General features: G+C 37.9%; 1 protein-coding gene across 1 annotated transcript; it reads left to right on the top strand.

Moving 5' to 3' along the window:
* Positions 1 to 31,985: 31,985 nt before the first annotated feature.
* LOC144230115 (alcohol dehydrogenase 1-like) lies at positions 31,986 to 45,325 on the top strand. Its single transcript, XM_077762320.1, has 9 exons — positions 31,986 to 32,003; positions 35,185 to 35,286; positions 37,637 to 37,775; positions 40,974 to 41,061; positions 41,205 to 41,424; positions 41,606 to 41,866; positions 42,952 to 43,087; positions 43,902 to 44,040; positions 45,301 to 45,325. The coding sequence occupies exons 1-9, from the start codon at positions 31,986 to 31,988 to the stop codon at positions 45,323 to 45,325; spliced, it is 1,128 nt and encodes a 375-aa protein (XP_077618446.1).
* Positions 45,326 to 72,089: the final 26,764 nt, after the last annotated feature.

Raw genomic sequence — 72,089 nt, 5'->3', positions numbered from 1 at the left:
ATAGCCCAGAAGTTTGATGCATCTTTGAGGGAACTATAATATAGAGGTGGCAATTAGTTGTGATTGTTTTTACCTTCTAAGCAATCCACATTCCTTCTTTCCTAAATCAAACCAACATGAAGGAGCTACAAAAGCTGTGGAGCCCCTGAGAAGGGCATCTGCTTCAAAACCTACCTTAGATATGGCCATAGAGGACAGTGACAAAGCAGATATTCCAGAGATTTAAACTAAGAGCTGCCAGATTGGTTAACCAAGGATTTACCTTATTGCCTGCTAAGGAATTTCTGATCTCTGACCAATGAGATCATGATGTGGGCTGTGAACTGTTGACCACTGGGTGGTTCCTATTATCCCCTTTTCCTAATGGAGTTTTTATTGCGGCCACTCTGTTGTTTTTATTTCATTATTTTATAAATCTAGATAGAAAGGGAATGGTTTAGAGACAGGTTATCTTCTAGCCATATAAATGGTCAGATAAGATTGCCATATTTGTACTACAGAGAACAGATAGAAAATCACCCAGGCATCCGGCTTCATACAGTAATTGGGTGAAATAATGGGATTGCCTTCCTTGAAGAAATGATAAGTCTGTTCTTTTTAACATATATGTGTAATAAGTGTGTGGTGCGTGTATGTGGTTGCACGCATGCATATTGAATTGAGGACTGACATTGTTGGTTGACCAACCCATATCCATTCCTTACCTCTACCATAAAAATAAGAAAGTTAAAATTTTGATTTTACCATCTTTCTTACTGCTGCAGTAATATAATTCTAGTCTGTGAATCTGGGGGAACTTCATGGAAAGCTTTCCTTTTTTCTAAATAAAGGGTCAGACAGGGCTGAAGTTAACCTCTTTTTCTTGCTTCGACCTTAGATATGATGTTTGGAGCTGCAGTGATCATCTTACAATCATTAGACAACAAATATGAATAAAAAGGTCAATATGTTCAGGATGGTGGAGCAAAAATATTGAAGATATTGATGAATTCATTGATTACTAAGCCAACCTTAGCAATCACTGAGTTCAAGATTGTTTGTCTTGTGAAAAAAAAGAGTTCATGTTTGTATATGCTATTGTGAACTGGATTCTCTGTTCCCTATAAACCAAAGTGTCCTTAACTATTATAGTATAGTATAAACATCTCTTTTCTATACAACATCAAGGATAGTTTTTGTTGGGGCGCCTGGATGGCTTAGTCGGTTAAGCGTCCGACTTTTGCTTAGGTCATGATCTCGAGGTTCGTGGGTTCGAGCCCTGTGTCGGGCTCTGTGCTGACTGCCAGCTCAGAGCCTGGAGCCTATTTCGGAGTCTGTATCTCCCTCTCTCTCTGACCCTCCCCTGCTCACGCTGTCTCTCTCTCTCTCTCCTAGAAATAAATAAAAATATTAAAAGAAAAAAAGGATCGTTTTTGTTCATTTTTAGTCATGATGTCTTACTAGTAAATAATGGTTATATAAAGAGAGGGAAAGATTTTTTAGCTTTTTACAATAGGCTGATTCACATGTAAAATTGCATTATTAAAGTGTTACTATGTGCAAGCATCTTCTCAGTATGTGGCCCAGATTACATTTTTTTACTTTTTGGAATAGAATATTGGCATAGCTCAGCATTGCATTTTTAATATAATTAAGAAACACCTTTTGAAAATTGCTTTCTCATGTTGAGTTATATAAAAGAAATGCTAAAGATTGTTAGAACCTTGTAAAATTCTTCAGGAAGAAATTGCTGACTCCAGTGGAACGGGTTGATATAAAAGTCTTGGCTTTTGAATGGAACAGTCTTTTAGTCCTGCATCATTGAGTACTAGTAAATGTTTATTCCAAAGTGATGTTTTACTTTAACTGCTTTATATCAGAACATGTACTTTTTCTTCCAATGTCCATTTAAATGTTTTCGTTCATTTCAGAAATTTGTTTTATTCCAATGGTTGACTCAATCTTATGAGGTTCAAGATTATGCTTTTCTATTTCTGCCCTTTATAAAATTAATTAGAAGTGAAAAAAAAAATAGAACTACCCTATGATCGGGTACATGTACCCCAATGCTCATAGCCTCAAACAAGAGCCAAAACATGGAAAGAGCCTAAGTGTCCATCAACTGACAAATGGATCAAGAAGATGTGGTTTCTATATACAATGGAATACTACATGGCAATGAGAAAGAATGAAATCTGGCCCTTTGCAGCAACATGAATGGAACTTGAGGGTGTTATGCTGAGTGAAATAAGTCAGGCAGAGAAGGACAGATGCACATAGAGGTGGATTAGGAGGAACTTAATGAAGGACCACGGGGGAGGAGAAGGGGAAAAATAGTTAGGGAAAGGGAGGGAGCCAAAACATGAGAGACTCTTGAATGCTGCGAACAAACTGAAGGCTGATGGGGCTGGGGGAGAGAGAAAGGGGGGTGGTGGGCATGGAGGAGGGCACTTGTTGGGATGAGCATTGGGTGTTATATGGAAACCCAACTTGACAATAAACTATTTAAGAAAAAAAGTGACCATATGAAAAATAAGATGAGGTTTTTTAAGAAGATTTTTAAAAAGAAACAAAATTTGCAGTCAATGGACTATTACTACTTTCATTTTATTATCTTTAGAAGGTGATATGTTTATTCCACTCATATTACCATTGTTCAAAATACGTTTTTAAGCATTGACATAGAAGTCTGCAACATCTGATTTTAAAAGTCTGTAGTAATGGTGTAAGTAAGAACATGAACACTGCATTTAAAAACATAATAAGAGAGTCTGAACCTCAAAAAGGAGTGCAGATCCCTGCAACTATCTAGTTTGAATCCTAGCAAGTAACTAGTACAAATTAGCTAACATCAATTTTCTCATCTGTAAAATGGGGACAATAAAAGCAACTATTTACAGCATCATCATGATTCCTAAATGAGACAGTTCATGGAAAATTCATATTCCCACCCTCAGTAGTCCTTTGTTCCATGGCATATAATAGCCATTACCTTGCCGCTTCTACCACAGGGCTCAGGAAAGCAAAATACTCACCTTCCAGTCTTCCTTGCATCTAAGAGTGGCCATATGACATACTTCTTACTAACAGAGATGTAACAAAATTTTGGTGAAGCCTTCTGAAATGAAGCTGCCCATTTCTGGATGAAGGAAGGAGATCTGATTAGCACTATCCCTTTTTTACTCCTTCACCCCCCCTTTGTCTGATTAAACATAGTTGTAAAACATGGAACTGGGACAGCCATATTAATAACAATCATGGGAAAGGCGAAGGTACTTTCTGGAACACTGGCCTTGATGTCATCATGCTGCTGAACACATGCAGGAAAATGTCTACTTCCAAATTCTCATCACTTGGGAAGAAAATAACCCATAGGTGTTTAGTGTACCCTGAGTCAGGTTTTCAATCACTTGCCCTTAAATCTGAATAAGACTGTCTTATTATGCCCTTGAATTAGAAGTCCTAATATACTTCTTAGGACTGCTTTACACTTCCTAATCCCCACACTGAAATTTGAACTTGAGTCTCACTACCTGGTATACTCCTCCTCCCTCACGTAAGCCTGCCCGACATAAAATGCCATCATGTTGATGAGAGAAACCAAAAAGTGAATAAACAAAATGAGCTACTAATGTATTTCTGTGAAAGACACCAAAACTCCTTTACTGTGACAAAGGTTACCCAATAATGGAAACATAGACATCACAAGACATGGCAGCAGGAGAATTTTTTCTCCTGGCTCCTGAACAGATAGTTCTACAGCTTATATGTCAAGTGTTCATGTGTTGCCTTATATACAACCTTTAATATTTAATATTCTGTTAAATATTATATTGACCTTTAATATGCTTATCACATTCAATATTATGCTAAATTATGTTGAACATTTACTTAAATTTCTCACCGCAAGGACTCTGTCTTATGGTGCCAAGACCACGTTTAATGTATGTCTGATCTCCCCAGTACTAAACACACTGCAATATGAATGGTAGGGGAGCAGTAAGTTCTGTTCTGCAACTTAATATTTTGCACTTTAGACATGTGCCATCAGCAATAAATCACAGTAATGTGCGGTAATGAAATTTCATCATGTCCATTACACTGAAGCTAAAGTGTAAGCTAATGAATGAGTCTTGTTGCCCGTCTGGGTCTACATTTCCATTCAATTCTGCAGTTCTCCATAGATCTTTAAAGCTACAATAATTCTTGTGAGGTAACCAAAAATTGTTATTTCCCCTAAAACAGTTCCCAAAAGAAATTCTATTTCTTTCTGTTTTGGTAAGTGAAGAAGAAGTGAAAAATTCTAATTAAATGATAATTCATATATGGAAAATTAGTATTACATAAAGAAGAAATGATAACTTTGAAAATTTTTCATATAATTTCATTTTGGGAATGAACTAGTCCACCACTTGGGAAATAAGGAAACTAGAAAAGATGACTCATGAAACAGAGTGTTCTAACCAGTGCCAAAATTAATCATTAAATGAGAAGTAAATCATAAGAGTCTGAAAGAAGTCACGGTATATTCAATTATTTCCCTGCATTTGGGGAGGAAGGAGATTTATATAATACACTTCTGAAATTTGAAGATTTGATAACTTGGAACCTAGCTGTCATGAATACATAATGTGCATTGCTTCAGAAGTAAAAATTTCTGCAGCTGTCTAGGAGAGCAAATATCTTACAGCTCCCCCTACGATCTGGGAAAGAAAGAGGAAAGGAGGAAAGCGATACAATGCTGTCCCTGGGACAAAATCTCATAACTGATAAATTCCCCTTTCCCTTTCCCAATCTTCTAGATATGCTGGGGGAACTGGGAAGGGCAGCTGTCGCAGGGCCAGCCATTAGTGATCTTTGGGAAGAAGGGACCACTGACCCAAACTGCGGGTGGAGTGCTTAGGCTCTCTCCGTTATATTTTTGGAACCATAAAAATTGTTGGTTAAATATTTTACTGAAAACACCTTGATATAAATATCAGAAGTAGAAATAAACATTCTTTTTTTTTTTAAATATTTTTATTTATTTCTAGGAGAGAGAGAGACAGCGTGAGCAGGGGAGGGTCAGAGAGAGAGGGAGACACATACTCTGAAACAGGCTCCAGGCTCTGAGATGGCAGTCAGCACAGAGCCCAACGCGGGGCTCGAACCCACGAACCGCGAGATCATGACCTAAGCAAAAGTCGGACGCTTAACCGACTAAGCCACTCAGGCGCACCTGAAATAAACATTCTTAACATTTATCCAGTATACAGGACTTTCTAACTTTTAGACCTTGTTTCTATTCTTGTATCATAATCTTTTCTATTTTAAGTTAAATTTTCCATTTTCAAAAATTTCTTAGCAAGTAGTATCCTACTGTCAGTACCCTCAATGCTTGCTCCCTTTACAAGTCAAAATCTTACCCCAAGTGACTTCCCCATGTCTACTCACCTGTCTCCTTTACATCACTGAAAAGGTTCCAAAAATTCTCTTCCTCCCTAAAGTCTGTCCTTCTTAACTGAAAGTGATCCCTTTCTAAACATCTCCCTTGATTACCCATAAAACTTTACTTTAAATTTGAGGAAATGTACTTGAAAAATACCTATAATTATAGGTGATTCATAATTACATGAAACATTCCTCCATAGGTGTATTAGTTTTCCACTGCTATGTAATGAATTGCCACAAAATCAGTGGCTTAAGAGAACATCCATGTGTTATCTCATGGCTTTTTTAAGGTAAAAATGTGGACATGTCGAAAGTGGTCTCTGCTCAGGGTCTCTCAAAGTTGAAACCAAAGGGTCAGGCAGACTGATTTCCTTTCTAGAACTTGGAATCCTCTTCTAAAGTTCACGTGGTTGTTGACCAAATTCAGTGTCCTGTGGTTAGAGGACTAAGGCTTCCGTCCTTTTGTTGGCTGTAGGCCAGGAACAATCTCAGCCCGGCTCCTTTCGTGTGTTCTTTCATGCTTACGATCTCCTGACTCCAGTCCTCCTCCAGTCTCATGTGATGTAACATAATAACGGCAGTAACTATACCCTCCCGATCTGCCATATAAAATAACCTAATCGAGGAAGTGACTAGGGATGCCCAGGTGGCTCAGTTGGTTTAGCATCTGACTCTTGATTTCGGCTCAGGTCATGATCTTGCAGTTTGTGAGTTCGAACCCCATGCTGAGAGCGTGGGGCCTGCTTGGGATTTCCTCTCTTCCTCTGGCCTTCTCCTGCCTGCTCGTGCGCTCTCTCTCTCTCTTTCTCTCAAAATAAATAAACTTAAAAAAAAAAAAAGAATTCAGAACTAAAAACCAAATATCAAGTTCTTATAAATTATTAAATAATATGCTTAATGGCAATTTGATTAGTACTCTGTAAGACTTTTAAGAATACTGGATAAATCAGCTTTTGTTATGGAGCAAACTGATTAAATAGTTCAAGTGATTATATTTATATGTATTCCAAATGCAGAAGATATTGGCTAGGTCTCTAACGGAGAATGTCCCCAGAAAGGAGAAGACCCAGGCAGATGGCATGGGTACTAAAACCAGGACTATACAGGTAACCGAAGCAGGCGGCAAAGAGGACAGAGGAGAAAATGTGTGTGGTACGTAAAAACATACTGCTTTAAATCTGTGACTTCTCATGAGAAATATTCAAATAAAATTGGAAGTTAATTCAATAATTCATCAAAGTATTTAAAATCAAATTGAGCACAGAGAAAACTTTTAATCCTGGTATGAAGAATAAAGTCAAAAAGAAAATAATTCACAAGGAAAAATATTTATAACACGTGATTGACAAAGAATTAGCACCTCTAATATCTAAGTGCTTTTTAAAAAAGACAACAAACGGGGCGTCCGACTTCGGCTCAGGTCATCATCTCATGGTTCATGGGTTCAAGCCCCACGTTGGGCTCTGTGCTGTCAGAGCCTAGAGCCTGCTTGGGATTCTGTGTCTCCCTCTCCCTCTCTCTCTCTCTTCCCCTCCCCTGCTCATGTGTGCGCTCTCTCTCTCTCTCTAAAAAAATTTTTTAAAAAAGACAACAAACAACTCAATAGGAAAATGAGCAATACTGGAAACTCCTAATACAAATGGCCAACAAACATATGAAATGATGCCAGACCTTGATAGTAGTCAATAAAACATAAAGGAAAATGAGTTATCACTACTCAACTACTAGTTCATACAACTTACAAAAATGTGAATTGTTATAGGTTTCTGGAAAGCAATTGACAATATTTAGGAACATTTTAAAACGTACATATGTCCTTCCTCCCAGGAATGCTATACCTGAGAATCAACTCATAGAAATAAAAGCATCTGGGTGTAAGGATATAGAGACAAGGTTATGTACTGCAGTCTTGATTGTAGAAGGGGAAAAAAAATCTTTAAACTGTATAATTGACAGAATAAGGAATAATAAACCCCTACTTTGAAATAAGTAGATATTTATCAAATTTTTTTATGAAGGATGAATATGATGCATCATCACATATAAATAGCAAAGTACAGAATAATGTGTATTGTGTGATTCAATTTTTGTAAAAGACGAAACAAAGTAAAAATACTCCCATTTGTTAGTATATAGGTTTATATGAATATAGAGAAATGTGTAGAAATGTTTAAAATTGGCTGTTTACCTCAGATACTTGTGATTGAAGGGAGGTGGAAAACTAAAGTTAACTTTTGAACTGTAACTCTTTGGTTTTAGTTGTTACAATGAGATTAATGACTCTATTACTTATAAATAAACAGTGAAGAAATAAAGATTTCAGTTGCCAACATTCAAATGCAGTTGTGAAATAACTTGAAATGATTGTGATTTTTGGTTTCTTATGAGAAAAAAAAAACCTCTCTGGCCAAATAATTGTCTAATCAGTAAAAGTTATTCGGAGATGTCTAAATCCTTGAGAAGATTTCAAAACTTTGTACATACTGGGGAGCACCAGGGTGACTGTGTTGGTTGAACATCTGACTCTTGATCTGGGCTCAAATTCTGCATGATCCCAGGGCCGTGGTGTCGATCTCTGCATCGGGCTTCATGCTGAGCATGAAGCCTGCTAAGATTCTTTCTTTCTCTCCCTCTGCCCCTCTCGCCACTCTCTATCTCCATCTCTCTCCTTCCCTCTCTCTCAAATAAAAAAAAAATTAAATATTAAAAAAAGCTTTGTACATTTTACACTTTACTTATTGAGTTGCAGACATGTTTTCTTACTGGATAATTTAGGAACCTGAGATTATCTAAGGCAGATATATAAGGCTAGATATAAAAAAAACATTTCTCACGGACCTTAAAAGAAACCATTTAGAGTTATTAAACATGAGATTATAAAGTCTAATAGATGTTTGGCTTATAGTCATATGAGATTAATGTAAATAAACTTCCTGGAGTTACCTGCATAGTCCTGGATTCTGCCTTTTTCTTCCCAAGAGACTTATATTGGGATCTTCAATTGCCCTCTTGGACCTCAAAATAGTGGCAGTTGGGCATGTACCTTCCACACAAAAAAATTGGAAATTCCTTCTCTGAAAAATCTGATCAGCCCAAAGAGAAAAGACTTAAATATACTGACATTGCAGATTTCCTAAACTAAAAACCACCAGATAATTCCATAGCAAGTTCCCCGGTCAACAATTAGCCATGTGTAACACCCACCCATATGTCTAGAGCTTCTTAAAAGTGTGTTAGTGTCCCATTCTTCAACAGAAGCAAATAACCAAGAACCATCAGACATCTGAGGTGACTCTAGCTTTCTAACGTGAGAAAGAACAAGCAAACAAAGAAAAAGAAGCTCAAAAGAAATAATTCATGAAAAGAAAGAATTCAAAAATCTTACAAAAGGCTGTTATTAATATCCTGAAGGAAATAACAAGATACTGTATGCACGAAATAAGAACAGGCTGCTGTGGAGAAAAAAAGCACTTGAGAATTAAAAGTTTTCATAGCAGAAATGAAAATCCAATAGAAACATAAAAGAGCTCAGGGTGCCTGGGTGACACAGTCAGTTAAATATCCAACTCTTCATCCCAGCTCAGGTCATGATCTCATGATTCATAAGATCTGAGTTTGAGCCCCGCATGTGGCTCTGCCCTGATGGCGTGGAGCCTGCTTGGGATTCTGTCTCTCCTTCTCTCTGCTTCTCCCCTGCTTCTGTTCTCTCTCTCTCTCTCTCTCTCTCAAAATAAATAAACTTTAAGAAAAAAATAAAAGAGCTCAAGGAATTTATCTCCCAATACACCTTTTCTCATGAAGCTACCTGATAAAGTTCTCTCAAAGTGACCAATTAATTCTAGAGAAAGACATGAGGTCTTGGAAGCTGATGCTCTCACCCTGAAGAGAGTAAAGGGATTCTCCAGGACGAGGGTGGGGAAGCTCCAAGGTGGCAGGTATGCCCAGATGCATGGCACTGCCAGTCCATGCTATAATACGCCAAAGACTCCAATGGAAAAGGTGTCTGGCAATAAAGTTTGTGCTTTATTGAATCACAAATACTATATCAGCCCTTGCTTGAAAACGTACTGTGTCTCAAGGAACTTAGATGGAAGTATAGTTGACATTCTCTGGAAAACTGTACTACAAAACTCAAATGCTGGTTTTAATGATGACAAAGACATTGATTGAAAATATTCAACTCTAAAATGGGGATAACAGGGGCTCCTGAGTGTCTCAGTCATTTAAGTATTCCACTTTGGCTAAGGTCATGATCTCACGATTTGTGTGTTGGAGCCCCATGTCGGGCTCTGTGCTGACAGCTTGGAGCCTGGAGCCTGATTCAGATTCTGCCCATCCCCCACTCGCACACGCATGCCCTCACTCTTTCTTTCTCTTTCAAAAAAAAGAAAAAAGAAAGAAAGAAAGAAAGAAACCTTTAAAAAAATAAGAAGGGGATACTAGTGAATCTACCACACAATTATTGTGAGGATTAAATGAGTTGATAAATGTAAAGCGTTTAAAATGGTACCTGGAACACAGTTAGAATGACAAAGATACTAGCTATCATTGTTGTTCTTGTTATTGTTATTATCAGGCAGGTTATTTAACTCTGGGTCTGGGCTTCCTGGAGCACTGGCTCTATCACTAGTTTTTTACCTTGAAAAATTGATGTAAACAAATGCCTTTAAGACTCAATATCCTCATCTGTAAAATGTGCATCACAAAGATACCTCCTTCACATAGTATTTAGGAAACTAAGCACTCCACTGCTCTCCCGGCTTGATCCCTGGCAGGGAAGCAACCAGCCTAAGACTGTGCTGCTGCTCTCCTGGCTTGAAACCAACAGGGAAGTGCAGACCGGCGGGATTGTGTTTCAGGGGGTATCAATAAAGCGCTCAGACTAAGACGTGGAAATGAGGCAGGGCTTGGGACATAGAACACGGTCCATGTTGGGTACACCAGCCATTGGACCCTAAGGAGTGACTTGCAGCACTTGGTTCCAGAGGGGACTGGGGCGCCAGATTTTTCTCCTCACAACCACCAAGGTGGGACCTCAGGAAGGGGCCTACAGGACGCAGTGGAGGCGAAGACTTGCCTACACAAAACCACACCCATCCCGGCTAGAGAGCTGCTTTTTTTTTTTTTTTAACCAGAGCCCGGGTGCTGTGATTAATTCTAGATCAATCCTTTCTATTCAGATATCTTTTTCTTGTCTCATTCTTATCGCTCCCCTCTGCTGGCCTGGGCACTCTGGTCATTGGTTTCCTTAAGCAGTCACATCTAATCCATTCTCTTGATGTATATTCTATACCTCCACCTCTACCTTTATCTCTCTCTCTCTGGAGTAATCAGACTATACAGTTTCTCTGAGCAACATTATCTTCATTTCTTTCTCCTCGCCTCCTACTATAGTCTCCTCTTTATCTCTCTGAATTAAGCCTCTTAATCTCTCTCTCTGGTCACTGTCCAATTTCACTTTCTCCCCGCCTGTCATTTCTCTGTATATGCTCTTCCATCAGCAATGCATACACCCTGCTCTTTATTTATAGCTGGGAATTCTGGTTTTATGCTTTTAGACTGTCCTTTGTCTTTTGGTTTTTTTTTTCTTTTGTTTTCTTTTTTTTCTCGTATGTTGAATTTGTCTGTGAGCTTGCATTCCTTTGTTCCCTGTGTGTTTGTCTGTCTGTTTTCTTTTCCATGGATACCTCAAGAAACAAGCCAAAGTACACATAGTGCAGAGTCCCAAATACCACTACGAGCAGGGAAATAACAAACAACAAGAGAGACCAAGAGACAACATTAAAAAAATACTTCCTGAACAGACAGACCCTGGGCAGTCTATAAACCTCATTTATACAGCAATACTCGCAGGTGCAGTGCACATAACAAGCTTTTAAAACTGACAAGAGACAGAAAGCTAGCCAAAATGATGAATCAGAAGAACTCTCCTCTGAAGAAATTCCAGGAAGAAATGACAGCTAAAGAATTGGTCAAAACAGATATAAGCAACATAACTAAACAAGAATTTAGAACAACAGTCATAAAATTAATCGCTGAGCTTGAAAAAGGCATGGAAGACATCAGAGAAGCTATTGCTACAAAGACTATGGAGTTTAAAAACAGTTGTGATGAATTAAAAAATGCTATAAATGAAGTACATAATAAAATGGAGGCATCCAATGCACGGACTGAAGAGGCAGAGAGGAGAACAGGTAAATTAGAAGACACAATTATAGAAAAAGAGGAAGTCCAGAAAAACAGATAAACTGATCCAGGAACACAAAGGAGAGTTTGAGAGCTGAGTGACACAATCAAATGGAACAATATCCCTATTACAGGAATTCCAGAAGAGAAGAGAGAGAAAGGTGCTGGAGGGGTACTTGAACAAATTATAGCTGAAAAGTACCACAATCTGAGGAAGGAAACAGACACTGAAATCCAAGAGGCATAGAGAACTCCTCTCATACATAACTTGAATCAGTCTTCTGCATGACATATCATAGTGAAACTGGCAAAATATAAAGACAAAGAGAGAATTCTGAAAGCAGCTAGGGATAAAAGGGCCCTAACATACAAAGGGAAACCTATCAGAGTAGTTACAGACCTATCTACTGAAACTTGGCAGACCAGAAAGGAATGGCAGGAGATCTTCAATGTGATGAACAGAAAAAATATGCAGCCAAGAATTCTCTATCCAGCAAGCCTGCCATTCAGAACAGAAGGAGAGATAAAGGTCTTCCCAAATAAACAAAAATTGAAAGAATTCATCGCCACTAAACCAGCCCTACAAGAAATCCTAAGGGGAACTCTATGAGGGAAATGTTGCAAGGAACTCAAAGTACCAGAGACACTACCACAAGCATAAATCCTACAGAGAACACAATGACTCTAAGCACATATTTTTCAATAATAACACTGAATGTATATGGACTAAATGCTCCAATCAAAAGACATAGGGTATCATAAAGGATAAAAAAAATCCATCTATTTCCTGTCTACATGAGACTCATTTTAGACCCAAGGACACCTTCAGATTGAAAGTAAGGGGATGGAGAACTATCTATCATGCTACTGGAAGTCAAAAGAAAGCTGGAGTAGCCATACTTATATCGGACAAAGTGGACTTTAAAGTAAAGGCAGTAACAAGGGATGAAGAAGGGCATTATATAATAATTACTGGGTCTATCCATCAGGAAGAGCTAACAATTATAAATGTCTATGTACCGCATTTGGAAGCACCCAAATATATAAAACAATTAATCGCAAACAGAAACAATCTTATGGATAAGAATGTGCTAATAGCAAGGGACTTTAATACTCCACTTACAGCAATGGATAAATCAACTAGACAGAAAATCACTAAAGAAACAATGGACTTGAATGACACATTTGACCAGATGGATTTGACAGATATATTTAGAACTCTACATCCTGAGGCTATGGAATTCACTTTCTTCTAAAGTGTGCAGGGCACATTCTCCAAGACAGATCAATAGTGGATCAGAAAGCAGCCCTCAGTAAGTATAAAAGAATTGAGATCATACCATGTACACTTTCAGATCACAATGCTATGAAACTTGAAATAATCACAGGAAAAAGTCTAGAAAACCTCCAAAAACATGAAGTTTAGAGAATGCCCTACTAAAGAACAAATGGGCCAATCAGGCAATTAGAGATGAAATTTTTTTTAAAAAATATGGAAACAAATGAAAATGAAAATACAACAATCCAAACTGCTTGGGATGCAGCAAAGGCAGTCTTAGGAGGAAAGAACATAGCACTCCAGGGCTATTTCAAGAAACTAGGAAAAGTGCAAATACAAAAATCTAACAGCGCATCTAAAGGAAATAGAAGGAGACCAACAAGAGTACCCCAAACCCAGCAGAAGAAGAGAAATAATAAAAATCAGGGCAGAAATAAACAATATAGAATCCAAGAAAACAGTTGAATAGATCTATGAAACCAAAAGTTGGTTTTTGAAAAAATAAACAAAATTGACAAACCTCTAGCCAGGTTTCTCGAAAAGAAAAGAGAGAGCACCCAAATAGAGAAAATCATGAATGAAAATGGATTTATTACAACCAATCCCTCAGAAATACAAGCAATTATCAAGGAATACTATGAAAAATTATATGCCAACAAACTAGACAACTTAAAAGAAATAGACAAATTCCTAAACACACACACACTACCAAAATTCACGCGGGAAGAGACAGAAAATCTGAACAGACTAATAACTAGTGAAGAAATTGAGTAAGTTATCAAAAATCTCCCAACAACTAAGAGCCCTGGGCCAGATGGCTTCCATGGGGAATTCTACCAGACATTGAAATCAGAGTTAATACCCATTCTTTTTAAGCTATTCCAAAAAATAGAAATGGAAGGAAAACTCCTGGACTCATTCTACGAAGCCAGCATCACTTTGATTCCCAAGCCAGACAAAGACCCAAATCCTTGATTTGGCCAAATCCTTGATGATTACGGATGCAAAAATCCTCAACAAGATACTTACAAATCGAATTCAACAGCATATAAAAAGAATTATCCACCATGATAATGTGGGATTCATACCTGGGATTCAATATTTGCAAATCAATCAATGTGATACATCACATTAACAAAAGAAAAGATAAAAACCATATGATCTTGTTGATAGATTTAGAAAAAGCATTCAGCAAAATACAGCATACCTTCTTAAAAAAGACTCTTGAGAAAATTGGGATAGAAGGAACTTACTTAAACACCATAAAAGCCATTTATGAGAAGCCCACAGCTGACATACTTCTCAATGGGTAAAATCTGAGAGCCTTCCCCCTGAAATCAGGAATACGACAGGGATGTCCCCTCTAACCCCTGTTGTTTAACATAGTGTTGGAAGTCCTAGCATCAGCCATCAGACAACAAAAGGAAATCAAAGGCATCAGAATTGGCAAAGAAGAAGTCAAACTTTCACTTTTCACAGACGACAGGACACTACATAGAAAACCCGACAGACTCCACCAGAAGCCTACTAGAACTGATCCATGAATTCAGCAAAGTTGCAGGGTACAAAATCAATGTACAGAAATCAGTTGTTTTATACACCAATAATGAAGCAATAGAAAGAATAATCAAGAAACTGATCCCATTCACAATTGCACAAAAAAACATAAAATACCTAGGAATAAATCTAACCAAAGGTATAGGAGATCTGTATGATGAAAACTATAGAAAATTTGTGAAGGAAATTTAAGAAGACTCAAAGAAACGGAAAAACATTCCATGCTCATGGATTGGAAGAATAAATATTGTTAAAATGTCATTACTACCCAAAACAATCTATGCATTCAATGCAATCCCAATCAAAATTGCATCAGCATTCTTCTCAAAGCTAGAACAAACTATCCTAAAATTTGAATGGAACCACAAAAGACCCTGAATAGCCAAAGTAATATTAAAGAAGAAAACCAAAGCAGGTGGCATCACTATCCCAGACTTTAGCCTCTACTACAAAGCTATAATCAAGACAGTATGGTATTGGCACAAAAACAGACACATAGACCAATGGAATAGAATTGAGAACTCAGAACAGGACCCACAAAGATATGACCAACTAATCTTTGACAAAGCAGGAAAGAGTATCCAATGGAAAAAAGACAGCTTTTTTTTCTTTTTGAATCAGTGTTTTTATTTTGTTTGGGTAAATAACAAGCAGTGGAATGATTGAATCATATCGCATTTCTACTTTTTTATTTTCCAATCTGTTTTCCATGAAGGAAACCATCAACAAAACAAAATGACAAGCTACTAAATGGGAGAAGTTATATACAAGTGATATATTCAATAAAGGAATAATTAATGTCCAAAACATACAAAGAACTTATACAACCCAACACCAAAACAAAGAACCAAATAATCTAATTAAAAATGGGCAGAGGTCCTAAACTGACATTTTTTTCAGAGAAGACATGCAGACGCCAAACAGACACATGAAAAGATGCTCAACATCACTAATCATCAGGGAAATGCAAATCCAAACAACAATGAGCTTACACCTTACATTTGTCAAAATGGCTAGAATCAAAAAGAAGGAACAAGTGTTGGTAAAGACAGCTGTTTTAATAGATGGTGCTGGGAGAACTGGACAGCAATATGCAGAAGAAAGAAACTAGATCACTTTCTCACACCATACACTAAAATAAACTCAAAATAGATAAAGGACTTGAATGTGAGACAGGATACCATCAAAACCCTAGAGAAGAAAGCAGGAAACAATCTCCTTGACCTTAGCCACAGCAATTTATTACTTGACACATCCCCAAAGGCAAGGGAATCAAGAGCAATAATGAACTATTGGGAACTAATCAAGATAAAAAGCTTCTGCACGGCAAGGGAAACAATCAATAAAACTAATAGGCAACAATGGGATGGGAAAAGATAGTTGCAAATGACATATCAAATAAAGGGCTAGTATCCAAAATCTATAAGGAACTCCCCAAACTCCACACCCAAAAAACAAATAATCCCGTGCAGAAATGGCAGGAGACATGAACAGATGCATCTCCAAAGAGGACATCCAAATGGCCAACAAACACATGAAGCAATGCTCAGTGTCCCTCATCATCAAGGAAATGCAGATCAAAACCACACTAGATACCCCCTCAAGCCGGTCAGAGTGGCTAAAATGAACAAATCAGGAGACTATAGATGCTGGCGAGGATGTGGAGAAATGGGCACCCTCTTACACTGTTGGTGGGAATTCAAACTGGTGCAGCCCCTCTGGAAAACAGTGTGGAGGTTCCTCAAAAAATTAACAATAGAACTCCCCTATGACCCAGCAATAGCACTGCTAGGAATTTGTCCAAGGGATATACGAGTGCTGATGCATAGGGGTACATATACCCCAATGTTCATAGCAGCACTCTCAACAATAGTCAAATCATGGAAAGAGCCTAAGTGTCCATCAACTGATGAATGGATCAAGAAGATGTGGTATATTTATACAATGGAATACTACATGGCAATGAGAAAGAATGAAATCTGGCCATTTCTAGAAACGTGAATGGAACTTGAGGGTGTTATGCTGAGCGAAGTAAGTCAGGCAGAGAAAGACAGATACCATATGCTTTTACTTATAGCAGGATGAGGAGAAACTTAACAGAGGACCATGGGGGAAGAGAAGGGGAAAAATAGTTGGAGAGAGGGAGGGAAGCAAACCATGAGAGACTCTTGAATACTGAGAACAAACTGAGGGCTGATGGGGGTGAGGGAGAGAGGAAGGGAGGTGATGGGCATGGAGGAGGGCACTTGTTTGGATGAGCACTCAGTGTTATATGGAATCCAACTTGACAATAAACTTGAAAGAAAAAATAAAATAAAGATTTTTCTTTTGTGGGTTTTTTCTTTTTAGTTTTTCCCCTTATGATTTTTATTGTTTAAATTTTATTTTTTATTTTAAACATTGGTTTTGTTTATTTATTTTGAGAGAGAGCCAGTGCGAGTCAGGGAGGGGCACAGGGAGAGGGAGAGAGAGAGAATCCTACCTAAGCAGGCCCCACGCTGCCAGCACAGAACCTGATGTGGGGCTCAAACCCATGAAACCTCAAATTCATGTCCTAAGCTGAAACCAACAGTCAGATACTTAAACAACAGAGCTACCCAGGCACTCCTCCCTTATGGTTTTCTAAATAATACTTTCTCTTCTCTACCTTACTGTAATAATACAGTATATAATACATATAAGATACAAAACATGTGTTAATCAACTGTTTATGTTATTGGTAAGACTTCTGCTCAACAGCAGGCTATTAATTAAGTTTGAGAAATCAAAAGTTACATGCAATTTTCCACTGCGCAGTGGAAATTGGTGCAGGGGGTAATTGGTGTCCCTAATCCCTGAGTCGTTCAAGGGTCAACCATATTTATAGGTCCAGGGGATTACGAAAGGACATTTCTGAAGGCCATTTATCCTAACTACCCCAGGGTGGGCTGTGACTAGGTCTGAAACAATCATATCGTCTCTCTGGAGAATCCAAACTTAGAAGATGGTGCTTCGATTGCAACATTATACAGAATTGGGTTCAGTTACAGAGAGAAAGAGGGACAGAGACAGAAGAGAGAGACAGGGGACTGATACCCCATAACCCTTTAGAAACTGATAAAATTACCTTTGAATTTTCCAGACATTGTTCCAGATCTGTTATGGCCATCTTGATTTTGGAACACTGATATCCAGTAACATGTCCCCTACTCTTTTAACCTGCCCATCTAAACTTCTAGAAGGCAGGGAAAAGGGTGAGAGCCGAAAACTTGCCAGATAGTATCCAAATAAGATAGCCCAACTCTATGGAGTTTGCCTTCATGTGATTTTGGTCATTAGTGGAGCCAGATGTCATGGAGTCATAGAATTGTCATAATTGGATATCAGAGCTCCACAGTCACTTGGGACTTGAAAACAGGGTGGTAATGGGTATAATTCCCTCAAATACCAGGTCTCCAGGCAAGGGAGATGAGTAAACAGGAGAATATGTAAAAGGGTGTATTAAGAGAAAAGATTCTGTTCAAGGGTCTTTGTGTCATTGATTCCAACTATATCTCTCAATTCCAACTCATCTTTCTAGGTTAGTCTTAGTTAAGTACCTTTCTTTCAAGGCTTCCTTGACTCTCTAAGTAGAAGTCGCTTCTCCATTTTAGTGAACAAATATCTGAACACTCACTATTTGCCAGGCATTGAGTTAGGTGTTGAAAATTCACAAATGCAAAGACAGGGTACAGTCTTCCCCCTCTGAATACTACTTTGGAACTCTACCAACACTGACCACTTCCAACGTCATATGAGGGTTTCTCTGTCTTCTTGACCTAATGACTGCTGACCCCACACCTATCTACAAGTCCTTAAATAGGAAGCACTGGATTGTATTTATTACAGATTCCTCATGGTTAGCAAATGCCTGCCTAAGGTAAATGAGCACAAAAATTCATCAACTATTTATTAACTATCTATTGAATACATGCTACTAAATACAGCTGAGAACAGAAATGAAATTGAAGAAGGTCACCAACCAGAAATTGTCAGTAAGATTTGAAAGATGGATCTGTGTACTAAATAAAAAAAAGCAACAGAAGACAATGGGTCCCAAATGCCACAGGAAGAAAGCTCGCATTGAAAGGGATGACGGTGAGATGGAACTGACATTATCTCCAGAGTGGGACACTTTGACTTAGATCTCAGCATTTGGGTAGTACTTGCATGAGTGAAGGGTACAGGAATAGAAGGAACGTGATGAGCAAGGGCTGAATGAGGAATGGATTTCTGTTCAGAAGACAATGTAGACACAAGCTTTTGAAAAGCATAGGTCCTATACTGGAGAAAATGGAGCAGTAAGGTAGATGAGAAGGTTAGAGTCAGATTATAAAGGGCATTGAATGCCAGCCACAAGATTTGGACTTTCTTCTTTCCTTCAGACCTTTCCAAACTAGATGCAACTTAAAATCATAGGACCTCCCTTGCCTCTGGTAGGTGAATATTTCTTAGCCTCCAGTGCTTTATCAGTGACTCCATAATTGCAGCTTGCTGACACAGCCATGAACCAGTCATCAAATTGTTCCCTTGGCAATTCTAGAAAAAGATGTCTTTTATGTTAAGGTATCCACCCAGACAAACTATAATTAATTAAATAGCTGGCTGTATGATGGAGTTTATAAGGTCACCAAATGTGGATTTAAAACAAAAAAAGGGAGGTGGCACATGGGTGGCTCAGTTGGTTAAGCATATGACTTCAGCTCAGGTCATGATCCTGCAGTTTGTAGTTCGAACCCCGCAGCAGGCTCTGTGCTGACAGCTCACAGCCTGGAGCCTACTTCAGATTCCGTGTCACCCCCTCTCTCTGCCCCTCCCATGCTCATACTCTGTCTCTCAATAATAAAAACATTAAAAATTTAAGAAAATAAAATAAAAAAATAAAGTAAAATAAATGGGGTGCCTGAATGGCTCAATTGGTTAGGCATCTGATTCTTGGTTCTGGCTCCGGTCATGATATCATGGTAGTGAGATCAAGCTCTGTATCAGGCTCTGCACTGTGCCTAGAGCCTGCTTGTAATATTCTCTCTCTCTCTCTCTTTCTCCTAAAAATAAATAAATAATAAATAAATAAATATCAAACTTCTATTCTCTGGAAACCATACACATACTAGTTATACTGAATAAAGGACAATAGAAATGGCCTAGTGGGGATTTCTCTCTATTCTCCAAGGTTATTTAAAGTCTACCTCGAATGCCTGCTCCTCTACAAAGTGTCCTCTGAGTCCTTCATTAAGAATAGCATCTCCTCCTCTGCTCCCACAGCACTAACCCATTACACGGCACTTCCCAGATAAGCCAACACAAGACTTGGTTGTCTGTGTATCTTTTCTCCCATAGATTGTGATCTTGCTTTTATGGAAAATAATTGTAGCTAATATTTGTTGAGTATCATAAAATTGTACTGGCAATTTCTAACATCTGCTAGGATGTTTCCTAAATGCTTTAAAAGAATTATCTCATTTGTTCATCAAACCACCCTTTGAGGAGGTACTATCATTCGTCCTCATTTTCAAGGAAAGTAGGGTCAAAGACAGTTAAACAATTAAGTTTAAGTTAAACAACTAGTTGGGATAGGGTCTGCCTGAAGCCAGGGCCATGCCATACATGACCACTGCTCCAAACTCCCTGTTACTACAGGTAGAGGTCACCTCTTATCCATCACTGCTACCCCACCGGGCCCAGCTGAGTGCCTGGAACAGGGAGGTGCACAGTCAGTGCTGACTGGTATTGCACAGGGCAGAAATGCCAGAGATAGCGAGCACCTTTGCTGTGACTGGCCTCTGACTTCCCTGCTATGAGGAGGAGAGTGCTGGAGTATATGTCAATCTCTCTACAGAAATGTTTTGAATGGCAGAAGTTTTATAACAATGAAATAGAGATTGATATGACTGAATATCAATTTAACTCAACCCTGAAGTTTAAGACTAAAAATATCTAAGCAAATTTAATCCCTAAAAATCACTGTCATTAAACTGTCCTCGGTAGAGATTTAAACCCAGTTCTCCTATGTAAAAGATGAAGAGAAGGAAGGAAAATCGGATGAAGAAGAAAAAGAAAAGTTTTACTCTGTAGTTTTAACTTCTACATCTCTTAACTGAACTCCAACCTAGAAGGCAGCCCCTACACATAAAGAAGAAAACAAAGAGGGTGTACATGCTAAGTTCCAATTGAACTATATTAAAAAAAAACTTCCCTCCATGGTTATGTAGAGAGAGAGTTAAACAAAGGTGAAGCAGACATGTAAAGACTTCCTTTACTTCCATAATTTGACTTGCTTCCAAATTTGGCTTCCATAATTTGGCTATTGTCAATGATGCTGCCTTACACATGGGGTGTATGTGCCCCTCTGAATTAGTGTTTTTTGTATTTTTTAAGTAAATACGCAGGAGTGCAATTATTGGATTGTAGGGTAGTTCTATTTTTAATATTTTTGAGGATGTTAACTAGAGTGGAACACAGGAAAACACATGGAATAATGAACACAATTTGTGGCTGAAGCAAACAACAGAGTAAGAAGGCAATGGGAATAACAAAAACACAAACATCTTTCTATCAACCAAATATTGGTGATACAGAACTTCATGCCCTGACTCAGAGTTGTGGTTAGATAACCAATGATCGGACTGCATTAGGAAATTAACAGAAATTAATTAGGAATTAATAGGAATTAATTTTCCTATTAATTAGAAGTTAATAGGCATTAGCTAGAAATTAGTATCTTGGAAAAAATTATAATAATAAGTTGAAATTCAGCTTTACCTGAGTATCTTATTTGGTTCAATTCTGTTTCTCTCTTTTTAAAATACACTTTTGCTTTCCACTTTAAAAAAATATTTCTAGGGGCACCTGGGTGGCTCAGTTGGTTGAGTGTCCAACTTCAGCTCAGGTCATGATCTCACAGTTAGTGAGTTCAAGCCCCACACTGGGTTTGCTGCAGCCAGTCTGTCTGCAGAGCCCACTTCAGATCTTCTGTCTCCCCTGCTCTGCCCCTTACCCTGCTTGCATTCTCTCAATAATAAGTAAACATTAAATAAAGTAATGAATAAACAAATAAATAAATATTTCTATAAATTACTAATTATTCAGTTCCCATCTATGAAGCACTTACTGTTTTCTGGGCATTGTACAAAATGCTGCCTTTACATATATGCCTCATCGCATGACCTTCTTCCTCGTGTGCGTGTCTTTGTGTGCACTCTCCTCTTCTTATAAGAGCACTAGTTATATTGGATTTAGGGCCCAAGCTAATCCAGGGTGACCTCATTTTAACTTAATGTAACTGATTATATCATCAAATAAGGCCACACTCTGAAACTCTAGGTGGACACGAATTTGGGAGGGACACTATTCAACCTGGTATAGTCCTTCCTCTGGTCTCTTGAAATTCTTATCAATTCTCCATCCCATGTGTAAAATGCAGTTACTGCATCCCAATATCCCCCCAAAGTCTTCACCTATTCCAGCATTAACTCAGAAAGTTGCAAATCTTATCATTTAAATCAGCCATGGATAAGACTCAAGGTATAATCCATCCTGGAGCAAAGCTCCTGCCCATTTGTGGTACTAGGAACCTAGAAAATGAGTTATCTGCTTCCCAAGTATAGTGGGGAGATAGGCATAGGATAGACAATATGATTCCAAAAGGAAGAAAATGGAAAAAATAAAGGAGTCTCTGGTCTAAAGAAAATTATCAACCCCGCAAGGCAAATTCCTTTAGGTTTCAAAGCCTGAGAATAATTTTCTATGGCCAGAACCCCTCCAGGTCCATGGAGGTCTGAGCCTGTCACTCTGGCCCTGTCCTTGGAGTCATTTTTACTTTGTCTTAAAGGGTAGCACATGTTTGTAGCTGAATGGTTCTGTCCCAGCCTTTTCCCTGTAGAATCCCAGAAGTCAGGTAGCATTCCTTCGTCCTGTCTCTGGCCCCTGTAGTCCATGCTGGTAGTATTTCTGCTGATATAATGTTTTCAAAAACTTTGTTGGTCTTCTGTGGATGTCAGGGGATCCATACCATTTCATAAGAGGGTCTTCCACAGATTCTTATCAGTAACCTAATTTTTATTCCCAGCTTCTGATAAAGACACTTAATTAGATCCATGGATAACATACCTGATCTCTTCAGTGGTGGTCTGTCCAGCCACATCCTTGGCTCTGTTTCAGAGCTGCATTATCCAGATTATCAAGCGTTCTTTTCTTACCAGTTCCCTCCTCAACTTCTTTTTCTTCTCATATTTACTCTAGGCATCATGAGAAACCAGGACATGCCTTCCAGACTTGGCTTGGAAATCTCAGCTAAATATCCAAGTTCATCACTTATGAGTTATACTTCCAACACAACACTAGAATACGACTCAGATGAGGTTTCTGTCACTTTGTAACAAGGACTGCCTTTCGTGCAGTGTCCAAGGACGATTTCTCATTTCCTTCTGAGCCTTCATCAGAATCAGCTTTTAATATCTATATTTCTGCCAACAGTCTCTTCAAAGCAACCTAGACTTTTTCTATCTTATGTCACATAATTCTTCCAGCCTCTACTCATTACCAAATCCAAAGCCCCTTCCTAATTTGTAGGTATTTGTTAAAGGAGCACCCCACTTCTTCATACAAAAATCTGTATAAGTTTCCTTGGACTACTGCAACAAATTACCATAAACTGGATAACTTAAAGCAACAAAAATTCATTCTTTCACAACTCTAGAGGCTAGCAGTCCAAAATCAATGGGTCAGCAGAGTTGGTGACTTCTGCAGGCTCTGTGGGAGAATCTGTTCCATGCGTCTCTCCTAGATTCCGATGGTTGCCAGGAGTCCTTGGCAATGCTTGTAGTGAGATAACTGCAATCAATGTCTGTTTCCATTTTCTCATGGCCTTTGCCTATGTGCATATCTTTCTGTATTCTCTCTTCTTACGAGGACACAAGTTCATACTGAATTCAGGGCTCATTCTAATCCAGTATGACCTCATCTTAATTACACATCTGCCAAGACCCATGTCTTAGTCCATCCAGGGTGCTATAAAAAATATACCATCAACTAGGTAGTTTAAACAACATTTATCTCTCACAGTTCTGGAGGCTGGGAAGTCCAAGATCAGGGTGCTGGCAGATTCAGTATCCAGTGAAGGCCTGCTTCCTAATTCATAGATGGCCATCTTCTCAATGTGTTCTTACAGTAGAAAGAATAAGGGAATTCTCTGGAGCTTCTTTTAAAAGGCACCAATCCCATTCATGAGGGCTCCATTGTCATGACCTGATCACCACCCCCACTCCCCACAAAAGGCCCTACCTTCAAATATGATCATATCAGAGATTAGGTCTCAACATATGAATTTTGAGGAGACTCAAACATTTAGCCTCTAGCAACCCTGTTTCCAAATAAGGTCACATTCTGAGATTCTGGACAGACAAGAAGTTTGGGAGGATGCTATCTGACCCAGTACATATAGCAAGTACATATTCAGTTTTGTTAGAAACTGCCAAACTATTTTCCAGCATAGCTGTACCATTTCAGATTCCCACCAGTGATGCATGGGTGATCCAATATCATTGTCAGCATAGTATTACCATTATTTTAGTTTTAGCTATTCTAATAGGTGTATAGTTCTAATAGGTGTGTGTGTGTGTGTGTGTGTGTGTGTGTGTGTGTGTGTGGTTTTAGCTACTATGGGTATGGCTAATGATGCTGAGCTCTTCGTTAGTGAAATATCTGTTTATGCACTTTGCCCATTTAATAATTGATTTTTTTAGTATTGAGTTTTGAGCAATTTTTAATATATTCTAGATCTAAGGCCATAGTCGATTATATATCTGTTTCTTTGCTTCAATTATATAGCTTACAACTATTTTCTCCAAATCTGTAGTTCATCTTTTCATTCTCTAAGATCTACTACAAAGAAAAAGTTTTTAATTTTTATAAAGTCCAATTTATATTATTTTTTTATGAATTATGATTTTGATGTCATGTCTAAGAACTTTTTATCAAACTCAAGGTCCTGAAGGCATTCTCCCATGGTTTCTTCTGAAAGTTTTATAGTTTATGTTTTTCATTTATATCCATGGTCCACTTTGAATTCATTTTCTATACAGTAGAAGGCTTAGATTGAGGTTCGCTCTTTTTTCTTAGTAATGTCTAATTCATCCAGGACCATTTGTTGAAAATATTATTATCCATTGAATTGCTTTTACACTTGTCAAGTTGAATCTATTTGTACTGGTCTACTTTTAGATTTTCTTTTCTGTTCTATTGATATCTATGTATCTATTCCTCCACTAATACCACACTGTTCTGTATCTAGAGAGTAAGTACTAAAATCAGGTACAGTATTCTTCCCACTTTAATTCTTCTTTTTAAAAATTGTTTATTCCATTTTCACCGCCTTTACATAGGAATTTTAGAATAATATTGTATATATCTACAAAAATTGCTGGAACTTTAATAAGAATTTTGTTAAACATGTAGATCAATTTGGAGAGAATGACATCATTACTATATTACTTTAAAACTTTTGAAATTCAGTTTTCATTTCACAGTGCTTGCCCAAAGCTTGCTCCTAGCAATGGGAGTTTTTGTAGAAATGTTTGCATTCCTTTTCCTTGACTTTCTTTTTTGCTGTTTTTGCATATGATATTTAAGAAGAAAGTTTAAACAAAAATATACACATCATAGTAAATCTAGTCATATTCTTTTCCAAAAATCAGTGATTTCTGCTCAGAGTGTTAATCAAAATAATCATTTCCATGTGATCCAAATCAACACAAAATACCAGATTAGTTCAATAAGTACTAGAACTCTGGCAACCACCTATAGCTTACAATAGTGAAAGACTAATCCTGAGATATGGTGAGAATATTTCATATTTGTTTAATTAAGGATTAAGTGAAATATGTTCAAAGTTTTTAATAGAGATCATCATTTAGAAATAACCACTTAAAATTACAGTTATTAATAGCAGAAGAAACATCATTATGTACAGTACCTTACATACATCACTTCATGTGATCCCTATAACACTGAGAGGTAGATAAGTACTTTAGTATTTTAGAGGAGAGAAAAATCTAGACCTGGATATACGGTAAATTGGCCAAGTTAATTAAGCCAATAAACAGAGCAGCCAGACTGAAACCCAGGTCTACTGACATCAAAGACTTACTTTTTTACTATACCATATGATCTCTCAAAGGCTACTATATGTAAATTACTTAAAACTATTAGTTATCATGGCTATCATTATCATCGTCATCATCATCATTACTAACCTGTGAGCAAGAAGGATGACTGATTGCTCTTAATGGCAACACTGAACAGCAAAAGAAAATTTTAAACCTTGTTAAACTATCGCTGTAAAGTTTACTATGCATATGTAAGTACATTAAATCCTATGAAATGAAAAATATATAAAAATATAATATTCAATACTAGTAACATTACATAAGATTTGTACTTTTGTTTATTGTTTCTGGGAATATAAACTGCTCCAACTTGTTTGGAAGCAAAATATTTATCAGGACCTCCATGCAGATCCTATTGTGGTGAAACTTCCAATTACTACTATGAGGGAGAATGAACCTCCTACTGATGGACAACAGATAAAATACAACTGCTCATTTCTCTTTCAGATAAATATCATATTGCTACAATATCATTTATTAAAATGTCCACCCTTCTCCCAGTGAATTGTAGTGATGCTCTTATTGTAAATGAGATGACTATATGTGTGTGGATGTATTTCTGGATTTTTATTCTGTTCCATCGGCTTATTTATCTATACTTGCTCTAGTACCGTGGTGACTTAATTACTCCAACTTTATTTTTTTTTATAGTTTATTGTCAAGTTGGTTTATATAGAACACCCAGTGCTCATCCCAACAAGTGCTTTCCTCCATGCCCATCACTCCCCTTCCCTTTTCCCCCACCCCCCTCAGCCCTCAGTTTGTCCTCAGCATTCAAGAGTCTTTGTAATCAAATTCTGATATCTAGCAGTTAAGTCTTCCAGTTTTATTCTTATTCTTTTTTTTTAATATTTTAATGTTTTTTTTAAAATTTATTTCTAGGAGAGAGAGAGAGAGACAGCGTGAGCAGGGGAAGGTCAGAGAGAGAGGGAATCACAGACTCTGAAACAGGCTCCAGGCTCTGAGCTGGCAGTCAGCACAGAGCCCGACGCGGGGCTCGAACCCACGAACCGCGAGATCATGACCCAAGCGAAAGTCGGACGCTTAACCGACTAAGCCACCCAGGCGCCCCAGTTTTATTCTTATTCAAGATTGCATTGACTACTCTAGGTACTTTGCATTTTCAGATGAATTTCTGACTAATCTTGTGGTTAGCTTTAATAGACATATGTCTATTATACTATATAGATCTCTTATGACCCAGAGAGTCCACTCCTAAAAACCTACCCAAAGTAAGGAGTGCAGTGTCGACTACAAGACATGCACAAGGATGTTCCTAGCAACTTTAATTATATAACAAAAACTGGAAACAATACAAATATCCAAAAAGAGTAGAATAAATAAACAAGTTGTAGTGTATCTCTAGAATGGAATACACTGAAATAAAAAATAAATTGGACCCCAAAAAACTATATTTTGCAATAAGAGGATGAATTTCACAGATACAGTGTGTTGTTGAGAGAAAGAAATCGGTCTGCTCTGAGAAAGTCAGAAACCTGTGTGGGATTATTTAATGGCCACGAAGAGGAGGATGAAGCTTATAAAAAAAAGGAAAGGAGCAGCCAGATATTATGGAGAAAAACAGAAGACGGCTGAACCTAGAAACTGACGGAAAGAAGAGTTTCAAGGAGAGCATGACCAGTAGCATTGAACTATCAGGATGACTGCTGAAAAATGGCCATTGGCTTTAGTGCAATGGAAGTCATGAATAAAACTCGATATGGACGCTTCAATGGAGTGCTGGAGGGGTTTAAAACAGGATGGTGTGTGTGAAGAGATAAGAGGGAGGTGACAAAAAACAGATATTGAGCATAAAGCGTCTTTTCTTAAACTGTGTTTTTTTTTCTTAAAGAATAGGACTCTGGTTTATTGCTGTCTTTGTGGTCACTGCCAGACACCACCTGAATTTCTGTGAGAAACATCCTGAAGTTATGAAATCAAAATTACTCAAATTACAAAGTCAAATCATATGTTGCCATCCTTCTACTCAGATTATAAAGTCAAATTAAAGTTATTCAAATATAAAATCCACCCACAAATTAGTCTAACTACAAAGTCCCAATTACATCCAGGATAATTAAAATTTCCCAATGCCAATAAGCAGAAGCCCAAATTAATAATATCTGGCTTATAAGTCTTAACCTTCAATTCAGAGAACCACATAAATATTGTCTTGACTCCTAGTGGTAGTCAGAAAGAGATATAGGAAAATGGAAAATTTTTTCTGCTTTTCTTCTTAATGGGAGAAGGATGAATACATTAAAAAGATGACAAGTTGAGGCACCTGGCTGGCTCAGTCAGTGGAACATGCAACTCTTGGTCTCAGTGTTGTGAGATCGAGCCCCATATTAGGTGTAGAGATTACTTAAAATAAATCTTAAAAAAAAAAAAAAGCTGACAAGTGAGAGAAGAAATCAGTAACAATGAGTTTCCTAAGCAGAGACAGATGACAGGGAAGAATGGGAAGAATACAGATGCAGTTACGTGACTGCAGAATACATACATTACATAATAGGCATCCAAGGGAGTTCTTTCCTGATAACTTCACTTTAGTTTATTTAACTAATACTGAGTTCCTACTGTATACCAGGCAGCATTCCATTCATACGGAGTAGAGAAAAATATTGAGATTCAAGGTCCCTATTCTTATAGAAATTGTATTCTAGAGTAGAGAACAAGACTTTAACACTAACAAATTTGGGAAATATATCAAAGGTAGAACTGGCAGAACTTGTTATGAACTGGATACAGAAAGGGAAGGGTTTTGCCTGGAGCAACTGGGTGAATTTTCAGTGTATTATGAATTCACTTCCTGTGGGAAAGGGGAGTGGAGGAAGATATGGAGGAATAATGATCACATATTTGACATACTGTTGAAAAACTGACACTTATTTCAAGAAATTGGACAGAAAGTTGGATAGGAAAATGACGTATTGCCAAGCACCACTGAGATTTCATTTCATCTTGTTGATCCAGAATGTACAATGGAGCCAATCTACCCTGTGATTTTCCCCAGCCACCTTCAGCTGCTCAGGGGCATCAACATGGCTATGATAATAGCTGCCAAATTCTTCTACATCCCCACAACCTGGGCTGGTTTCATTGATCCAGGAGTGAACACCTGACCCAAACTGATCATGGAGAGACTTCTTTACATTTTTGGACTTAAGATGACAGACAGATCTGAACTCTCTTATCTCAGTTGTTAGATTTAAGAATTAAGTGGATTTTTTTGTGTGTGTGGCCATATTTCCCACTATAGGGCAAAAACAAGATAGTGGTAAGAAAAGGCAACCAATGTGTGAGATGTAATAATAATAGTAATAATAACAATAAATAGATAATACTTATATATAGGGCATGCTATGTGCTTGGCACAGTTCTAACACTTTGTCATTTGTTAACTATCTTAATGCTTATTACCAAACCTACGAGGTAGGGATTAGTATAATCACCCTCACCCTATTAATGAGGAAACTAAAGTACAAAGAGGTTGGATTTCTTTCTTTATGTCACAGTATGTAAGGGATGGAACTAAGATAGAATGCAGGTCTATTAGTTCTAGTACCCATGCTTTTAGGCACTTTGCTGCATTGCCTCACATAAGAGAGAGGGGAAATCCTACTGCAGTTTAATTAATTCAGAGTTCCTTCTCCCAGCTACTTTCCTGCCCTTGATCTTATTTTGTTATTCATTCCTTTCATGATTTCTGTTAAGTCAACATTTCCCCCTTTTCCTTAAGCTTGTTCATGTTGGGTTCCAGTAATTTGGAAAGAAAAGAGTCCTAACACAAAAATTGAGTCCCAGAAGGGAAATGATTCATTAATATCCCTGAAATGTGGAACTCACTGAGTGGAGGGAATTGAGAAGCAATAAAATTTTTACCATCCTTAATCTTAAGATAGATTTTTTTGTAGTAAAGCAATTAAATGGTCAATTATCTCCTGTCATCTCAGGATTCAGACCACATGCCCACTAAACCTCTAAATGTAGGCAACTTGGAAAAAAAAATTCTAATCTTTTAGCCTTTAGCAAGATGCTATCGCAGAGACAAGCCAAAACTAGCCCTTCTGAACAAGATCATTCACAAAGGCACATCCTTCATTTCAAGTCAATCTTCTCAAACAATATTGAGCATAATAATATCCACGCATTGCTGAACAGGAAAAATGTGTAGGTTCCAAGATTAGTGCATGGTTGCAGAAAGCTTGGTGACTAAGATATTGTAGAGCAAGGTCATTTAAGGAGAGAGAAAAATGAACAATCCTAAGTCCCTTCAACTCCACCCAGGCACCTCCACTCTTGTACCATCTTGCTTGACTAGATAAAGCATAGTCACCTGGAATGCCTCCAAAGAGCATTCTCTTGGCCAGGTTTTAGAGCAAAGAAGCCAGGTCTCTTTACTCTAGCTCAGATTATGGTCCAAGTCTTACAGCAAGAGCTTGAAAATATCCTCGGGGGAATGGACAGGACCCTGAGGATTTTGGAATCATTAGAAATACAAAATCCTTAAAATGAAACCTATAAATAACTAACTAGGAGGTTAAGACAGTTCTCTTGCAAGAAAAACTCCAAACCTAGAGATCTAGTCATTATTGAAGCTTGTCCCAGATTTTTCCTACATCCATTCCATCCCAAATTACCCTCACCTTACAGTAACCATGAACTGTGAAGGTAATATGCTCTCAGCAGAGAAACTGCTTCATTGTCCTCCTCTGAGGAAGCTCTAGACAAATAAGGTCTAAGAGATGTGAATCAAGGGCAGCCTAACTAGCCAACCAAAGAACTCACACTCTTACTCTGCAAATTAATAAATGGGACCATGGTGTTTTCTGCCTTGGTATCCTCATCCAGCAGAAGCTAGAATATCGAGGGCAGGGTTCAGAACTACAAACTTTTAACAAAATCCCACAGGGGATTTTTATCCATCCTGATATGGAGAAACAGTGTGGTAAGAAAATATTAAAAGGTAAATGTGATGAATACTTTCATGAATCTTTAACCCCCATTTTGAATGTGCTACCCATTATTTTACTTTAGAAATTGTTTCGTATATTTGCATATTATATAAATTATTTTATATAAATTATCTTNGCAGCACTCTGAACAATAGCCAAATCATGGAAAGAGCCTAAATGTCCATCAGCTGACAAATGGATGGAGAAGATATGGTTTATCTGTACGATGGAATACTACATACAATGAGAAAGAATGAAATCTTTTTTTTAATTTTTTTAATGTTTTTTTATTTACTTCTGAGAGAGAGAGAGACAGTGTGAGCAGCGGAGGGTCAGAGAGAGAGGGAGACACAGAATCTGAAACAGGCTCCAGGCTCTGGGCTGTCAGCACAGAGTCCAACGCGGGGGTCGAACCCACGAACCGTGAGATCATGACCTGAGCCGAAGTCAGACGCTTAACCGACTGAGCCACCCAGGCGCCCCAAGAAAGAATGAAATCTTGCCATTTGCAAAGGTGGATGGAACTGGAGGGTATTATGCTCATTGAAATAAGTCAGGGAAAGAAAGACAGATACCATATGTTTTCATTCATATGTGGATCTTGAGACATTTGGTGGAAGACCATGGGGGAGGGGAAGAGGAAAAAATGGCTACAAACAGAGAGGGAGGGAGGCAAACCATAAGAGACTGTTAAATACTGAGAACAAACTGAAGGTTGATGGGAGGTGGGGGAGAGGGGAAAGTTGGTGATGGGAACTGAGGGGAGCACCTGTTGGGATGAGTACTGAGTGTTGTGTGGAGGCCAATTTGATAATACATTATATTTTAAAAATAGAATAAAAAATAAAACTCTCTAATCCTTCACAATGACCTCATATCACCTTGGGCACTTACCATCTTTGTTACTTTGTTCTCAGCCTTTTTATAGCACTTTGTATCATTATTTGTGCCTTTCCATCTTTTTTGACTCCCAGAGACCTGTGCTATATTTTCATTGTCTGGATCTAGCAGTACTTTTCACATAATTGACACTCCAGAAATTCTTATTGTTAACTAATTAGTAGTTGATCTTTTTCTTAGTTTCTATCACTTGATTCACTTTTTTAAATAATCCCTATATTGTCTTTGGATGCACTGCTACCCTTCAAGCTCTCCCCATTTGGCATCCTTGTTTTCGATGCCCTTCCTCCCTAATCATTCTCCCACACCCCTTTCTGTCCTTCACCTTCCCATATTTGCCAACCACTTCCCTGTGTGGTTTGTCCTATGCTGACGTGTAATTATGTAATTATGTTTAATAACTTTCGGTATGAAAAAACTTTAACTACTCTGTCTAGTTTGCCCAGGAGCAAAGCCGAAGAAGTGTAGTTCTCTGGGCAAGACGTGCAGGGTGCCAAGGAAAGAAAATTCATGATGGACACTTCGGGCAAAGTAAGTGCTATCTTTAAAATAGATCCATAGCATTTTCATTAGTTATCTAAAAAGTATACACTGAAATAAAATTAAGAAATAATTTTCTCCAATCAGATTAGCAAAGATTCTTTTTAATGTTTATTGATTTTTGAGACAGAGAGAGAGACAGAGTGTGAACAATGGAGGGGCAGAGAGAGAGGGAGACACAGAATCTGAAATAGGCTCCAGGCTCTGAGCTGTCAGCACAGAACCAGATGTGGGGCTCGAACCCACAAACCGCGAGATCATGACCTGAGCCGAAGTCGGACATTAACCGACTGAGCCACCCAGACGCCCCAAAGATTTTTAATGATAATACTGTATGTCTCCCCACCTGTGGAAACTCAAGCACCACTGATGGGAGAATAACTTTTTAGAAACCTCTTTGGTGATAGTTTGACAACATCGTATCAAATATATGCCTATCATTTGATCCAGAAATGTATTCCAAGGCTATAATTACATTGTTTTTATAAATAAGTTAACTGTGGCATTGTTCTTAAGAGTCTAACACTGGAAACAAGATATGTCGAACACTAGGGAGCTGATTACATAAATTCTGATATAGTCAACAAAGTCCTAAGTGGTTATTTTAAATTACCTGGAAAATACTTATAAAGCAAAGTGCAAGAACAGACTGTAACACAGTTTTCTTAATATGATTCTACAAACACACATAGAATATCAGTTGGAAAGACAAATAGTAATAGCTGGGTGCCAGACTTGCCGTCTTCTGCCCCCCTTTACCCTTGTCTTAGTTTTCCAAGATTTTTGCCTTGCATGTGTACCATTCTGAAGTTAGAAAAGCTTTTTTCAGAAAGTATAAATTTTTACTTGAGTTTGGTAGGTGAAAGCAGAATTATCTCCTCCTGAGAAAGAAGTAGCGTTTTTCTTTTTAAAATTGTTTTTAATGTTTTATTTATTTCCTTTTTTTAATGTTTTATTTATTTTTGAGAGAGAGAGACAGCATGAGCAGGGGAGGGCCAGAGAGAAAGGGAGATACAGAATCTGAAGACAGGCTCCAGGCTCTGAGCTGGAGGTCAGCACAGAGCCTGACACGGGGCTGGAACCCACGAACTGTGAGATCATGACCTGAGCCGAAGTCAGACTCTTAACCAACTGAGCCACTCAGGCGCCCCATGTTTTATTTATTTCTGAGAGAGAGTGAGAGAGACAGCATGAGCAGGGGAAGGTCATAGAGAGAGGGAGATGCTTAACCGATTGAGCCACCCAGGCACTCCAGAAGTAGAGTTTTTCTATATAATTTTATTTGAACTTCTCTTGCGGCATCTGTCCCTTTTCTTTGTATTATAAAACATACATCATCTCCTCTATCTAAATTTCTTGGAGACATAAGAGATTCAGTCAGCTCAGTATTATCTTACAATTACTAGTGCAGAAAACTTGCAAATGGAGCATACATAAAATTATAAAGGGTACTAGTGCCACCAGATGTTAAGATATGTCAAAAAGTTAAAGTATTCAATCATTGCGGTGCTGCTCCAAGAACTGCCAGGATGATAAATGGAACAAGAGAAATAGCTTCCAAAGAGAAACCTGTACATGTAAGAACTTCTATATATATATAGTAAAGGGGCTATTTAAGCAGAAATGAAAGAAACGATCAAGAGTTCATGCTAGGACAATTCACTTAGATTCTATAACAGCACATCACACACACAAAAAATGATTTTAAGTTGGATTTAAGAGTTAAATATTTAAAAGTCAAACTACAAAAATCTAGAAAGAAGAGAAGAAATATTTATTTGGTCTCTATGCATACAGAATTTCCAAAGCGTAAAAATGGAATAAATAACAAAGGAAAAGAAACTTCTAACCAAAATTTAAAAATGTGTGTGTGTGCACACATGCATGTAACTTCACAAAAGTTAATGTTCAAATATCAACCTTGACAATCATGTACAGCAAAAAGACAGATAGTAACTTATTTCTTTAATGTTAAAGAGGTCAAATAATTAATAAGAAAACACCAAGATACTAGGAGATACATACATTAACTCTATGACCAAACACTCCACAAAACAGGAAAATACATATGATTAATACAAACACAGAAAATACTCAATTTTATTAGCATTCAAAAAATACTAGTGAAAAGAAATAGCTAGGTTTTTTGTGCCTATTAGATATTTTGGTTTTAAAGACTAAGGTCAATGCTAATGCGGGTGGGATAAATGATGATATAGATATTTATACTTCTAGGAATTGTGCCAAGTTATTCAACATTTCCACTAGGAGATATGGAAATCAATTTAGCCTTAACAATGCCTCTGTCTATTCCAAAGTAATTTTTACTTAAGGAAACCAGACAAGTCAAAGTTATGAGCAAAGCTGTTTATCACATTAGACCTTAGAACAGTCAAAACAATGGAAATTATTACGTGTAGGTGGTTACTAAGCAAACTGGAACATTCAAATAATGAAATATAAAGCAGTCATTTATATATTTATTTTTAATGTTTATTTTTTTATTCTGAGAGAGAGAACAAATGAGCAGGGGAGGTACAGAGAAAGGGACAGAGAGAGAATCCCAAGCAGGCTCTGCCCTGTCAGGCCAGAACCCCATGCAGGGCTTGAACCTATGAACCGTGAGATCAAGACCTGAGTTGAAATCACGAGTCAGATACTTAACCAACCAAGCCACCCAGGTGCCCCAAAAGTAGCCATTTAAAAATTCTGATTACAGGGGCACCTGAGTGGCTCAGTTAGAAGAATACATGACTTTTGATCTTGGGATCATGGCTTTCAGTCTCCCATTGGGTGCAGTGATTACTAAAAAAATAATAAAAAACTTTAAAAATAGTTAAAATTCTGATGACAAAGCATTTGAAGTGATGAGAAAATGCTTACTTACAAGTAAATGGCAAATGGTCGATACATGGTAGCTGTTAACTAGCAAAAAAGCAGAATACAAAATTGTAGACATGCTCTCTACTGTATCAAGGTTGTTTTTGGAGACTAGAAGAAAGTATGCTAAAACTTCAATAAGTTGCGTCTAAAATTGCAGTGATCTTTCTTCTGTTTCTTTATGATTTTTGTATTGTTACTAATTATAACAAATAAGTGTCATTTGTATGATCAGAATCAAAGTTAAATTTTTTCATGAAATGATGTCATTGTATTGTCCTTGTGTCAACAGACAATTACATGCCGGGCAGCCATTGCCTGGAAAGCAGGTTCTACTCTTACAATTGAGGAAGTACAAGTTGAGCCACCAAAGGCTCAGGAAGTTCGTATCAAGGTAAATTTAAGTCTCTTAACTTTTACCTTTGAAGGTAAATATAAGGAAATCCTGTTTCGTTTCACATACATCATCTATATATAATTTTATATGTATGTATATATTATAAAACATAAAATTTGCATTTGGGGGTCTGTCCACTTTTCTTAGTAAAAAGCATTTTTAAAACTAAGATAAATGAATAGAGGTAATGAATGTTTAAGATATTCTTAATACTTGTAAAATACTGGTAATTCTCTCATCCACCGTAATTATTTTTTAAGTATTGAAATTTTTACTTAAATTATATAATATCATAGACCTATATACTTCCCAATATAATGTATGAAGTGTTTTAAGTAGTAACTTCTTTTCATTTTTGAGGGAAAGGGGACAAGAAAAGCATTTCCCCCTACTTTTATGATACAAAGTTGATATCAACAAATGACTATGCAGTGACTAACAGACTAATGTTCCATCTCTATTGTTTTAAGCCCACACATTAAAACAACCTCAGAAAATGTCTGAAAAAGTTCAGTGAATGGTAAATTTCAATTTCTAGGAATGAGCAGCTAGGACTCCATGATAGTCTTCAAAGTGACTTGAAAGAGTTAACAATTATCGAACAGAGCTGAGACCAGGGATGGGAATCAATGACCTGACAACGGCTTCTTGCCACTCTCAAATCAAACTTTCAATCAATACATCCCAAATTTTACAAAATCATTAAATACCCAAGATTAGGAGTATTATTGCTCCTAATTAAACATTAATATTCATATCTTCTCATTGAGACCAGGAAATTGAACACTTGATTTAGTAATAAGACAAATACTGGAAGCCAGATGCCTCTAGTCCATTCTTTAATCAGAGTAGAAGGTGTAGGAGGATGGCTACAGGAGAAACAGAAAAGGAATGAAGGGAATTGAAAGAAAGATGCCAGAAGGAAAAGGTGATGGAGGGAAGTATGAAAAGACAGATGAGCAGTGAAAGACAAAAAAGGAGAATATGGGAACAAACACTAAGGTATCAATCCATGTCTAGTGTTACACTCAAGATTTTATTTTACAATTGAGATATGGTAAAGAACAAAATGAAAATTGATAAGAATGTACACAAAGAAAGAAGTTTGGTAACTGACTGCTACTCAGAAGCTATATTTTTCTATTTATCATCCATCCAAACAGCATTTAATCAGTGCTTATTGTGTACTGGGTCACCATCTGTTGAAATGTTAACTAGTTAATTAGTTGATAGTCTCCTTGGCTACAAAGGCTACACCCTAAATAATAATCCACAATAGCCCACCATGGTAGAAGTTGCACCAGCAAGAACCTCAGCAACATCACACTGAACCCTGAACAAAATCAAGGTTAAGGACTGGGTCTGTTCATAAGAACAGTCAATTCCACTTCCAGCTTATGCCATGAGAAACATCCCAAAAATAACTGCATACTCTTATTTGATATGTAGAACCAAAGTAATAAGGAGATTCCAGCCTGCTGCCTACCTAAAACAACACTTCTGGCCTTTGGCAGTATCTTGAAGCTGTTTTAGCACTGTGGGAACCAAAAACCACAGCATATTTCTCATGAGCACATCCTCTTCACCATTTGCCAGGATCATATACCATAGTTGTTCCCAGTGTTCCAGCTATAAATGTTGCCACTCTCACTCCACATACTGGAGAATTAGTTAATATGCTCGGGCATAAGCTTTTCTGGTTATTTCCAGGCACAGCAGTAACTTAGGGGTTGTAGTACCCGAAATGTTTCATTTTCATGACCAATGTCATTGGGTCGGGTCTACTGACAGATAAGAAAACTCAGGCCATTAACTAAGAAGTTTTAAAACTTCACAATGTCAATTAAATTTTACAATGGTTAATTTTAACTTAAATTCATTTTTACATTATTACTTTAAAGAACGTTCTCAATGTACAAATTTGAAATGTTAAAAACAGATTTTCCCAGAGCACTGGAAAAACATTCCACAGTACGGGCCTAAAATTCTTTGTTTCTCAATCGAGGTGTTATTGATAATGTGGCAAATCATTGTATAGGATTGTCCCTCATGTTTCAAAACTATCTGATGACATTAATATACAAAGTAGATTTCAAAAAACCTAAGTTTATTTCCAGGTCCAAACACGTGACTTTGGACAAATCATTCTGAGTCTGAGAATCTCCCTTTTCTCATCTCTAAATTGGGAATGATAAGACCTGCCCTGTATTCCTCTGAGCATTGCTATAGGGATCAAATGACATAGTTCATGTAAAAACATTTTTCTTAATAATCAGTCTCAGATAAAAAAAAAAGAAAATGGAAAATTCCAAACCAATTGATTCTTGGTCACTTCATTCCTATGTAGGTGATATCTACAGGGATCTGTGGTACTGATGATCATGCACTGAAAGGATTACTCTCAGCAAACTTCCCTTTAATCCCAGGCCATGAAGGAGCTGGGATTGTGGAGAGTATTGGCGAAGGAGTGAGCTCAGTAAAACCAGGTAGGAAGTGGGGCCATGAAACCCTTCCCACAAACAGCCTTCTGAAGAGCTCCCCTGCACCGAGGAGGAGCTTAAAATGCATTAATACGATTACAGGAGAAAAAAAACTGGTTTACCTCTAGACTCTTCTAACTAACCACACAGCATTATATTAAATATATCCAGTGATTGCAAGAGTCACATGGTTTCCCTGCTTTTTTCTCTAGCAAGCCAGAGGGGCAGTAGCTGAGCCAAGTATATAACCATAACTAAATGAGGGTTGAGATAGGACCAGGGTACTTCTAAGTAGATCGAAAACTATTGAGACTGCTTCTTACATATTGTATCACCCACAAGTTTACCACAGTGCCTGCCCCAGGGTTAGAATGCATTAAAATGTTTGACAGATGAACGTTCTAATCAATTGGAATATCGAACTTGAATTTTCATTGATAGGATGATAATGATATTTCAAAGAATCAAAGAAAGCAAATATGTGTTCTTCCCCAGACTACCAAAAAAGATCTGGACAAATATCATATGTTTGCACGTATAGGAGGATTAGGAGGAACTTGACGGAGAAACAAGGGGGAGAAGAAGGGCGGAAATGGTGGGGGGGAGGGGGGATGGGCATGGAGGAGGACACTTGTGGGGGTGAGCACTGAGTGTTATGTGGAAACTAATTTGACAATAAACTATTTGTAAAAAAAAAAATAAGTAAAAAAAAAAGATCTGGACATAGCTATTCTTAGCATGTCTGGAATGATTAGAGTGAATACGAGCAATCACACAGATTAAGATACTACAGAGCCTCACAGCTTGGAACCAGGCAAACAAAGAGACTTAAGAAAGTTCATGCTCAGGACATTTGTGAAGCTCTTACCACGGAATTCGTTTAGCAAACAATTATGGGGTACCTACAAAGCATCTGACACTAGGCACAGCAAGGCAACAAAAGTAAAAACGCATGCTCTATCCCCAAGCACATAATGCAAACAGGAGAGATATATGCTCTAAATCCTCTTTAGCTTAAAAAAAAAAAAAATTCCAGTGAAAGTTTTATGGAAAACAATGAGCTTTTGGAGGAGAAAGGACAAGAGAGCAAAAGTTCTCCTGAATTGAAGATCCAGTACCTTTGAAATGTTTAAGGACCAATGAAATTAAGATGTGCCTTATCTAAACTTACAAGAGATTTTGGGGCGCCTGGGTGGCTTAGTCGGTTAAGCGTCCGACTTTCGCTTAGGTCATGATCTCGCGGTTCGTGGGTTCGAGCCCCGCGTCGGGCTCTGTGCTGACTGCCAGCTCAGAGCCTGGAGCCTGTTTCGGTCTGTGACTCCCTCTCTCTCTGACCCTCCCCTGCTCACGCTGTCTCTCTCTCTCTCTCCTAGAAATAAATAAAAATATTTAAAAAAAAAAAATAAACTTACAAGAGATTTTTAATGCCACCTAAGCTCTGCAAGAGACCAAAAGAGAGCTGTTTCTTGTTATAAAAAGTTGTAAGGACTATTAGGAACAGTGTTGTAGACTTCTGACCAGGCCCTTGTAAGTCTGTGATGAGTGTGTTAATTAATTTTCTTCCCAGACCCTATCCAGACTGTCACCCTAGGGCCCAGAAGGACTCGCTAATAACTGGATCCAAGCATAATTAATATCCTCTCCAGAACTCTGCAACCTTTAAAACTACCCTCTGTAGTAAATCTCCAGACGCAGTTTCTCTATGCATAGGAGCGTAATTCCTTTTATTCTCTGGAATCAGCAAGTCTTAGAACCTTAAAGAAATATGTCAGGGGTGCCTGGGTGGGTCAGTGGATTGAGCGTCTGATGGCTCAGGTCATGATCTCACAGTGTGTGGGTTCAGGCCCCGCTTCAGGAACTCTGCTGTCAGTATGGTGCCCGCTTGGGGTCCTCTGTCCTGGTCTCTCTCTGTTCCTTCCCCACTTGTGTTCTGTCTCTCTCAAAAATATTTTAAAAATTTAAAAAAATTAAAAAAGAAAAGAAAAGAAAACATGTCAGAAAAGAAAACATGCCTGCTATGGGTAGGAGTGCCATCTTGGGGCAAGGAGTCTAATGAAAAGTGCTCTGTTTTTATCTAGCCGGGGCACATTAGGCAGCTGACTACACTGTGGGACTTAAATCCTTCAAATAGAAAACAAAAGGGTTAAACTAGATAATATCCATAAGGTTCAGTCTTATTCTATTTCCAGAGCAGGGGAAAACAGACCCACAACTACCCACCCTGTAAGAAGTATCCTCAAATGTCCATTATTTGCCTAAAAGAATAATGGAATTTTTAAAACCAGGTTTTATGGTTTCTCCTTCAAAATAGCAATAGACAACAAAGGAAACAACAGATGTTGGTGAGGATGCAGAGAAGGGGAACCCTCTTGCACCCTTGGTGGGAATGCAAACTAGCACAGTCACTCTGGAAAACAGAATGGAGGTTCCTCAAAAAGTTAAGAATAGAACTACCCCATGATCCCACAATTGTGGACTACTAGGTATTTACCCAAGGAATACAAAAATACTAGTTCAAATAGATAGATACACTCCAATGTCTATCGCAACATTATCTACAATAGCCAAATTATGGAAACAGCCCAACTATCCTTCAACTGATGAGTGGATAAAGATGTGGTGTGTGTGTGTGTGTGTGTGTGTGTGTGTGTACACATATCGCTCAGCCATAAAAAAGAATGAAATCTTGCCATTTGTAACAACATAGATGGAGCTAGAGAGTATTATGCTAAGCGAAATAAGTCAGTCAGAGAAAGACAAATACCATATGATTTCACTCATATGTGGAATTTAAGAATAAAACCAAGAAGCAAAAGAAAAGAAAAAAACAGAGAGGGAAGCACATCAAGAAACAGACTCTTAACTATAGAGACAAACTGACGACTACCAGAGGGGAGGTGGACAGGGGGATGGAGGAAATAGGTGAAGAGATAAAACAGAGCACTTGTGATGAGTGCTGGGTGTTGTATGGAAGTGCTGAATCACTACACTGTACGCCTGAAACTAATATTATGCCATATGTTAACTGGAATTGATATAAAACCTAAAAAAGAGAACAGCAATGGGCAATGTTATGCTGGCTACCATAATCTGTTCACAGCAAGTTTTCAAGCCATCCAATGAAATTTTTATAAACATACTTTTGTATTTCTGATCCAATAAAATTTTAAACTAATGCTCATATTATTATTTCTCTCTATATAGGAGATAAAGTCATCATACTCATTATACCACAGTGTAGAGAATGCAATGCCTGTTTGCATCCCAAGGGAAACTTCTGTGAGAAGCAAGAGTTAGTAATTTTCCCCTTACTCTATTATTAAATTGCTGATATTGTATAAGCACTGACCTGTAACTAAATGTGTTCACTTCTGTCTTTATAATTCCATGTGTCTGTGCGCTGCCCATACCTGTGTCTATGTCACCGCGGAACAGTATTCTACCTTCTTCTGGATTAATGCTGGACGGGACTAGCAGATTTACCTGCAAAGGAGAAAAGATTTATCACTCTTTCCGTGCAAGCACATTCACTGAATATACTGTTGTACCTGAGATTGCAGTGGCAAAAATTGATGCAGCTGCTCCTATGGATAAAGTTAGTATCATAAGCTGCGAGGTGCCTACAGGTTATGGGGCTGCTGTAAACTCAGCCAAGGTGAGGAAGTTATCTGTGTGTTAGCATGCATCATAGTGATTTGCCTGAAAAACATAAAAATGTTCAATAGTTGTATACAGTTCCAAAGTTGATTTCAATGATTGTTTTTGCTTTTTGCTTTCTTAATAACATATGTGTCCAGGTTTGATTTCTAATACAAACATGGCTTGTGAATTTGTAGGTCACTTGCGGTTCCACCTGTGTGGTCTTTGGACTTGGTGGAGTCGGTTCAGCCATAGTCATGGGCTGTAAAGCATCTGGTGCTTCTAGGATCATTGGGGTTGACATCAATGAGGAGAAGTTTCCCCGGGCAAGAGCATTAGGGGTCACTGATTGTCTCAACCCTCGAAACCTTAAGAAACCTGTCCAGGAGGTGGTCATGGAAATGACAGGAGCTGGTGCTGACTTTGCTTTTGAAGCCATTGGTAACACTGATACGATGGTATGTGGGCTTAGGGCACAGTGCATAGATGCTAAATGGGGGTAAGGGTGGGGGTAAGAAATACATGCCAAATATCCTCACATAGATAAGTATAAACTCTCCTGAACATACATTTTGGACCTGTGGACCCCAAATGTAAAAACAGAATGTAAATTCACTCTAAAACATCTATTTCAAAAATAAAAGCAATATATACTTAAAGATATGTCATTACAGTACACAAAATTTAAACATTCAAAAGGCCATAATACCAGTAGTCCCTTTTCTTTATTCCTAGATCTTCAGATATACTTTTATATTTAAGTATAAACATTATTTAACTCATGAGATAATTATGTGTCCTATATCAGAAGTCCTAGGGAAAAAGGGTGAATAAAATAGGCACCACACTCTAAGATCTTACAGTTTAGAGGAGAGAATATAGACATTTAATATGTTTCAATGTGTACCTAACATACTTGGTTGACAAATAAAGGAAGTAAAGGTAGAATATAGGTAACAATAAAGAGAAAATAAGGCAAAATGGAGAAAAGGTGGAAAACAGGGTGATGAGCCAGAAAAGTAAAATAAATAGATATGAAAAAGTACACTGTACATCCCTACAAAACTGAATTAAAAATAAATAAAGCTTCAGACACCCATATGTATATATTTGTTTTGTTTTAATAGAAATGAGTTAGACAGAGAACCATGGCAAGTGAGAAGGTCTGGCAAAGGTAGTGAGTAATAAATATATGGTCCTTACTATGTATCAGATAGTGTTCTAAATACTTTAAGAATGGTAAATCACTTAATCTTCATAACAATTCTATGAAGTAGGTAGTATTATCCTTCCTTTTACAAATAAAGAAACTGAGGCATAGGGAAGTTAAGTAACTTACCTAAGGTCACACAGCTAGTACAGTCTTTCCCACTAAACTCTACTGGTTCTGTAAAGAGATCCCATCACTAGCAGTGTTGAAGCTGAGGTTGAGATAGCATTTGGCCAGGAAGAGGTTCAAGATCTAGGAACACAATCCCTCTATCTCTGGTGGTAGTTGTTACTTGTGTGGGAAGGTGCTTATGGTCATTATTATTGTTATCAGATTGCTGCTTGGGATTCTTGCCGCCGGAGCAATGGTGTCTGCCTGATCGTTGGGGTGGCTCCACTCAATTCACAGCTTTCCCTGAAAGCACCAGAAATTGTCACTGGACGGACACTGAAGGGTGTGTGTTTAGGAGGTAGGTCAACAAATAGAAGGGACTAGTTGATTGCTCTCATGAAATCCCTTTTGACTCTGTAGAAACATAAAATTCAAAATTCCTCCCCTTGAGGAAACAGAGCTATAATGGTAGAAGTCTCCAAAGATTTCTCCTCCAATTAGTTGGAAAATTTTGCAAACCAATTTCAGTTAATTTAATTAATTAGGTTTTTTAAGTTCAAATACAAATTTTATCTCCTGCAAGATAATTTTTGGGTTTTGCCAGTGTTTCAAATAATTCAGTCAACTTCAGTTCCAAATGCTGGTGAGCTCAAAGTTTACTCTGTTATTTTAGCAGCAAAACTTTTGGATAATTAAATCCACTAACCTGGAATTTTGGCACCAGCTTTTATCTTCTCACAGGAGCCCTTATTTCTGAGCAATATTGACCAACAGCTTCCGTCAACTAACATTCCCATCTGCACCTATCCCTCTGATAGTGAGTTCCCAATGCCATCTCCATGTGTGTGACTAGACAGAGGAGGAAATTTTGGGTAAAAGTAAGCTCAGGAGGTGGGCTAGAAACTGCCAGTTTAAAAGGACCATTTTTCAACCCAGTAACATGTGAATACTGACCCAATTTTTCACCAAAGGAATTCTAGGTAACAGATATGTCTGTAGCAGCCACACTTAGCAACAGCAGTCTGTAGCTTCTGATGTATGAATGATTTATCTTTCATGTTTAGTGTCAGATTTTCAGAAGAAAATCTCCATTACATATTTACACTGGCTTTCTTTTGGTTGGTTTGGCAATTGGCAAATCTTATCATAATAGCCTTTTTTTTGTTTTGCAGATTATAAAACCAGAGACTGTCTTCCCCAACTAGTGATTGATTACCTGCAAAATAAAATTAATATAGATCCCTTAATAACCCATCAGTTGCCTTTTGATCAACTCCACAAAGCTTTCGAGTTGTACCATGCTGGAAAAACGTGAGTGCTTTATTTGATGGTCTCCTGAATTCACAGAGAAATGACTCTTCAAACATTTCCAAGTGGTTTTGTGAGAAAGATATGGCTACTTGGATATTCAATATCTTTCACATTCTCTACCCTATTTCCTACTATTACCAAGATAAGAAAAAGTTTTACCTATAGGCCCCTTTTTGGGAAAGTTCCACATCAACCTATTTTTTTAAATGTTCAAGAATTTCATATAATACTAAGAAGCACTCTAGACTACATTGGTCAACTATGTATTTTTTTCTGGTTAGAGAAATGATCTAGAATTAATGACATTACTGAAATCATACAATTTTGCAAGGAATCTTTTAGAGGCAGAGGTTTAGACTCCTCCTAGGGCACAAATCCTTCTGCATCATTTCTGACAAATGGTCACTCTGCTTCAGCTAACACACCTTCAGGGATGGAGTGTTCATTCAGTGTGTTCATTTATTCATTCAATGTTTATTTTGTGATGGTGCGATATTTGCCAGGACTGTCCTAAGTGCTAGAGACACAGTAGAGAGCAAGCAACAATAAGTAAATGAGGAATTACTCCTGTGATGAATGCTTTGGTTTTCTCATTCTGATTCCAAGCACATCTCTATTTCATATTCTCCCCCCAATTCTACCTACATTCTCTGATTGGCAAGTGAATTGAAAAAAATTTTAATCTAGATCTTTAAATTTTACTGTGTTCTACCACCTTCTTGGTTTTGACCTAGCATGTCAGCCAATCTGAATCAGGAATGAAGAATCAAGAAACCTCGACTGAAATTTTATGAACAGATTATGGAGAATGCAGACAGGGGATCTAGCAGATAGTAGACATGCTATAAAAGGAAAGGAACCCCCCCAAAATTATTTTTTTCTTTCCTAAGAGGACACAGTGCTAGATTCTGGGCCTGACAAAACCCAATCAGAAGTTGTAGCAGGGGTTTTGGATTTCTTTGTGATCACACAGCCTGAGGAAACAGTGCTCAAAGCTGAGGCCTTTGGCCTCTGATGTTGATGTTGGATCCTGAAGTTGACCCTGCTTTCACCACATCCAAGTGGTGATATTAACAATGATCCCAATCAGGTGATCAGGTGATATTTCATATAGGTGAACTAGGATAAAGGTGGAATTGCAAGGGGGTACAGGGGAGAAGTTAGGCAATGCAATGTCACATGATACAGTGCATAATTGCTTTGCTGAAATCAGTTTCTTAAGCAATTCAATCATTTAATTATTGCATTTTTATGTTTCAGCATTCGCTGTGTTCTGCTGTTCTGAGATCTCAGATGATAAAAGGTGAAAGGACATCCTTGGGGATATCGTTCCTTTCCTGTATCACCTCTCTGATAGTTCCAGTACAGTGGAAAGAGGAGTACCAGAGATGGAAATGCAGTGTAATTGTGCAAAATGAAATATGTGCATCTTGAATGTAGCTGTAATAAAATAACTCCTCAGAGAACAGATGTTATATAATTCATTCTGTGACTTTCAAAAGAGAAATGATGGGATTTACTGATGACAGTGTTGATATGTCTATCAACCCAACTGATCTCTGTCGCCAGTCCATGAAAGGTGTCACTGAGTTATCCCTTGTTGCCATCCTCAGAGTATCTCCATAATATACAGATTTCTCTGTGGTTTGCATGATTTTGCTTCTTCCTCAACATGCTGGGAGATCATAAATCTTTGGAAGGCTATCTCAGGATACAGTAAGCCGTTTTCTGTGGTCTTTAGACTATCCTATCCCTCTACCCATGAAATGTTGAGCCACAGTTCACTGCTTTCAAACACAAAAGCACATCTGGGAAATCTTGCCAATTCCACCCCTGCATAGTGGGTATAGGACCCTCTCAGAAGAATTCTTCCATATCTAAACCTCCAAACTTCCGCTTCAAGTCTTTGAGCCAGTATAATCATTTCTTCATTGGGGTTGAGAGATTAGGAGTAGAAGGAAAAACTCAAGGTCCTCTTCTCCTGCTTTTTTTCTTACATTTTTCATCGGTCTGTGAGCCATTTCCATTCTCCTTAATCCTTCAGCTTTTGAAACACAAAAGCTGAGAGGAAAATTTCCTTTACAATTGTTTTAATTCAGTGTCCTTTCCTGATCTTTGAGCCCAGCATGGCCAGTTGATATAATGGGGAAAGGTCCAAGAATTACAAAAAAAAAACCTGAAAAATATTTTTCAAAGGTGATTATGTTAAATATGATCCTGACAGTCTAGTTCTGTCACCCTTATCATGAGCTCTTCCCTCTTTGAGTATCCACTCCCAAACTGTAATGGGGAAAATAAGAGCAATGTTGTTGGATGATTTTTAAAACTGGGATCATGTGTTTAACATACAAATAAAATGGAAAATCTCTAAAAAGTTTAAAGAATAAATATATAGAGGAAGATGATAAGGCAAAGAGTATTTAAAACTAAAAATTATAGATAAAAATTAATTGTAGGATTAAAACATCTTAGGAAATAAAAATAAGACTAGGATAAATTGAATTTTAAAAGAATACAATGGTAACTATTACAAAAAGCTATCAGAGTGACCTAAAATATGAGAAAGAAAACAGAACAGCAATGGAATATATTCTTAATAAGTCATAAGTAGAAAAATAAAAAGAGGTAGCATTATTGCATCCTTAGCAGAAAATTGGGGTTGGAATACCTAGCTATCAAGTACAGTTTCTCAAGCTAGAGCACCTCTGCACTTCTAAAGAAGCTTGGGAAGTAAGAAACAGGAAACACACACTAGGGCCAAGAGCATGACATACTTGGATGGAAAGTTTTTTCTTGGCCTTCACTGAGAGCCTTATGTTTGTAGACATGCTTAGAAAGATGTCAAGCTGACTGTATTGCCCCCAAATTTTCCAGACCATGTGTGGACTTCAGTCTAAGAAGGATGTAGTATCAACAAATACTCACAAGCTTTGCTAAGGACCACTGGCCAGATTTGGAGTGCAGAGGTATGAGAGGGATGAAGATAGATTCCTCACACTTACTGAACTCAATATTAAATTTCAGACAAATTTATATTTTAAGTGTAAAAATTTAATTAATAGAGAAAAATGATTTAAGAACATAGACTCTATGATTATATTACCTAGATGTTAGTCTGGTCTGACTACAGACCCCACACCCCAAATGATTGTCACTCAGGGAACAATGCAGGGAGAGCGTCCTACAGTTTGGTGCTATCACAGTTCTGGCAGATAATGAGTATGACCCTACACAAGCTCAAGGTGACCCAGAATGGCCCAATTAACAAAACAGAAATCAAATCCTGCCACAACAGGCAAAGAGAGCCATCATGGACTGAAGGCAAACGCAACTCAGCCACAGTAGTAGGGTGCACACAACACAATAGGAGATAGCCCTGAAGTGCTAGGTTCTGGTGAACAGGGGACAATGCATTTCAGGACACTACAGAACTTCTACATAAAGTCACTATGTTCAAAAGGAAGGGATGTATCTGTCTTTGCTAACATAGAGAAACAAACACAGAGAATTAAACAAAATAAGGAGACAGAGTAATATGTCCCAAAGAAAATTATAGGACAAAATCATAGCAGGAGATCTAAACAAAATGGAGATAATAAGCCTGATAGAGAATTTAAAGTATTGGTTATAAAGATACTCATTGTACTTGGGAAAAGTAGAGGACCTCAGTAAGACTCTCAGCAAAGAGAAAATATAAAAAAGAACCAATCAGAGATGAAGAACTCAATAACTAAAGTTAAAAATATACTAGAGGGAATAAATGGTAAACTAGAGGAAGCAGAAGAATGGATCAGTGATCTGAAAGACAAGGTAATGGAAATCAAACAAGCGGAACAGGAGAAAGAGAAAAGAATAATAATAATAAAATGTGAAGAGATTAAGGGACCCCAACAACACTATCAAAGAGTAAAAAACAGGGACACCTCAGTGGCTCAGTCAGTTGAGCATCTGACTTCAGCTCAGGTCATGGTTTCACAGTTTGTGAGTTGAAGCCACACACTGGGCTCTGTGCCGACAGCTCAGAGCCTGGGGCCTGCTTCAGATTCTGTGTCTCCCTCTCTCTCTCTGTGTCCCTCCCCCACTTGTTTACCTCAAGAAGCAAGAAAAATCTCAAGTAAGCAACCTAGCCTTAATCGTAAAAGAGCTGGAAAAAGAACATAACTCAAAAGCAGCATACAAAAGGAAATAAAGATTAGAGCAGAAATAAATGGATATAGAAATTTTAAAAAATAATAATAGAATAGTTCAGTGAAACCAGCAGCTGGCTCTGAACCTCTACCAGATTCAAAAGAAAAGAAAACTCAAATAAAGTCAGAAATAAAAGAGAAGAAATAATGACTGACACCACAAAAATATAAAAGATTGTAACAGAATATTATGAAAAATTATATGCCAACAAACTGGACACCTAGAAGAAATTAATAAATTCCTACAAACCTAAAGCCTACCAAAAATGAAACAGGAATATATAGAGAACTTGAACAGACCCATTACCAATGATGAAACTGAATCAGTGATCAAAAAACAGCCAACCAGTGTGCCTGGGTAGCTCAGTCAGTTAAGCATCCAACTTGATGTTGGCTCAGGTCATGATCTCGTGGTTCGTGAGTTTGAGCCCCACATTAGGCTCTGCAGGGACAGTGTGGAGCCTGCTTGGGATTCTCGGTCTCCCTTTCTCTCTGCCCCTCTCCCGCCTCTCAAAAAAGAAAACAAACAAACAAAAAGAAGACCAACAAACAAAAGTCCAGGAACAAATGGCCTCATAGGTGAATTCTACCAAACATTTATTTATTTATGTCTTTATTTTTTATTTTCAGAGAGAGACAGAGTGTGAGTGGGGGAGGGGCAGAGAGGGAGAGAGACACAGAATCTGAAGCAGGCTCCAGGCTCTGAGCTGTCAGCACAGAGCCCAGCAGGGTCTCAAACCCATGAGCTGTGAGATCATGACCTGAGCCAAAGTCGGATGCTTAACTGACTGAGCCACCCAGGCACCCCAACCAAACTTTTAAAGAAGAATGAAAACCTATTATTCTCAAACTTTTCCACAAAACAGAATGGGAAGAAAATTTTTAATTCATTCTATGAAGCCAGCATTACCCTAATGTCAAAACCAGATAAAGACACCACAAGAAAAGAGAACTATAGGCGAATACTTCTGTACTTTACATCCCCTTCACCTATTTCACCCATCCTTCCCCACCCCCTCTAGCAACCATCAGTTTACCCTGTATATTTAAGAGTTTGTTTTTTGACTTGTCTTTTTTTGTTTCTTTGTTCATTTGTTTTGTTTTTTAAACTCCACATATGAGTGAAATCATATGGTATTTGTCTTTCTCTTGTCTCTTTCTCTAGCTCCACCACATCACTGCAAATAGCAATATTTTATTCTTTTTGATGGCCAAGTAATATTCCATTGCATATGCATACCATATCTTCTTTATCCATTCATCAGTCAAAGGACATTAGGGCTCCTTCCATAATTTGGCTATTGTTGATAATGCTGCTATAAACATTGGGCTGCTATAAACATGTCCCTTCAAATCATTAATATTTGTACCCTTTGGGTAAATACCTAGTAGTGTAATTGCTGGGTCATAGGGTAGTTCTATTTTTAACTTTTTGAGGAACCTCCATTCTGTTTTCCACAGTGGCTGCTGCACAAGTTTGCATTCCCAACACAACAATGTGTGCATGTTTCTTTTTCTCTACATCCTCACCAACAACTTGTTCTTTGTGTTGTTGATCTTGGCCATTCTGATGAGTATGAGATAATATCTCATTGTAGTTTTGATCTGCATTTCATTGATGATGAGTGATGCTGACCATCTTTTTACGTGTCTGTTCGCTATCTGGATTTGGAGAAACTATTCAAAAAAAAAAAAAAAGGAAGGAAAACTTCTAACATCAATCTAGTGGGCCAGTATCTTCTTAATACCAAAACCAGAAAAGACACCACGAGAGAGAGAGAACACTACAGGCTAATATGTCTCATGACTACAAATGCAAAAATCCTCAACAAAATATTAACAAACTGAATCCAATAATACATTTTAAAAAATCATATGCCACAATCAAGTAAGATTTATTCCCAGGACACAAAAGTGGTTTAACATTTGAAAAACAATCACCATGGTATGTCACATCAATGAGAGAAAGAAAAACCATATGATCATTTCAATAGATGCAGAAAAAGCATTTCACAAAGTATATCCGTTCAATACAAAAAACAAAAACAAAACAAAACAAAACAAAAAAACCTGACAAGCAGGTCCAGAGAGAATGTACCTCAACCTTATAAAGGCCTTATATGGAAAACCCGTAGCCAGCATCATAGTCAATGGTGAAAAACAGAGATCTTTTTCCCTTAAGGTCAGGAACAAGACAAAGATGTCCACTCTCACTTTTATTCAACATAGTACTAGAAGTCATAGCCACAGAAATCAGGTAATTAAAAGAAATAAAAGGCTTCCAAAGTGGTAAGAAAGGCATAAAACTCTCATTATTTGTAAATGACATGATATTATATATAGAAAACCCTAAAGACTTCACCAAAAAACTACTATAACTGATAAATGAATTCAGTAAAGTACACAAAATCAACGTACAGAAATCAGTTGCACTTTTATGCATTAAAAATGAAGCAGCAGAAAATGAAATTAAGAAAACAATCCCATTTACTATTACACCAGAATAATAAAATATCTAGGAATAAACTTCCCCAAAGAGGCAAAAGATCTGTACTCTGAAAACTATAAAATGCTGATGAAAGAAACTGAAGATGACACAAAGAAATAGACATCCCATGGTCATGGATTGGAAGAAAAAAATATTGTTAAAATGTTGATCTATACAGAGCAATCTACATGTTTAATGCAACTTCTATCAAAAATACCAATAGAATTTTTCACAGAATTAGAACAAACAATCCTAAAATCTGTATGGAACCACAAAAGACCCCAAATAGCCAAAGCAATCTGGAAAAAGAAAAGTAAAGCTAGAGGCAACACAATTCCATATTTCAAGTTATATTACAAAGCTGTAGTGATCTTGTTTAAATGTAGTAGAATCTGCAGGTATAATTATACCTTGAGCCCTAGAATTAATTAAGTCCACACAAGTTGGTCATGTGGTACACTTCAGCAGGTTTTCATTTAGAACCTATATTATAAGGGCACAAAAGCTTTGTTGTTTTTCTACTGCATAAAGTTTTTAGTAATTTTGGATTTCTAATTAGGTCAAATTGTAGATGTCTTTTTTTGGTAGTAACTGGCTATACTTTGAGGGAATTTTCCCTACTCTGTTTATATTTATAGGTTTATTCCTCCAGAGTCACAAATCTGTATTGTCAGTGTTAGGGGCCTCCCTCATTGCAATGGCTGCTCTGTAGAGTTTAAGGACCTCCTGACTTGAGCTGGGCTTGAATGAGTACACTATCTAAACCATGGGAACCCTGAGAAACAGGATCCTTGTTGATGACAGAGGCATAGGCGACAGCAAAAGCATAGCATTTTGTAGGGTGCTAGTGAGTAATCTGCTTTAGGAGTGTGGATTTCACATACCACATGGTGACTGTTCTTCCACCATACAAGCAACTGCCCAAAAGACCAGTATACTGAACAGAGTATCAATCTTTGTCCTGTGTTCTCTATCCAACACCAGGCTGAGGCACACAATCATAGTCACAGAATCAGAGTCATTTCCCTGATCCTAGCATCAGCCATAGCTTATCCTGAAATTGAAACACACAATTCAATCTGACATATAAATATTTATATATAGAGAGAAAGTTCTGGGCCAAGATGAACAATTCAGGGCCATGTTAAGGAGGGCTCCAATCTCAGATAGTCTCCCCAAATGCACGTTATTTAACCTTCTGACTTAGGACAGTTAAGTCTGTAGCGAAGGCTCCACAGGACTCAGCACATGCAACATTAGGCAATAGCTCAAACTATGAGCTTGTCACGGCTAGCAACATAGCTCAGAAAAGCATGTTAGCCAGAAAGAAGCAGCTCAGAGTTTGAGCTCACTACCCTGCAGAAGAGCAAATGAGCAAGCCAAAGCAAGAAAAGATCCCCAGTGGTGGTGGTCATTGCTGAGACACACTGCTTGCTGCATCAATTGTTGTCATCACACACCCTGTTGAAATGGGATGGACCTCTTACCCAAAATCCAATCAAATGTGAACCAATGATGTCATATATATACCAAGAGAGTATGAAAACATTTATTACTAACATAATGAGGCTTCCTAGAGAGAACATAAGCTCCATAAAGACAGACTGTTTTATCTGTTACTGAATCCACAGTTGCCTTTGTAAGGGCTCAATAAAAACAGGATAGATGCATAAATGAGAAAAACAACTGTAGTCCTTCATTCTCCTGCTGATCAAAATCAATTGCCCTTGACAGTACAGTGACTTCTTTTTATACCAGGAGGTCCCTAAACACAAGAAATCTAAGATGTCCTGGTAACAGCCATAGCTCATAGTTCATGACGACTCACTACTTTCTGTTGCCCCTGTTTGGAGTCCAGAACTTCCAATACTATAGGAACCCAGAACTGTAGAAACAGGAAGCATGAGGCCTCCAGTGGGTCATTAAAAGCATAATAAATAATTCTACCTCTAGGTTTCTCGACCAACGTAGACTTTGTGTTGGGATCATAGCACCATTTAGAGGTTTCTGATTTAATGCATATACTATATCATGAATAATGACAACCAATACCTGAGAAATGCTGCCTCCAAGCTGATGTTTCAACTAGGCCTTCAGAAAGCCATTCCAGTAGTCTATGAGGCCAACTACTTCTAGACTGGGTAGTAGATGATACAAAAAATGGGTATTAATCTCATGGGTCTATGCTCCACCCTCATTGCTGATAAATGAGCCCCTGGTTAGAGACCATGTTGTGTGGAATTCCACACAATTCTACCTATGGATGAGACATTCCATAAACTCCTAGATAGTGGTTCTGGCTGCGGATCTGTAGGCTGGAAAGGTAAACCCATACTTGGAATTAGGCATCCATCTCTGGGATAATAAATTATTACCCATTCTAGGAATGGAAGAAACCAAATGTAGTTTACTCGTCACAAAATGGCTAGCTGGTCTCCTTGAAGAATCATGCTACTCTTGGGATTCAGAATTTATAAGGATGGTATCTGAGCAACTGTACTGTTGGTAAATGAGAGATTCTTCGCTAAAAGACTAGAATGACCTAGTGAAAAACAGAGGGAGACACTACTGAAAAAAGAACTTTGAGCCAATCACGAGAAGATTTGGGATTTGCTTTGTATTTAGTGGATGACCTAAAATGCCGAATCTCTTGGATTTTTCCTAATTGAGCTAATAATACTGTTGCAGACGAAATGACACAAAGGACAAGACACACACAAAAGACAGACACAGACACAACTCCAGCCGGAGGAACAATTCTACNGGTTGGCACTTAAACCCATAACAATGCTGCTCCACAAGGCGAAATAACTCAGGTAAATGGCGACTAGATACCTTCACCCCGATGGAGTGGAGAAGTCCTTTGACTAGCTCCATGTATTGTGCCTTTGCTGATGGGGAATTCCCCATAATTTTCCTGAAAGTTCCCCTGCCTTGGACCTACAATCCCCGAGGGGTACTCACCCTTTCGGTTTCGTTCGCCCTCTGCCCCGCATTTGGACACCAGATGTTGCGGACGAAATGACACAAAGGACAAGACACACACAAAAGACAGACACAGACACAACTCCGGCCGGAGGAACAATTCTACGCAAGCCCCTCTTGCGGTTTATTTTATACCCGGTAACTGGATACAAACTGAAATCTACAAGATGCATTCCTTTACCAATTAAGGGCCAGTAGCCAAACACATTTCAAGGACAGGGGGGAGCAAAGGGAGGAAGCGACCACAACATGTTTACTAAGAGGCCTGCTCACAATTCCAGCCTCCTCCTTAATTCTAAGGAGGGCATGTTCCCTCGTTTGCGAGCAGACCATTAAACTTGGATATTGTGTGCAGGCCTCCTGGCAGAGCATCGTGTTTGCAGGCATGCTTTGCCCAGGCAGGGAGCCCCGTGTGCAGGCACATCCCCGCGTCCCTAACCACGCTTTCCTGTGGTCACTGTCGGGCTCCCACAAATACTTCCATCTTCACAGGACTCTCACGAAGACTTCTTTTAAGCTATTTAGTTGTATATTATGATTAAATTTATTCTTCTTAGCTTGGCCCAAAATATAAATGTGGATAATGACTGCCAAATTCATTATAGTGATTACCTCTGCAGGAAGAGAGGGGTGTAATCAGAGAGAAATTGTAGAGGATTTTAAATGTTTTTGGTACTGTTTTATTTCTTAATCTGGGTAATGGATATATGATAGTTCATTCACTGCATTATTCTTTATATATCTCCTTAGGGATATATTAAGTATTATATATTTTTAAAAAGCAAAAGGAGCAAATCGAATTCAACAGCACATAAAAAGAATTATCCCCCAAATTCAAGTGGGATTCATTCCTGGGTTACAGGGCTGGTTCAACATTCGCAAATCAATCAATGTGATACATCACATCAACAAAAGAAAAGATAAAAAACATATGATCCTGTCGATAGATGCAGAAAAAGCATTTGACAAAATACAGCATCGCTTCTTAATAAAGACCCTCAAGAAAGTCGGGATAGAAGGAACTTACTTAAACATCATAAAAGCCATCTATGATAAGCCCTCAGCTAACATCATCCTCAACAGAGAAAAACCAAGAGCTTTCCCCCTGAGATAAGGAACATGACAGGGATGTCCACTGTCACCCCTGTTGTTTAATATAGTGCTGGAAGTCCTAGCATCAGCCATCAGACAACAAAAGGAAATCAAAGGCATCAGAATTGGCGAAGAGGAAGTCAAACTTTCACTTTTCGCAGACGACATGATACTCTACATAGAAAACCTGACAGACTCCACCAGAAGCCTACTAGAACTGATCCAAGAATTCAGCCAAGTTGCAGAGTACAAAATCAACGTGCAGAAATCGGTTGCATTCTTATACACCAAAAATGAAGCAACAGAAAATCAAGAAACTGATCCAATTCACAATTGCACGAAAAAACCATAAAGTACCTAGGAATAAACTTAACCAAGNTAAAGAAACAAATGTCCAAAGTTTAATATAAATTATAAATTGCAAAAGAAAAAAACTATATTGTGATCAATAATTATGCTTCAATTGAGTTATATATCTGCCAATTGGGATTCTTTGAAGAATATACCAAACCACTATTCAACTCATGTAAGTCTTATCTGAAAAAAATGAGTTTTCATTATACCAATTCAAAAATATTCAACATAATGAATTCATGATTGAAAAGAAATGCTATTGATAAAAAGCAAATGAGAACTATTTCCAGAAAAAAAAATTTCATAGAAACATTTGATTCTCCATTTTTTTATTATTTTATTTTATTTTATTTTAGAAAGAGAGGGGGCACACATGAGCAGGGGAGAAAGGTATAGGGAGAGAGAGGAAAAAAATCTTAAGCAGGCTCTGGGCTCAGCACAGAGCCCAACACAGAGCTCTGTCCCTTAACCCTGGGTCATGACTTGAACCAAAATCAGGAGTCAGACACTCAACCAACTGAGCCACCCAGACACCTCATGGTTTTCCATTTTTGAAACCTGTCTTAGAACTTACATGTTAAGAGACTTTAGAAGAGTACTTTATTGAGAAAGTAGAAAATAAACTAATAATTCTGCTTAGGATTCTGGGCCCATAAGCACATAATCTGATGTGTAAGAAGAAATGTATTTGTCCAGAAATTTTGGGGTAATCTGAATTTTTAGGCCAAAGAGGTAAGAATTGGAAGCTATCTGAATCACTTGGACTAGTAAGCTATTTGTGGTTTCCAAATTAGCTAATGTGGTATATTGTTACAGACACTAGGCGCCTTACCCAATTCATTTATGAAGAGTCGATAAGTGGCAGGGTCAGCAAAAACAAACAAAAAACAAACAATCCAGTTTAAACTATAATTTTCCATTCATTTATTTGGGATAACGGACACACCCATTACTACCTCCCTCTTTTGTACTTCCATAGATGATAACTATTGATTCCAAACACACATACTCAGCTAACTCTTGTAAAATAAGATCACAAATATTTTATTTATTTTTTAAAAGATTTTATGTTTATTTATTTTTCAGAGAGAAAGAGAGGGAGTGTGGTGGAAGGGCAGGTAGAGACGGAATCCCAAGCAGGCTCTGCACCATCAGCACAGAGCCCAGTGTGGGGCTCAAATCCACAAACCATGAGATCACGACCTGAGCTGATATCAACAGTCATATGTCCAACCAACTAAGCTACCCAGGCTCCCTAAAATCACCAATATTTTAAATAATCCATATTTTAAATAATCCTCATAAACTACTTCACTGACCACTTAAGCATTCATACAATATTCATATGACTCATTCCTTCCATAGACAGTATAATCCTCTGGTTCAACAGCTTTCAAATAAAGACAGTATTTAAGAAGCAAAGGATACAACATGACAGCATTTAAGAAGGGAAGAATACAATATGATAGGGAGATCCTAAACTCATCTCCTCCCACAGACACACCAAATCTACAGCCACACATGGATCATTTCCCTCGAAAAAAAGATGGAAAAACTGAAAACTAGATGAAATGCTCTATACAACAAAGGATAAAAGGATCTCATTGCAATGGGGAGAAGAGGCAGAGACACAGTCTTCCAAAAACCCCACCCATGCTGCAGTGATATGCAATAAGGATGGATATCATGAGACAAGCACTTGTCAGAGAAGCAAAGGGTTGGTACCCTACATCAGGCACGTCAGCCACTGGGATTTGTACCAGCACCAGGGAGATGAGACCCCAGAATGTCTAGCTTCAAAAACCAACCAGGGCTGAAAGTAGTCTCCTAACTGCTATAGGAAACTGTTATTTCCCTCTTAGAAGGCTCATGTATGGTCTTGCTCACCCTAAGATCCAGCAAAAAATCAGCAGATTCAAAAATGCCTAGAAAATATGTGAGGGAGATTAATTTATTAATCTGGGGTCATCAGCTGGAGGGACAGGGGCCAGCTGAGACATTCCCCAGAGATGGAGACACTGACAGATGCCATTGTTGCACTCTCCACAAAACCGGCTAGCACAGGTGAGCAAGCCTGGATACAGTGCACTTCCATGGCCTTTCTGGGACAGGTGTGGGTGAGCAGTTACAGTACTTGTGGCCAGGGGCCACAAGTGATTGCAGTGTTCCCCTTTTCCCTAGCTGGAGCAGGAAATCTGTTGGTACCTAGCTAAAGTCTTTGAGCATAGGCAGTTCTGACACTTCCCTGCTGGATCAAAGCTGGCAAGCACAAGCAGTCCAGAATTGTTCTACTCCCAGCCTAAAGCCTGTGTGCACACATAAACAAGGCACCTCCTTGCTGCAACGCTGAGGCCCACAGATACATGGAGTCAAAACATGTTTCCGCTGCCTTTCTGAAACCTATGAGCATGCCCTGCCCGCTACACTCTGCCTAGTTAAAACCAACAGGCACACACAATCAAAACAAGGGATGCTCCTCAACCACCTGTTCTTTGTGGCCAAGAGGGAAGGCATTCCAGAGCTCTACAAAGTTGTAACAATCAGAAGTATAGTTCTTGGCAGACTACCATCCCTAGGGCACTGTACAGACAACAAACTGAAACACAACCCCAGTACTCCTGTGAAAAAGGCCTATTTATTTCATCTGGTACTCTAGCTTGACGGACAGGCTTAAGGTTTCTTATACATGTAGAGGCTAAGAAGGCCTTCTCAGGGAATATAAGCAGGAAAACATCATTCTTATGTAACTCAACAAGATTTCCCAGAAAAGAGCTTATACACTTGTCTAAAGTCCTGATTCTTACAACTATCACCTAGGGAACGCCTCTGGACATTCTGGTCTGGAGGCCAACAGAGATTAAAATTGTAGCTCTACTGATCTAAACTTATTAGCATACTTTTAAAAGTGCTGCCTGAGGGTCTGGCTTCCAATCAGCCTGAAATTAGTGCTAATAAAATTCAGCCCCTGGGTCACTGACAGGTCTTGGCACACTCACAACAATGGGGGGCATATCAAGAATAAATCAGGTGAGGGGCACCTGGGTGGCTCAGTCAGTAGGGCAGCTGACTTTGGCTCAGGTCATGATCTCACGGTTTGTGGGTTCAAGCCCCGCATCGGGCTCTGTGCTGACAGCTAGCTCAGAACCTGGAGCCTGTTTCAGATTCTATGTCTCCCTCACTCTCTGACCCTCCCCTTCTCATGCTATCTCTCTCTCAGAAATAAATAAAATGTTTTAAAAATTTAAGAAAAAAAGAATAAATCAGGTGATTCAGACAATCACAAAAGTTTGAGAAACAGAAAAGGGATAGCCCAAGGTTAAACAAGAAGGTGCATCACAGAAACAAGGCAGGTCCTTCAACATTGAGAAGGTAGCTGTTTCACCTCGTACAGAAACATAGATGTTAATAAAAATGAGAAAACAGAGAAATATTCTCCAAACACAAGAGCAAGACCAAACCTCAGAAAAAGACCTTAATTATATAAAGATAAGTAATCTACCTAATAAAGAATCAAAGAAATGATGCTCACCAATCTCAAAAGAAGAATGGCTAAACACAGTAAGAACTTCAACAAAGAGATAAGAAACATAAGTATCAAACACAGCTGAAGAATACAAAAACTGAACTGAAAAACACACTATAAGGGTTCAAAAGCAGACTGGATGAGGTAGAAAAATGGATCTGTGAGCTAGAAGATAAAGCAATGAAACTCATTCAGACAGAGCAGCAAAAACAAAAGGGGCATTTTTCAAAATATAGAAAACTTAAGGGACCTCTAGGATAACATTCACAATAAGGGCCCTAGAATAAGGAGAGAGAAGGGGCAGTAAATTTACCTGAAGAAGTAATAGTTGAAAATTTCTCTAATCTAAGGAAAGAAACAGACATCCAGATCCAGGAAGCCCATAGAGTTCCAAATAAGATTAATTCAAAGAAACCTACACCAAGATAAATTATAATTAAAATGCCAAAAATTAAGAATAAAGAGATAAATTTAAAAGCAGCAAAGGACTTGTGGGGATGAGCACTGGGTGTTAATATGGAAACCATCTTGACAATAAACTATTTTAAAAAAATAAAATAAAAAGATTACAAGGGAAAAAATAAATAAAAATAAATAAAAATAAAATAAATAAATAAATAAAATAAAAGCAGCAAAGGAAAAATAAATTGTTATATACAAGGGAAACTCCATAAGGCTGTCAGCAGATTTCTCATTAAAAACTTGCAAACCAGAAGGGAGAAGAATTAACGTATTCGAAATGGTGGAAGGAAAAAGTTTCCAGACAAGAATACTCTACCTGGCAAGAATATTATTTAGAATTGAAAAACAGATAAAGTGTTTTCCAGACAAGCAAAAGCTAAAAGAAATCATATTAAACCAGCCATACAAGAAATATTAAATGACCTTATTTAAGCTGAAATAAAATGGTACTAATTAATAACAAGAAACATGCAAAAGTAAAAGCTCTCTGGAAAAGATAAGTATATACTAAAAGGAGTGGATTAATCACTTGTAAATTTACTAAGAAGATTAAAAGAGAAAGTAGCAAAATTAATTAAAACTACAGTAGTTAGGGGTGCCTGAGTGGCTCAGCTGGTTGAGCGTCGAACTTTGGCTCAGGTCATGATCTCACAGTCTGTGGGTTCAAGCCCCACATCAGGCTGTGTGCTGACAGCTCAGAGCCTAGAGCCTGCTTCAGATTCTGTGTCTCTCTCTCTCTCTGACCCTCTCCTGCTTGCTTTCTATCTGTCTCTCAAAATAAAATAAAGACATAAAAAAAATTTTTTTAAACCTACAGTAGTTAAGGTATACATAAAATTTAAAAAGTGCAAACAGTGACATCAAAAACATAAAACAGGGGCACCTGGGTGGCTCAGTCAATTAAGTGTTGGACTCTTGATTTTAGCTCAATCATGATCTCTCAGTTGTGAATTCAGCCCCACATTGGACTCCATACTACATGTGGAGCCTGCTTAAGATTCTCTCTTTCTCTCCCTCTGCCCACGCCCCCCTCACCTCAATGTCTCTTAAAAAATAAAAAATAAAAAAACATAAGGGTTACCTGCGTGACTCAGTCAGTTAAGTGTCTGACTTGTGATTTTGATCATGATCTCACAGTTTGTGAGATCAAACCCCATGTCTGGCTGCATGCTGACAGCACAGAGGCTGCTTGGGATTCTCTCCCTCTCTCTCTGCCCCTCCCCTGCTTGCTCTCTCTGTCTCTCTCAGAAATAAATAAACCTTAAAAACAAAAACACATAAAATATGTGGGGGAGAGTAAAAATGTAGTTTTGAAATGTTTTCAAATTTAAATTGCTATCAACTTTAAGAAGACTACTATATGCATAGAAAGATATATGTAAACCTCAGTGTAAACACAGAGCAAAAACTTATAACAAGTACACAAAAGAAAATGAAAAAGGAATCTAAACATAACACTATAGAAAGTTGTCAACAACTGGGAAGAGAGAAAGAGAAGGAGAGAACAAATACAAAAAAAAGCCAGAAAATGACTTAAAAATGGCATGAGCAAGAGGTTGGGCACAGAGGGCAGTCACAGTGGGTGGCAGCAGCAGAATGTTGGCTATAGTAGTGTTTAGCCTAAAGGGAAAAACTGATAGCAATACAATAATAAGTAAGGAATGTTAATACTCCATTTATATCAATAGATAGATCATCCAGACAGAAAATCAGTAAAGAAGCACTGGCCTTAAGTAACACACTAGACCAAATGAACTTAATAGATATATACAGAACATTCCATCCAAAATCAACAAAATACACATTCTTCTCAAATACAGATGGAACATTCTCCAGGACAGATTGCACATTAGGCCACAAAACAACTCAAGCAGACTGAAATCATATCAAACATCTTTCCAACCACAATGGTTTGAAACTGAAAATCAATTACCCCTCCTCAAAAAAAAACACAAAAAAACAAAAAACTGAAAAAACTACAAAAACATAAAAATTAAGCAGCATGTTACTGAACAATGATTGAGTCATATTAGAAATTAAAGGAGAAAACAAGGGCACCTGGGTGGCTCACTCGGTTGAGTGTCCAGCTTCAGCTCAGGTCATGATCTCATGGTTTGTGGGTTCGAGCCCCGCGTCAGGCTCTGTGCTGACAGCTCAGAGCCTGGAACCTGTCTTCAGATTCTGTGTCTCCCTCTCTCTCTGATCCTCCCCGGCTCATGCTGTCTCTCTCTCTCAAGAATAAATAAAACATTAAAAAAAAGAAATTAAAGGAGAAAACAAAGAATATCTAGACACAAATGAAAATAGAAATATACGAAAATCGAAGAGATGCAGCAAAAGCTCTTCTAAGAGCAAAGTTCATAGCAATACAGACCAACCTCAAGAAACTAAAAAATCTCAAATAAACAATTAACTTTACACCTAAGGAAACTAGAAAAACAACAAAGCCCAAAGTTACTTTGTAAAAGGAATGAAATAATAAAAGATCACAGAGGAAATAAATGAAATAGAGACAAAAATATAGGGAAAAAATCAATGAAATTAAGAGCTCTGAAAAATAAACAAAATTAGCATGTCTTTACTAAACTCAGAAAAAACAGGTAAGGATCAAATAAATAAAATCAGAAATGAAAAAGGAGAAGTTACAACTGATATCACAGAAATACAAAGAACGGCAAGAGACTACAATGAACAACTATACACAAATTGTACAACCTAGAGGAAATGGGTAAATTCCTAGATATTTACAATCTTCCAAAACTGAATTATGAAGAAATAGAAAATCTGAAAGGATGATTACTAGAAAGGAGATTGAATCAGTAATTAAAAACTTCCCAACAAAAAGTCCAGGACCAGAAATTTTCATTGGTGAATTCTAAAAAACATTTAAAGAATTAATATATCCTCCTCAAACACTTTCAAAAAAATAAAGAAGAAGGAAAGCTTCCAAATTCATTTTACAAGACCAGCATTACCCTGATACCAAAATCAGGATAGGAAACTACAAAAAAAGAAAAATACAAGCCAATATCTCTAATGAACATCGCTGCAATAATCCTCAACAAAACATTAGCAAACTGAATTCAATAATACATTAAAAGGACCACACACCATGATCAAGTGGGATTTATTCCAGGAATGCAAGGATGTTTCCACATCTGCAAATCAATTGTGATACATCCCATTAACAAAATGAAAGATAACAATAACAGGATGGTCTCCATAGATGCAGAAAAAACATTTGACAAATTTAAACTTCCATTTAGGATAAAAACTTTCAACAAAGTGAATATAAAGAGAACATATTTCAACATAATAAAAACTATATATTACAAACCCACAGCTACTATCATACTCAACAATGGAAAGATGAAACCTATTCCTCTAAAATCAGAAACAAGACAAGGATTTTCACTTTTATTCAACAGTACTGGAAGACTAGCCACAGCAATTATGGCAAGAAAAAGAAAGAAAAAGTCATCCAAATTGGAAAGGAAGAAGTTAAGCTGTCACTATATATAGGTGACATGATTGATACCGAGTAGAGAAATCCCTAAAAATACCACCAAAAAACTGTTAGAATAATTAAATTTAGCAAAGTTATAAGATACAAAATTAATATACAAAAAATCTGTTGTGTTTCTATACACTAATAATGAACTACCAAAAGGAGAAATCAAGACAACTATCACATTTCCAATTACATCAAAAAGGATAAAATATCTAACAGTAAATTTAACCAAAGAGATGAAAGACATGTACACTGAAAACCATACACATTGATGAAATAAATGGAAGACACAAAATGACAAGATAATTCTATGTTCATGGGTTGAAAAACTTAATAAAATGTCCATAGTACCCAAAGGAATATACAGATTCAATGCAATAACTATGCAAACTCCAATGGCATTTTTCACAGAACTAGAATAATTCTGAAATTTGTATGAAACCATAAAAGATCCCAAAAAGCTAATGAGAAAGAATAAAGCCAGAGATATTATACTCCTTGATTTCAAACAATATTACAAAGCCATAGTAATGATAGATAAATGGATATACAAACTATGATACATGCATACAGTGAAATATTATTCAGGCTTAAAAAGGAAGGAAATCCTGATACATACTACAACATGGATGAGTCTTGAAGACATTATGCTAAGTGAAATAAGTCATTCATAAAAGTACAATTAATGAATTATTCCACTCATATGAGGTACCTTAGAGAAGTCAAATTATAGACAGTGAAAGTAAAATGGTGGCTGCCAAGGGCTGGGAGGAAGGAGGGAAAGGCAGTTAGTGTTCAGTGGGTAAGCAATTTCAACTTAGAAGGAGGAGAAAAGTTCTGGAGATAGACTGTGGTGATGTGAATAGAAGTACAATGTGAATGTACTTAATGCCACTGAACTACACACCTAACAATTTTATAATATGTATATTTTATTACAAATTTTAACAATGTCCTCTTTATTGGTAGCCTTCCCTTCTTTGTGTCATCTTCTTCACTTTTTTTCTTTCTTTCTTTTTTTATTTTTTTAACATTTATTCATTTTTAAGAGACAAAGACAGAGCATGAGTGGTGGAGGGGCTGAGAGAGAGTGACACACACAGAATCCAAAGCAGGTCCCAGGCTCTGAGTTGTCAGCACCCAGCCTGATGCGGGGCTCAAACCCATGAACCATGAGATCATGACCTGAGTCAAGGCCACCCAGGCGCCACTCATCTTCCCCACTTTTCTACTAGTATCCCATTCATCTTGTTAATCAAAGTACTAGAAATCTAATTTTTGTCTCAAGGCCTGCTTCTGGGGGATCCCAAACTAAGACAGCTGACACTAGAAATAGTCCCAGGAAGCAGATCCTAAGGATAGGGTTCTGGAAGTGAAGCACTTGCCAACAAGATGGTAGAAGGATATCATTATGGGCTATAGTTAAAATGGACCCCCAGGGGGGCACCTGGGTGGCTCAGATCATGATCTCATGGTTCAGTGGGTTCAAGCCCAGTATCAGGCTCTGTGCTGACAGCAGGAGCCTAGAGCCTGTCTTCAGATTCTGTATCTCCCCCTCTCTCTGACCCTCTCCTGCTCACGCTGCCTCTCTCTCAAAAAAATAAACATTTTTTAAATTTTTTTAAAAATGGACCCCCAGGGATCCCTGCCTCCTGGTATTCATACCCCTGTGTAATCCTCTCTCCTTAAATATGAGCTAGACTTACTGATTCAATTTTAAAAGCAGAAGTGATGAGATACCACTTCTAAAATGGGTTCTAAAAGACCATGCCTTTCATTGTGGGATCTTCTCTCTTAGACTGCTTGTTCTAGGAGAAGCCAGTTGTCACAGCATGAAGCGTTCCTGTGGAGAAGACCCAACTTAGTTTGGAAGTATATCTGCTGAGGTCTGTCAACAGTCATGTGAATAAAACTAAAAGAAGATCCTTCCTGAGTCAAGCTTTAAGACCAATACTAACCAATACCTCAATTTGTCGGGAGATCCTGAACCAAAGCACTCAGCTAAGCTGTTCCCACATTCCTGACCACAAAACCTCTGAAAACATAAATGTCTGTGTTTCAAGCTGCTAAACAACAGATGAATAGTACACTGGTGATAAGTGGAGCAATAATCCCCCTTGACATTCTCTTGTAATACAATTACTAAGTCTCCTGTGGTAAATTGGGAGGGGATTCAGAAGGCAGGAAATGTACTGCCTTGTGCAATATCATTAGCGCCTGAGAGAAAAAATGGCAATGGTAATTATAAGAACTGTGGGTTGAGTTGGGTTAAGTGTCATTAATATGGCGAAGGAAAAACAGAACAACAAGCTTGAATCAACCAGTCACCAACTAACAGCATAACTGAAAACCACAAAACTTCTATGACAGCTTTGAATTTTCCCTTTATCTCCTCTGGTTACTTTTGCTGTAAACAGATTAGGCTAAACATCAGACCCAGGATATGATTATTAGCTAAACTACAGATAAGGTTGCATCTATAGTCCTCCTTTAATCTCCAACACTAAAATCAGGGCCCTGATCAGGAAGGGGTGAAATCTTAAAACTGTATGGGGAGTATCTTCAGCTCTTGAACCATAAGATTGTGCTGAACCTAGAAGCCTAAAGAAATGGTCCATTCCTCACCACCACGGGGTAGCAGTCTCTCCCTGCCTGGAGACCACAAGGAGCCTTATTAAGGTGAATGCTCATACAGTGATACTTATCTTCCTTCCCTTAGTGACTTCCTGGCTATAAATGAGTTCAAGTTGCAGCTTGCCTAGGAAAACAATTCACCAAAACCACCACAGGACAGAGCTCATACGTACCAGCAAGAACTGATAAAATATGTTGAAAATAAATCATGAGTATAGTGGAGCAAGGTAGCAGAATATAAGAAGCAATTGAGGGTAGGGCTGAATTTAGCTTAGAATTTGTAAAAAGTGCCCTAATTGGATACTGTAAGGATTGTTGAGTTTGACTGAGATAGATTATGTAAAATGGCAAAATAAATAAGGGCAGGGGGAGGGATCAGGGAGTCAGTGCAATCTATGAAAATATCCAGCAACTTAATAACTATACTGACTTGCCCAAGTTCAGGAATGCCAAAGCCAGTTTCTCTATTTTATTGTCTTCTATGACACCAAACTTAGCTCAAGCTAAAGTTCAAATGTGCATTATTGGGCATACTCAAAGCATACAAACTTAAACAAAGATCCTTGCCTTTGTCCTTGGCTATACTTCAGCCAGGACTCAATTGGGACATAGAAACCATACCAGTTCATAAAGAAATTGTTAGGTAGCAATAAAGTTGTTTGCCGGGTAACCAAAAAGGCAAGAAGAGAAGACTACACTGTAATAAAGATAACAGTTGCAATAAACTGCTACAATCCTTAGGATTGAGAGAACAAAAGGACAATTTTGGAATTATTAAAAGTTAAGAGAGGGGCCCAGCAGACCTGAAACTCAGATCTCCGAGGAGGCAGCTCAAGCTGGCTGGTGTCATTGAGGGTCCATCATGGGCTACTTTTGCAAGGACTGGGAAAACTTCTAACTGGATTGAGCTGCTGCTATGAGATGACATTGCTGCTACTGGGGTGAAGGAATGATGCTGGGGCGATAGTCATAGGAAATGCAAACATCCAAGAATAAAACAGAAAACTCACTGGGCATAAACAGTCTTCTCTCCTCCCTCCCAGTCTCTTCTCCTCCACAACCCCACCTATTAGCAGAGAATAACATGGAGTCAGTAGGCAAAGCAGAACTGCAGTTTACAAGAGTCCCAGCATCACACAGCCAAGTATAAAATGGGGGGTGGAGTTGAGAGAAAATAGCTTAATAACTTGTATACTGGAGGGACAAACAGTAAACAAGACAGATGCCAACAATCTGCCCACCATGAGTTATGCACTTGCAATCTTGGTGCGTTTTTGTGTGTATCCAGAGATATTCTAGTCACATCCCTTTGGGTTTCTAAGCAGGAAGCCACTTTCTATCAGATAAAGCCTATTCCCAAATATCAAAAATATACAAAGAACTTGTACAACTCAACACCCCAAAAAGCAATATTCCAATTAAGACTGGCAGAACACATGGGACACCTGGATGGCTCAGTTAGTTAAATGCCTGACTCTCAATTTCAGCTCAGGTCATGATCTCACAGTTCATGGGTTCAAGCCCCATGTCATGCTCAGTGCTGGCAGGGAAGAGTCAACTTGGAATTCTCTCTCTTCCCCTCCCCCACAAGTATGCGTATGGTCTCTCTTTCCCAAAATAAATAAATAAGCATTAAAAAAAAAAAACTGGCAGAAGACATGAACAGACTTTTCTCCAAAGAAGACATCCAGATGATCAACAGACACATGAAAAGGTACTCAACATCATTCACCATCAGGGAAATACAAATCAAAGACTACAATGAGATATCACCTCATACCTGTCAGAATGGCTGAGAGCAACAACACAAGAAATAAGTATTGGTGAGGGCGTGGAGAAAAAGGAATCCTCTTGCACTGTTGGTGGAAATGCAAACTAGCACAGCCACTGTGGAAAGCAGTATGGATGTTCCTCAAAAGTTAAAAATAGAACTACCTTATGATCCAGTCATCACACTACCAGGTATTTATCCAAAGAATATAAAAACACGAATTCAAAAGTATATATATGCACCTCTATGTTTATTGCAGGTATTTTTTAATAGCCTAATTATGGAAGCATCACAAGTGTCCATTGATAGATGATGGATAAAGAAGATGTAGTATATATGTACAATGAAATATTACTCAGCCATAGAAAAGAGTGAAATCTTGCCATCTGCAACAACATGTATGACTAGAGACTATAATGCTAAGTTAAGTAAGTCAGTCAGAGAAAGACAAATGCCGTATGATTTCACTCATATGTGGAATTAAACAAAACAAATGAACAAGAGGAAAAGAGAGAGAGAGAGAGAGAGAGAAACCAAGAAACAAACTCTTAACTGTAGAGAACAGACTGATGGCTACTAGAAAGGAGGTGGGTGGGGGGATGGGTGAACTAGCTCATGGGGATTAAAAACTACACTTAACCATGATGAGCACTGAGCAATATATAGCATTGTTGAATCACTGTATTATACACTTGAAACTAATATAACACTGTATGATGACTATACTTGAATTAAAATGAAAAACTTAATTATATTAAAAATTTAAAAAAAAAGCTATGCCCAGGCACAAGCAATTAGAGGTGCAGCATGTGACAGGCCTTTGGTGTTCCCAAAGAATTTTGCAGAAGTGCCATGCCATTGGAAAATGCTGCTAGGGGTTCCACTTACACAGAAGTAACCACATCAAAGAGAAGGTAGTGGGGAAAGAGAACATAAGTAGAACCACCACCCCAGGTGCACACACACAGATATATAAACACACAATTACATACAGTAGGAACACTGTATTTGGTAATACAGTAGCTAAGGTCTCCAAATACGAAACATTTTCCAAAAATATGTGGCAAGGGTACCGAGCAAAACCCCAAACCAGCTACTCAAAGTGTGGACAGTGGATCAGTACAAGGCCCAGGCACTCTTTACTATGAGCCCATAATAAAGTAAATACCAAAACTGAGAGTAAACATTTAGAAACTTCTGTAGCAAACTGGCAGAGTACTTTTATATCTTTTGAATCTAATAATAAAAATTAGGGTTTATTCTTGTCTTTGTCTTTATTTCCTATTTTATTTTTCTAACAACTGATATTTATATTTTTTACAAAGAAGTACCAGTCTACAATGGACTGAAAATATAAACAAAAGTCATCCTTCACCATGGATAACTTGAGAAACACTATCCTAAACCAGCAACTTGGTCCAAACTGAATGGAAGACTCATTAACTGGCATGGCTTGGCCCCTGGGTATTGTCAGCTAGTGCTCCATGTGCATGCTCCATGGCCCAGGGAGCCTCCTGGGAGAGAGAGTAGCTAGACAAGTTGAGGCCGGTGGACTGACTTAGGACCAGGAAGCAGTGACACCTCCGTCCAGGCAGTCTGCCAAAAGAAGATGCTAAAACTAAGGAGGGAAAGTAACAGTGCTCATGACCACAAGTAGGACACAGCGCCACACAGCTCTTCATCAAGAAATCTTCTAAGCAGCTGCTTGACATTTGCAAGGGGTCAGCCACTGTTTGCCATGAATACCCTGATGACCTCAAAAACCAGGGATGTTTTTGTAAATGTGTTCTTTCCAGCATCCTAGATTTTTCTCATGATAGCTAGAGTGCCAGAGATAAATTGAGACAGTACACATATCAGGAAGAGGACACTTGAAGAGAATAAAGGCCATAATCAAAAGATAAATTATAGCGGTGTCTGGGTGGCTCAGTTGGTTAAGCGTCCAACTTCGGCTCAGGTCATGATCTCACGGTTCACGGGTTCGAGCTCCACATCAGGCTCTGTGCTGACAGCTAGCTCAGAGCCTGGAGCCTGTTTCAGATTCTGTGTCTCCCTCTCTCTCTGACCCTCCCCTGCTCTCTCTCTCTCTCTTTCTCTCAGAAATAAATAAAACATTTTTTAAAAAGATAAATTTTATATATATATGTATGTATATATACATACATATATATGTATGTATATATATATACATATATATATATGTATATATATATAGTAACTTACCTGGCAAATGATGGATTGAACCACCCCAACTCATGTTTAAAACAAAGATGTACTATTTATGTAATTTTTAAAAAATAATTAAAAATTTAAGTCTTTAAGACTCTATAGCATGCTCTTAACTAAAATCTATAAGTCTTTACTCACCTCATAAGTGTTTTTCAGACGGGTTCAAATCCTCTGGACTGTACCATCCCTCCTTATAAAGTAATGTTTCCAGTTGCAATTATCTTCACTAATCCAGCAGACATTCTCATCAATTACTTGTCTTAATGCATGGACCCAGTCTTTGGGAGTTTCTGGCAGTCTCACAGATTATATTTAAACCCAGAAGTGGCCATGGATCTGTAAACTGCATGATGGCTATATACAGATCTAAAATTATAAGTCCTTAACAGGAAAGAATTTTTAACAAGACATGTTTTTTAACGTTATTAACGCTCATGGTACAAAGGCCAAATTTGACCCTTCCCTACTGAAAGATGGTTCAGGTTACAGGTAGTGCTAAGCCTAGCCATTCAACATTCAAGAAACAAATTGTGTGTATAAGACTGTCTGTCAGGCATGGTTGGCAGCTCGTGTGCATATGAACAAATCAGACATGGTCTTTCACCTTGGCAGGACTTACAGTCTCAAGGAGAGATATATTAAACATGTCAACTCACAAATAAATACATAATTACAAATTGTGATATTTTACAGAGGATAACTGGCTGCTATGAGCCAAAATAAAAAGAACAGAATGAATCTATTTTAGATTGAAAGACAGGTTTTAAATACTAAGGTGAGCTGTAAATACTAACACAGCAGTGCCTGTTTATAATAGGCCTAGATATAAGGTTTGTATTTGTACTCTTTTCAAAAATATAGCATTTATTGTCTTTTGTGGTATGTTCTGTGATTTTTTAGGTTTTTATTATTTGGCTTGGTAGCCATGCTTTGTTTCTAACATTAGCAGGACATAGAGCTTGAGCTTTAATTCTCATTTTATAGTTCATTAATATTGAACAAAATGTATAGAATGTTTAACAACTCAGTATCTCTTTCTGTGGTCTCTTTAGGACTCTGAGCTTCGTTTTCTCTGGAAGAAAAAGACCGATGTGGACTCTGCTTCACAGCAGTTCAGGTCCATACCGCGCATGAGTCCTGTTACAGCCTGAGATGCAGCCAGAACTTGCATGGGAAGCCGGTGTTAAAGAATTACGGCAATTCCATTCAAATCCTACACACTATATTCATCCTAGAGAACACAGGAGATGAAAGAGGTACAACTAAACACTGTTAGCTTTAAAAGTGAAGGTTCAAAGTGCAGTGAAGGAAGAGTAGAGGGTGTTCTTAGAGTGTAACACAAGCGGCCCTCACTCAATCTGAGAATATGGGCAACCCAGAACAAGGGATGCTTAAGCTGAAATCTGGAGAACAAGAGTTATATTTGCCTGGTGTCCCAATGCAAAAATATTATATGTTATTATGAATTATCATATAGACACTCATCTGAAGATGGAAAAACATTCTCCTTTTTCTAACAAGGACCTATTAACTCCATATAATGTTTACTAACTTAACAACAATGAAAGTAAAAGGGACACTATCCTAAAAGTCACAAATCTATTTACAGGCATTGGCAAGAGAAGGGAAACTGCAGAGCCCAAATTTTATCAAACAACGTGAAACTTTACAGAGCAGCAGCTAACCCGAAAAACAACAACAACAAAAAAACCCATGAACTTTGAATTCAAACAGACTTCAAATCAAATCCCCACTCTCTTAGTTAATAATTGTTCAGAATCAGATAGTATGAACCTTGTTAATTGGAAACACATTACCTACCTTACAAGGCTGTGAGAGAGGATGAAATCAGTAACAAAGTGCCTAACATTCACTAGGCATTCAATAAGGGTTAGCTTCTTCCCACTAAATAATTATTTTTAATTTAGTTAATAATTTAAATACCAAACAAGAATTATAATAGGAACAAACTCCTATGACTCTCTTGGAAATGTCTGAATTAGTCTTCTTGTGCACATAATTAGAGAAAGCCTGTTATAAGACTCAGCAACCAGAAACTCAGAAGTTATTAGGGTCAGCCAATGAGCCCCCAGCTTTGGGGAGGAACCAAATCTCACACAGGTATTCTGGACCTTCATTTGGTTTGTTGTTGCTGCAGCTTTTGGCATCTTTGGACAAACCCATTTGCGTTCTAATTGCAAAGCAGGAAATGGCTAATTAACAGATCCATAAATTATAATGCCATCTTGCAATTAAATTTGTTTTGTAGAGGAGAGATATTTGGAATTTGAACCTTTAATATCCTCTCCACAAATATTAAGTGAAACAAAGGCTGGGTTTCAATTGTATATGTGCTCGTATGTGTTATACATATGAGATATTTTCTCTACCTTCAGATGGCGTTGCTAAAATTAATTTGTAAAGGAGCTTTATTTAATGGCTTAAAGGCAAGTGCTTGTAAAAATTGGGCAATCTAAAACTCTAAAAGAGGGTCACCCGGGTAGCTTAGTGGGTTAAGTATCCGGGTAGCTTAGTGGGTTAAGTATCCAACTGTTGGTGTTGGCTCGGGTCATGATCTCACAGTTCGTGGGTTTGAACCCGACATCAGTCTCCATGCTGCCAGCACATAACCTGCTTGGGATTCTCTCTCTCCCTCTCTCGCTGTCCCTCCCCCACTCATGTGTGTGCACTCTCTCTCTCTCAAAATAAATACACTTTGAAAAATAAATAAATAAATAAAACTCAAAAAGATAAAAACTAACGCAAATATTTTTCAAGTTCACATGCTCTGGGATAATCTTTAGTAAATTAAA

Source organism: Crocuta crocuta, unplaced genomic scaffold (assembly GCF_008692635.1).
Source record: "Crocuta crocuta isolate KB4526 unplaced genomic scaffold, BGI_CrCroc_1.0 scaffold83, whole genome shotgun sequence".
Lineage (NCBI taxonomy): Eukaryota > Metazoa > Chordata > Mammalia > Carnivora > Hyaenidae > Crocuta > Crocuta crocuta.
Note: the sequence above shows the minus strand (reverse complement) of the source record. Positions and strands in the feature narration are given on the sequence as shown.

Coding starts and splice junctions, on each gene's coding strand:
- LOC144230115 (XM_077762320.1), top strand. Junction 37,776..40,973: donor AGTGAGCTCAGTAAAACCAG/GTAGGAAGTGGG, acceptor CTCTCTATATAG/GAGATAAAGTCATCATACTC. Junction 41,425..41,605: donor CTGCTGTAAACTCAGCCAAG/GTGAGGAAGTTA, acceptor GTGAATTTGTAG/GTCACTTGCGGTTCCACCTG.